Below are 72,089 nucleotides of genomic sequence, written 5' to 3'. Positions count from 1 at the left end.
AAAGCAATCAATGAGTCAATTGTAAGATTTAATTTAAAGTTGTTTAAATGTGATAGAATGTACCAAATGCTGAGATATCAGGTAATTCAGTATGAGGCAGTTTAACTTTAATTCTACTGTGTTTATAGTATTAAAATTCATAAATTGACACAATACATTTATGAGCCAGAGGTAAGAGAGAGCTGGAGAGAGGGGTTAAGAGAGATGGAGAGAGGGAGGGGTGGGGATAGAAAATGGAAAGAAAGGGAAACGGTTAGCAAGAGGGGGATAGAAAGAGAAGGGTAGATAGAGAGAGTTGTGGAGGGATGATGAGAAAGGGATGGGCAGAGGGGTAGAGAGAGAGAGTTGTGGATGGGTAGAGAGAAAGGGATGGACAGAGAGAGGTAGAGAGATAGGACAGAGAGAGAGAGTTGTGGCAAGATGACGAGAAAGGGATGGGCAGAGAGGGATAGAAGGGGGTGGAGAGAGAGGGGTAGAGATGGAGAAAGGGGGTAGAGAAAGAGGAATGGAGAGACAGGCTAGAGAGAGAGAGGGATGGAGAAGGTGTATAGAGAGAGGGATGGATGGAAAGTTGTGGAGGGGTGGACAGAAAGAGGTAGCAAGAGAGGTTTGGAAAGAGAGAGGTACAGTAGAAAATGCTGGAGAGAGAGATATGGAGGGATGAAGAGAAAGGGATGGACATGGGGTAGAAAGAGAGGGATGGAGAGAGAGGGATGGAGAAAGAGGGATTGGTGCTTTTCACAGGACATTAGGTAACAGCATAGCACTGCAGCACCGGTGGCCTTGAGCAGTCCTTCAGTAACCTACACTCTATCAATCATCCTCACCGCCCTAACAACTTCCAATCTCTGGTCAGGTGTAGGAAAGTGAGGAGGCACAGTGCAAAATGCAACTTAATGTAGCCACAAAATCTGTCCGGAGTCTGGCTGAAATAAAGGTTTACTGTAACTCATCACCATGGACCCTGGCCAATAGGTGGCCCTCAGTGAGCACAGATCTCACACACAGTCCCTATCATCATCAACAAGTTAACAGAACACAAGCCAATGAACATTTGTCACAGAATCCAAAGTCAATTTAGAAATGTTTTTGGTGTGTGGATCTTAATTTATAAACAATGAGGATAAAAAAATACTGGAGTAATTGTACTATGCTTACGTATTATTTTGGAGCATTTATAATATTTGAGTTTTTTAAAATTGAATTTACTTACTTAAATGTCCAAATGAAAAATATACTTTTTACTCGTTATATTTTTATCTAGACCTTTAAAGGACTCGTTACAAATCTAGGTCTGTTCATCATTTGTCTAGCAAATTAAATTACACATCAATCGAATAGGCTTTTTTTTTTTTAAAGAAAAAAAAAAAGCATCCAATAATTTCACTTTAGCATCCAGTGCAATATTAAAAAGTAAAAATTATATGTTTCAACTGATTAAATTAAGTTAATGTTTTCATGTCAATGAAATATTAATTTTCCCTGTCCCACCACCCTTCCCTCTCATACCTACAGTAACTGCGGCAGCAAAGCCCTGTACAGCTGTGGTCTACCTACTGCTCAACATTCCACCTATGCTTAACTCCCCACCACACTGCAGCTGTGGCCCAGCCACCTTCTGCAACCTCTACACCATCTGGAGTTCATCTTGTATGTACACCATTTGTACACCTATCATGCAGGTGCATTTTGAAAGTACACATCTGTTCAACGAAAACCATGGGAACCCATCTCATGAAGCTCCTGATGCGCTGTGCTGATGTTGCTTCCTGAGGCAGTTTGGAACTCTGTAGTGAGTGATACAACAGTGGAAAGGCAATTTGTACGCTCCACATGCTTCAGCACTTGGTAGCCCTGCTCTGTGCATTTGGGGGGTCTACTGCTTGAGATGAGCTGTTGTTGCTCTCAAATGGTTCCATTTTACAAGAATTGTTCTTACAGCTGACCAGGGCAGATCTAGCAGGGCAGAAATTTTCTCAAACTGACTTGTGACAAAGGTGGTTTCTGATGAGTGCCTTGTTTAAAGTCACTGAGCTTTTTAGTACAAGCTATTCTACTACCAATGTTTGTTTATGAAGCTTGCATGGCTATGTGCCATAGCCTATTGATCACACACCTACCTCCCCATGCGAGAGACAATGAGAGCAACCCTCCGAGATCCTTAATTGGTCGACTGTGTCCAGGCTGGTCACATGACAAATGTACAGGTTTAGACCAGAGAACCCTCTTAGTCTTTAATCATTATGGACAGCAAACAAGGAAGATGATAGCAATGAAGCGATGTACACACTAGTCAATTAATGACTGCTGTGACATCATCCCAGTGCAAATAATATAAATGCAAATTATGTACAGGGAAAAAGGTCACAGTATGCTATTGCTTTAAATAAGGAGAAGCTTATAGCTTGACAAGCTACAATTTCTAGCCCATCTTTCCTTCACTTTCCAGCTACTTTCAGTCAGAGGGGGGTAGAGTCGACAAAAATTTCACTCAAGTAAAACTACTTATAAAAATAATTGCTCAAGTAACAGTAAAAGTAATAATGTTAATAATTAGTTGACTAAGAATAATAAAGTATCCAATGAGAAGACTACTCAAGTAGCAAGTTGCTTTCAATCTGATTAAAATGAAGGAAAAATCCTGAATCTCAGTCTACACGGAGAACTGTAACTCACACCTCTCTTTGAAAGCCTGTTCTGTTCTGTTTATATGATATAAAACCTGGGTTCAAGATGAAGCAGCATATCCCAGTCCTGTGATGTGTACAATAACACACAACTTGCCATTTTCAACACAAAATCTCACACACGCCCCAAAAAACAAACATTTTTCCAGCAGTTGACTGTCTTTATTTTCACATGTTAACAACACAAACTTGTCAACATCTGCATTTAAACAAGACGACAGAGAACAAAAGAACAGACTATGGAACAGAACAGGAGAAAGTGTGTGTGGAGACAGAGTGTGTGTGAGTGTGTGTGTGTGTGTGTGTGTGTGTGTGCGCTTGTGCTCCAGGACCTCATTATACGTGATATAAACTAATTATTAAAACTACATACATTCATTAACATTTAACAGTAATGGAATACATTTCTGTGATTATAAATGAACTTGAGTAAGACTATAAGTATGGCCAGTTAAACCTCTTAAAAGTACTTAAAAAAAAGTTACTCAATTAAATGTAATGAAGTAAATATAGCACGTTTCTACCCACCTCTGCTTTCAGTTTAGTGTTTAGTAATTTTAGCGTCAAGGAATTTTCAAAGAATTGTATGGATATTTATGAACGACTGATTTGTTAGTGTCAAAATTGTTAGAGTTACTTATTGTTACTTAATCGCAAAGATATTCAAATGACGTATGTTTAGAAATCCTGCACTTTACTTGTATGTATGTTTTCTATTTTAACTTAACATTCATTAGCCTAGTTCATTCATTGTTTAGTATTCAAACTAAGAGTTTAAACTGTGGATTTAGCATTGTGAGATTGGACATCCCAAGTGAGTGTGTGGGATGCATGCATGGGCCTCTCAGATTACATTCCCAGGCTGAAAATCCTGGCCTGGTGTCTACATACTTATGGCCATATAGTGTACTACATTAATGTCATTTTATGAAAGAAATATACCTTTACACTTCATCGGCATCATCCAAATCAGTCTGTCTCACTCTCATCACTTGAGGTAAATTTCACTTGTGGCATTTGACAAACACAAACCTCATCATCGGTCTTCACTCGAATGATTACGGTTTGCTTGGTGAAATAATCGCTGATTAATACAGAAAGAATTTTTTTTCGAGCTGGTATTTCTGATTAGCATTCAACCATTATAACTTTATTCACTGCCGTCAATACAGTGTAAGCGACAGATCATTTGACAGCTCGTTAGACTGTTCACAAATATAATTTATTAGGCTTATGTCTGCTTCGATCCAGAAATTTGATAAAAGCATGACATTCAATGCATGAGCAAATCATTTAACAACCATATTCAGAATTGTGGACTACGCATATACAGTAATTGATATAATGTAAATGCCACATCCAGAAAATTGACTTGTGTAACCCAAATCTGAACACAAGTAACTTTCCAAGCATAATATTGAAATAAAGTCACCAACTCTGAAGACAGTGCTTAGTTATTTAACTAGCATTTAAAACACATTCTGACCATTTTCAAGCCTGGGTTTTTTAAACCGTCTCCTTATTTACATAACATAATCCTGTAGGCAGTAAAAGTATAAAGAAATTATATATTTTTTTCTTCACGCATTTGTCTTTTTTTTTTTTTTCCAGAAATCAGCCATCTGATGTGTTTCACAGACCACCACACATATACATGAGTGTATGCATTCTATAATAGCGTCTGTGTTAAGTTAAAATCAACACTTTATAACATTAATTATACAAATTAAGTAAATTAAATGGCTTATCAGTGAATAGTATTGTTAACAATTTTAGAAATAACATAACAATTTTTCTCTTATCACATTATGAGAAGAAAAAATGGACAAAGTATTAGTCCTTTAACCATGGTTTGGTTGCAGGGAGCTTGCTGGACTAATCTCTACACAGCAGTGGCATTATCGTGCTTGAAAAGTCAGCCCTGTATTTAAGTTTTTTTCTGGTTAAAATGCGTGCAGCCATCACTGCAAAGAACCCTGAGTGTTCTTCCATTCAGATTCAGCCATTGATCGAGTTTCATAATGAAAATGGTCTGCGAGACCCTATCGACTTTCTGTCTCGCTGTCAATTCACGTTACATTTTATTCGTTCTGCAATGTGGGCTACTAAGAGTCCTCTGGATTCACAGGTCTAATAGAATCAGTGCAGAACAGTGGTTAGAAGAAAGGCATAAGGCTGGCTGCAGGATATTGAGCCTGGTTTATTATAGTATTATCTATATTGACGGTGTAATTTCGACCAAGACTAGGATGAATCTGTTTCCATGCCTTAACCTTGTATCAGTGAGGACACTAGGTTTAAACAGCACCTCTTGATCTATACAGCTGATCTCATTTCAACTGCGCAGTGATGTTAAATGTAATATCCGACATTTACATTATGTGAGAGGATGAAGAGGACGAGGTCTGCAAATCATTTCAGTAATAACACAGTCCCTGTCTTACAATATGCTATTTGGTTAGATGTTGTAGTTTTTCTGCCAGGGTTTAGCTGATGATATTAAGTCCTCTGTTTTTATCAGGTGAATGTCATCACATGGGCCGTATTCACAGTTAACAGTTACATGTGGAAAGTTACTTGTATTCAGAGTACACACCTCTGTTTTACTCAATCTCCATGCTGCCTATAACGCTTGCACAACTTCAAACATGCATCTGTATTTCTGTCCATATGGGATTTCCAGAGTTATTTTGTGATTGTTGAGGCCAAAAATGCTTTATTTTGCGGCGTTTTTTCCTTATTCCAAAATTCGGGATGCAACTTGCATAGTTTTTTTGTGCTTATTTACAGAAAAGTACTTGAATTGGCGAAATTGTAATTGCACAAAATTGTTTTGCACGGTCTTTTGCAGTGATGTTTATTACTAAATGAGACCTTTTGGCTGTACTCATGTTCGTCGCATGTGAATCGAAGAGGGCTTTGGCTGAATGCACGTTGTGATCACGTCACCTGACGTGTCTTGGCCTAAATCGTCGTACATTCTGCGATAATTTTGAAAAATTGCAGTTTCCTTGATTTTGCATTCATTTCTGTGATTCCTGGAGGGACTGGTATTTACTTCTGAGGTCTGAACATCAATGTGTGAAATTTCTGTATTAAATCCTCACTAAGTATGCATAACTCAACTCTGGATACAGCCCTAGATGTTTAGACTTACTGCCGTTGCTTATCTACAGTATGTCAGTCTGGGTATTTTTCTGTTTTTCCTCTAATACACCAAAGATGTGAATAAGCTTTATTTTTTGTTCAGTATCATTCAGTTATAGCAAACTCATGTTGTAATATAGCTTTATAATTTCATCAAAGAGATTAAAGTGCTAACAACTGTAGTTGTGACTGTCCAAAACTGTCTTAAAGTGGTTTAAGAGTCATTAGGGGGAAGGGGAACTTGAATATAATATAATAGTAACAACAATAAAACAAAGAAAAAAAATGCACATACTTTAAAGGGTGCTGATATTTTTAGCCTATTTTCTGCTGTGTTTTAACTAATTTGTTATTTGAGCTTCGGCTTTTTTGATTTATAGCTGTAATATACTCCTATGTGTGTGTGTGTGTGTGTGTGTGTGTGTGTGTGTGTGTGTGTGTGTGTGTGTGTGAAAGAGAGCACTATTTTTATTAATCTCTGAGTTTTGCGTTTTGTTACTCTTTTTCTGCTGTAAAAGTTAAATTACTAGAGTTAATTCTTAGAGTTACCACAATGCAGACCAGGGGAGAGTGTTGAGATTCCAGGTGCATGAGTTTGTTGGGCTAGAAGCAGTTCAGAAGATCTGGTGAAACTAATATCTGAATCATCATGGTCCAGTAAACATCCCAGTTCCATGTAGAGATCTCATGGAAAAATGTGTACGACAAATAAACTATCCATTTTGATACACAAAAGGGCATATGCACACTATGGGATAACAAGGTTCAGACACCCAGAGGTAATGACATGACTTTGCAAAGATTGATGTTTAAAATCGATGAAGTGTTAATGAGTTACATTGGGCGCATGTATAATTATTGAAGCATGAACATGATCTAAGGTAAGAAAAACAAACATGTAGGACAAAGTGCTGGTCTTGATAGTAATGGACGATATGATGTCTTACTTTAACTGTGGCTGTATACAGTTAACCCACAGCTCCTCATCTCAAAAGCCTCATCATGCCCACAGTTACACCAATTCTTCATGTATTCTGTTAATAGATCTAATCTAGGCTGGTTAGTTAGCCCATACTAACTAGAACTGGGCAGTGTTGTTATGGTTACCATGTGTGTCGTGCTAGGTGCCTTTTTTCCATATCAGCACAAAAAGGTGCCCCATCTAGCACTATTTCAGGAAAGGAAACAAACCGCCTATAAAGCCTAAAAAACAAAAAGCTATGGGAATCACCCAGACTGGAAAGCTCTCCCACTGTTCATGAACAAATCTGACAGGTTCATGACATCAATGTTGACTCAAGAACTCCGGGGTAAGCAAAGACCTGTGGGTTATTACTCAGGAAAACAGGCTCACATGGCTTTATGCTTTGGCCCATGTCTGAAGGCAATGCAGCGTGAGAGGTGGTGCCAATCAAATGATGGATCAAAGGTAGTTATGAAATTCCCCCACTCAGTTCACACCCTGTTTACAATGCGCAGATATTCAGTAGTAAAGGGCCAAGCTGGCTAGCAGTGCTTGAAGCACCAAACACCAGTCCTGAGAGAGACTTTTTCCCCTTTATAATAATGACACTTGGACCAATGTGTGTGAGGAGACCTGGAAGTAAGCAGCACATAAAATACTCTGTACAAGAGGTTTTTATGACAGCTGCAAGGACTCCTGTGAGAAGAGGATAGATTTTCCAAAAGGGACAGCTAGATTTTCCAAAAGGTACACTTTTGGAAAATGACCTCAAAGAGAAATGTCAAAACTACATTTTCACTATTTATTTTCATTTATGCATGTGTTATGAATGTGCTAGTACTTTGTTTATCATGGCTGCTGACAAGGTTGTTACTTTGTGGTCTGCAAATTCATATTTGATCATTTGTTTGAGATTTAATTTTGCTGTTCCATTAAACAGACTAGGAAACTATTGGCCATGCTCTAACAGGCAATGCTGCAAAGCGAAGGAAAAACTGAACAGATGACAGGAAAAAAAAATGTAATCAATTTCTGACAAGAGAGAACATTTGGAGTTTGAATATAAAACAGAGTAAAAAGAAAATAAAAACAACAACTTTGCAACAAAGGTGGACCTATCAGTACCTAGGCGCCCATAAGATTTTGTATCAGGGCTGTTAGTTTTTTATTCATAGTTGTCTGTTGGACAAGTAGACTCAATAAGCTAGCTGTCACCAGAGTTATTTTCTTCTCTCATTCAACAATCAAAGAAAGAAAAAACCCTACTGGCTTTTACTAAACAAACGTTTGACAGACGATCTTTTCAGAATCAGGCGCCCGTAGATCAAAACCGAGCAAAATAAATTGCAACATGAAGCTGTCATAGAACTCTCCAGATAACACAACATTCAGTCACCTCACAGTTAAATATATTGAGGAAAAAAAATAAAGATCCTAGCCTGGCCTGAATAATATCTTTTATATGTGATATAAAGAGAAAACGCCATGGCTCAAACAATGTAATATTTCATACACTTTCTAGATAAAGGATAATGACAATGGCAGAGTCATCACCATTGCAGGAATTTATATACTTTTTTGTTTGTGTTCGCTTGCTTGGCAATTAGCCACCACTTTTTTTTTTTAGCCTAGACAATTTGGTTTCTTGGCAAACAACATATGGGACTGTTGCCATGGAAACACACCAACCCAACCAGGGCAATCTTTTCAGATCTCTACAAATGGGCTACGCCATGCTGACAGGTTGGACACATTCTCAGGGAAGGTTACACGCTGGGCAAAGACATTAGTAAAAAAAAAAAAAAAAAATTACCCCATCACAAGGTTAGCTTGAATTAATTAATTTTGAGCATAAAACATATTCAACAGCATTAGGGAATAGAGTTAAAAGTCATCTGGTTTTCATTGTTCTTATATGCAGTAAACCACAGGTTACAACCAACAAAATGGATTGCCAATGAATCGCTGTGAAAAATACATCCAGTAGGAGTTTCATAACCTGAAGTTCTCTTTCATTCTGTGATATTCATGCCACATGAAAAAAAGCTACTGGGTGGTGAAAACTGATGGAAAGAGTACAAAACGTATGGTACCGACTTGAATAAAAGTACTGCTAATGTAAATATAATTCACTTGAATAAAAGTAAAAGTAATGATCAAGAAATCAACTAAATAATTAGTCTGGAAAAAAAAATACTTGGTTAATTACTTGCATTTTTAAATGTCTACAACTGACACAACTAATCCAAAAATGTTGTATATCTGAGGAATGCATTTTTGAACAACTATATTAACTAAGTGAGCTATGCTGAAGTGAACACCACCTCCATTATCAACAGTATATAAAGAAAGATAACATTAGCTGGTTACCTAACTTAGCCAAATGCTGTTGGGGTTTCACTAGCTTGCTATGTTCTTTAGCTAGCTAGCTCATGTTAATGTATACTTAATTATTTATTTATTTTTTATTTTTTAAAGCTTTATAGTTAACTAAGGCCACACAGTGGCTTAGTGGTTAGCACGTTCGCCTCACACCGCCAGGGTCGGGGTTCGATTCGCGCAGCTCTGTGTGTGTGTGCGCGCGCGGAGTTTGCATGTTCTCCCCGTGCTGTGGGGGTTTCCACCCCCAGTCCAAAGACATGCATGGTAGGCTGATTGGCGTGTCTAAAGTGTCCGAATGAATGGGTGTGTGTGATTGTGTGCCCTGTGATGGACTGGCACCCTGTCTAGGGTGTACCCTGCTTTGTGCCCGACGGGATAGGCTCCAGGCTCCCACTCGACCCTGAAAAGGAATAAGTGGTTAAAGATGGATGGATGGTTAACTAATTAGCAAAGTAACCCCTTACATATATTATCTTGAGTGTTACCTATAGGCTGTAGCAGCTCTTAGATATAATGTATTTAACACAACATGCAATTGCTACCAAACATCTGAGTGACATCTTAAGTTTAATACAGCAAAACTATAATGCAAAACATGAAAAGATCTGGCTAGCTAGACCAGCTCACTCAGCTAGCTAATGGCTTACATAGCATGTTTCCACAGGTTGGATGTTGAACTGCGAAATGCTGACATCTCCACAGGGATTTGGCTAACATAATCTGCAGATCATTAGCATGCTGTTTCCATTAAAGGATTTAAAACGGAAGATACCTGAGAAATTGCTTATCTATCCACTCTGTCTCAGACATTGCTGCTGCTGACGAAGCATTTGCTTCCTGAAGTTTAGACTGTTGAAAGGCTTTATTTTGATTGGGTCTTGAAAATAAATTATTTAAAATGTTCTTCTGCTAAATGTAGAGCTTAATTCTTCTTCCTATTCTTCTTCTTCTTCTTCTTCTTCTTCTTCTTCTTCTTCTTCTTCTTCTTATTATTATTATTATTATTATTAACAGAGTTAAAAATATATTTATCAAAGTTGAATTTAATGACACTCAAAAAAAGAACCGCTGTAGTGAACCATGTATATGTACCAAGGACTGTAACCAGAGTACATACAGTTCATTACTTTCCACCCTTGGTTGTTACAGGCTGAAAGATCAATCTGAGTAAAGCTCACGTATGTGATATCTGATCTGATTGAGATTAGATCAACTCTAATGTATGTGGCTGGCTGTTGTTGAGGTTGAAGATGAACTTTGATCACTTTGTGAGGCTCATAATATCACACCATCTGTTGTCTTCAGAACAGTACTACATTTGGTTTGAAGAATATGTGGAAACCCTTTTGACATTTTGACATTTTCTACTACATATAGTTCTGAAAAGGTTTACTGACTCTAATACTTTTGGTCCACATCACAAATCAACATGAAAGGGAGCTCTATGCGTTCTTCCAAGTTCCAGGATCATGTCAGCATTAAACCAGATTAATGACCTGTATAGAGAAGATGAATTACCGGCTAATAGATCTGCTTTGGGAATTGCCAAACTCTCTAAAGGGCTAGTTGCGTTTAGAAAGCTTGCCTTGCAGAATAGAGAAGGATTAGGTTTCCTTATTGCAGCTTCCTTATAGAGTGGAACCTGTCCAGTTATTGAGTGCTTTTTTCTAAATTCTCATTCAAATGACAAGAAATTGAAACATGCTAAATACCTCACATGAGGCACACAGCACAAAAAGAGATAGTTTGATTGGATAACTAATCCATTAGGAAATTTGGGTTTGATCATTCTTGTAATCCTGACCAAAGTGATGCAATGGTCCCCCCCATCTTCCAGTTGCCTGTTATGCACTTCTTGCCACATAAAGGAGAAACTAGTAGGAAAATTGTATTATCTTAAACCACAATATGCATCAGGATGGATCTTGTGACCATACGAGACTTCAGTTAACCATTTACTATGATTTTCCTTTCATTAATTATTTTCATGTTCTTTTATTTTATCTTATATACACACGCACACTCTTAGACATCTGCTACGCATCATGATTTTTCATTTTGTCCATCTGGAGAAATGTTTGAGATTTTATGAAGATATAATAGTACAACAATATTTCTAGATCAATGAGGGTTCAATGTAGAGCCCATTTTGGAAGCAAAGAACCCTTAGGACATAGGAACCCTTTTTCCCAAGAGTGTAGAGTATTGTTTTTTTTGTAGTTGTTTTTTTTTTTTTTTTTTTTTTTTTTTTTAAATCCCTATTCTCTTCCACTATCCAAGAAAAGATAATTTAATCATGGAACAATGTTAATGCTGTTAATTAAATTCATCCATATATTATTTATTTATTTATCCATTTTGTTTATCCATTTGTTCTTGCCATTCAGTCATTCATTTATTCATTTGTTTAGTTTTATGTATATACCATTAGTCATAGTGATCACTAGTTAGTAACATACAGTATGATCAAAGTGATGTTTGTTAGAAATTGTTGGTTTGTTGAAAGTATAAATCTAAATCCATGATGTGAAAACTTTTATGGGAAATTAATCAGTGATGGGTTGGTGCGATGTTGCCTGATATGAAGTTGAGTTACTATTACCACACATAGTTGATTCTTTTCCAGAAACTGCACATCCCAAAGTTTTTATTCCTCTTGTACCACATTTTTATTTCATTAAAGATCAAAACTTTACTTTTTATCCATTTGTAGCTAACTTTTAATAAGACTTTCCCATGTCAGAAAACTTAAAGTTACAACTTTAAGTGTTGACACTGGAGACTCCTTCTAAAAATGAAGAATAAGTATCAATTCACAGACAACCTCACCATATTAATGATTACACATCTGTTTAAATCCATTTATGTACAGTGCCCACCATCCAAGTCTCTGTGTAAGTTGTCACTATAGAATAAAATAACATCTGAGAACATTATCTGCATTAACATAATCATGTGATTTGAATTACAACCAAACTACTGTTAACACCTCTGTTATAGCAAATTAATCAACAACTCCTGGCCAATCAGAAATGAGAATTTACAGTGCTGTGTTATAAATCTTGGTAACTCGATCTAACCCGTTTCAGCACATTTTGTGTGCGCTGATGGTCATAAAAATACTAAGAACTTATAACACTGCAATTTAAGCCTATTTCTGAGCTTGTGTCATGATCACAAAACAAAAGCGTAAGTTACAAAAGCACATCTTCTAAAATAAGTAGCAGTTACTGGCTTTAATGGTGCACAGATGTCTTATTTTCCTTCTTACAGACTTCTCATCTGGCTGTTTTGCTTTTGCTCTATTGAAAGGCAGCTGCAAAAATAGCTTTTTCTACAGAATCATTCAATTACATGCAGTGAATAAAGTGGTATTGAATAAAATAAATAAGGCTAAAAATTCTAATACCTATCATTAACTCTGCATTAATATTATAAAGCCATTAGGATTGAGCCATATGACAGAGTGTCTCATCATACGCATAAAACTATTATACATACACATAAGATCACAGTTATTCAAAGACAGATAGGACAGATAGAACACTATTCGAGAGTATTTTTCGAGAATATACTTTGATGGGACAATGTTTGCGTAGGCTATCTACTTCTAGTTTCTCCACGATTGGCATTTAAAAAAAATCTGTAATAGAAAAAGTATTTCACCTCATTCATGTTTATTACACACGCTATTGTTTATCATGTGCACCTACTTAATAACTACAGGATGTCCTAAAAGTCTCCATACATATAGGGGAAATTAACACTTTTTAGCAAAATGTCTTCCAATATTTTTCATACAAAAAAATATCATTTTGAAATCAGTCTGATGGCCGAATCAGGAATCTGTCACAAGGTTGCAATGTCCTTTAGCAGGAAACATGGCAATCACATCACACATGACACCGTTGCTAAACTTATTAACAAATTCAAAAAGACTGAGAAGTGGACGTCCACGAACATCCACTGATGAAGGCACAACCGACGTAGTGCTAGCAAACACAGTCCCCTATATATGGAGACTTTTGGGACACCTTGTTTAATGATGTGTTATGAAAGTTTTAGTAAAGAGGGCTTAAAGAAATGCAGCCCCAATGCACACAAAATCTAGGAAGTTTCCACATCTAACATGCTACATGAATCTACAGGCTGGGTTAGAAAGAAATTAGCCCCAGACTCTACTTTATATCATTCTGTGTATTTTTATACTTACTACTATTGGTGGTTCTGTTGTTCTTTGTTCTACAAAAGTAAAAAAAAAAAATTAAAATAAAAATCCACTTTATACATATAATTCAATGCAGATGTCAATTTTTTTTAATGCACACACACACACACACACACAGACACACACACACACATATACATACATATATATATATATATATATATATATATATATATATATATATATATATATATATATCTTCCTACAAACAGAGGGAAGACTAACTAACATCTCTATCTCTTGTGAGCTGCTTTTGTCTTTTTTGTTTACAGAACTAGATTTTATATATTCATTTTAACTTGTACAGTGAATATATAATAATGTACATCTGTAACTTGTACAGTGAATATTTTCCATCCCATGGACCATAAAATGAGATTGTTAGACCACTGTCTCCAAAATAATGGTTGACTGGTACTAAATACAAATCTTTCAGGTAATCTGATATGGACTAATCTTGTCAAATATTTTTTTTTTCCAGATATGTGATAAATATAGCGAGCAAGAGAGAACAAGATGCAGGAGTTTGCAGCTGGGGACAACACAATTTTCTTCCAGAAATCTTATGTAAAAACGGCCCGTTTAACTCCCCAGTGGTTGTCAATGGAAGTGCTCACATCCAGGTGTAAAACGCGTGGCATTAAAACATTCAATTTTTTTTATGTCGATTGGTCCGTTTTTTTTTTTTTTTGACACTCCATGTTAAAAACTGGCCGACCGATGAGATTCGATGAGCAGCTGAAGATACATAAAAGTACGACTTGATGGCGCTCAAGTACAACACTCTCTTGCTGACGAAGAATAAGAAGAAGCCAGCACCCACCATTTTAGTGAGAGAGTGCATAAGTGACATACCCGAAATAAAATGCTCACTGCTAATAAATACTTCTGCCTACACACATAAACAAGGTATCCTTTGAAAGCACCAGATTCTGAAATGCAAGTATATATTCTAAGTGATACATTTAATTATTTCAGTGTTGTTTTCTACAATAAATAGCATAATTTGTTTCTTTGTCTCATACCTACAAATGATAATCTGCTGATTGATAGCACCTGGCATATATAGTATTCTATATATGCATATAAGTATTCTTGGCCTCTTATTCAAACAGCTAAGAGCCCCATTATTGAGTCGTTGTATTATCATAGTGACCACAAAAAAGACTATTCATAGTCAACACTTCATCAATTAACATTTTTGGGAGCAACAATAGTTGCCTTATACCCACCCCTCCCAAAATAAATTTGATAAAAAAAAATAACATAATTTGGGTCTTCCCATAAGTATGTGAATGATATTGCTGTGACTTTGAATTCATTCCCATAATTACTTATCTAAAAAGAGTATATTGTTTAAAATGAGAACTTTAAGGATTTAGCTTTAAAGAAGTATTTGTTGCAGTGGCCAAATCACCAAATATGTAATTGATGTGATATACAAATGTGCATACGTGCTTTAGCGAGTTCGCCAAAAGTGTGTAAACGGATTAAAGACGTAAATACTGTCTGGATTCTTCCTCTCAGCGATTAGCGGTTGACAGAAATGGAAAGTTGTGCAGCGTCACCTTATATAACAGGGTATTTCTGCTTTTCAATAAGCGCCAGCTACTGTCAGGAAGTTAATTTACACTTTCATTCAGCGCATCACCCGCATTTAACGCCTGGGTGTGAACAAAAAAAAAACACGTGGAAAAACGAACCATTAAACGCACCCCAAAAAAACGTTCCGGTGAGAACGGTCCCTTAGTCTGTTAACAGTAAGCTTTGGTTGCTAACCAACATACAGACAAAAATTAGGGTATTCTATGGACAGAACAATGGGTTACATTTCAGACACAATATTGGCAAGTACTGTGTTTACTTTGTTTTGTTTTAGCTCCCTCAATGAAAATAGTTCCCAAAGAAGAACAAATGATATCCCATAGTAAGTGTATTAATGGTTTCAATGCAATGAACTACTGCTAGTATTGGAACTTTATGCCGTGAACACAGACAAGTGGAGTGATACAAGCAGTGAAATGTACCAGCGCTGTTATACTAAATATCAGCATTTTTGGAACACTGCTTGTCCAATCAAATTAGTGGACTGATACTAACTATTGTACAATTGGTTTAAAACCTGACATATTAATGCAGACATCAATTATTTTGATTCAGTCATAGGTGTGCTTATATATCGAGGGTTTTTGTAGGGAAACCTGATCTAAAATTTTCCACTGGATTTATAAAAGTTTCAAAAATGCTGATTTTCTTTGTACTAGCTTATGTATGTGGTCATCCATAAAGTGCAAAGCCTGTTCCCCATACAGCTTATTTGCATTTAGTGATGCCCACAAAACTCCATAAAAGGTCAAGCGCACAGAGGGCTGGGAATACAAAATGGCTACTAAATGGAGAAAGTAAAGGCAGAAGTGGAAGTTGTTTTGACTCTCTTCTATGCCATTAAAATATTTTGCAGCAGAGCAGCACTTTAAAAGGTCAAAATTACAGAAAAAAATACAGAATTAGGTGTGAATTAAGTTAGGTGACAGGAAAATGGTTTGACATGAAAGTGGAGGAGCAAAAAAAGATGGTACACTGTATCCAGTTGATCGTGTGCACCAAGCACATTACACACGGAAACTACTATTTGAAAATAGTTTTAAGTGTCTTGGTCAAAGTGCTAGAAGTGTTGCAGAGCATTAAAGGCAGATGCAATGGCAAATGGAACCGATTTATAAGCCAGACTTCATCCTCCAAAAAACAAACAAACCAGTCTTTAAAAAACCTTGCTCTCATAAGCATAGCATGCAGTTCTAAATCTTCCATCAGCTGAGGTGTTTGTTTACAGCTTATGACTATGCGCAGACTCTATCCTCCATTTATACAGCAGCATTTCTTTGGTAATAATTGAATTATTAGTTTTGTTTGTCTTAATTTATGAATTTGTGTTGTCTTGCTTTCTTCCATCCATCCATCCATCTATCCATCCATCCATCGTGGTCGTGGGGAGCCTGGAGCCTATCCCAAGGGACTCGGGGCATGAGGCAGGGAACACCGTGGATGGGGTGCCATTCCATTGCAAGTCACAATCGCGCACACACAGACAATTTTGAAATGTCAATCAGGCTACAGCACATGTCTTTGGACATGGGGAGGAAACTGGAGTACCCAGAGGAAACCCCCGAAGCACGTGGAAAACATGCAAAGTCTGCACACACAGGTGGGAGGTGGGAATCAAACCCCCAACTCTGGAGGTGCATGGCAAACATGCTAACCACTAAGCCACTAAGCCCTGTCTCCTTTCTTTATTTTTCATATTCATTAATTAATGCCAATAATAATACATGACTGGGTTGTGCCGAATTTTCACCAAAAGGTATTCTTAATGGTATTCTTAATCCACAAGTCCATTCTACTGACGAACAGCTTTCGGTCATTGGCTGGACTAGACTAAAAGAGTCCTTTGAGATTTGTAACAAGTACTAAATAAAAATGGTAAGTAGCTTTATTTTTCTTTGAAATGTACTTAAATACTAGTACATGTATTCAGTTTCAGTAGCATGCAATTAAGTTGTAAATACCCAAAACAATAATACTTGGAGCAAAAGTAAAAGTATTGTAATGAAGTATAGTTATATATAGTAAGTAATTTCCACTGCTGTGTAGAAAGGTGGTGAAAATCAGACGAAGGTAGTGAAAGAAATTAAAAGAGAGAGCAAGAGAAATTAGTCACTTATTCAATATGATTTATGCCTCACTGTCTAAGCGCTTGTCTGGTTAAGTCCATAACGTACATTAATTACACAAAATTTAGATCCATTTTGATACCTTTTATAATTAAACCATGCATGATTTGCCTAGGCTGGCCATCCTCCCAGAGTATGGTTGGTGTGATTGAATTTTTAAGCTCCTCTATTCTATTCCCCCCTTCACTGTGTTCAGAGAAGCATATTTCATATTTCCAATGTTAAACGGATTTCTGGACCTTTTAATACACAGCTATGTTTAATCTTGTCTGCTTTTCCTTAAGCACATTCTCGGAATGGACATTAAGCTTTAGAACGAAGCGATACTTTGAAAAACAGGTTAAGAGGAGTTAAGTACCTGTCAGTCACACATATGACGATTCAACAGAGATGGACCAAAATTGACTTCCTCTATGAAATAGCAGGAATTTGGGGAATCTGGTCATCTTGTTAGATTTTTCTAATGAATGGCCATACTGCCAAAGCAGACAGTTAAAGCTCTGAGAATTTATTTGTGTCAAGGTATGGCTGAGGATTCTGGATAAAGCAGGTTTGACCTAAGGACTTAAATCAGTAAATCAGTAAGAGCCTAATTGGCCTGCAGGCATCAGTGAAATGCCAAATAACTTGAAGTGAACTGCACCCAAGTGGAGGACAGATAATGTGCTTAATGAAAATCTTCCTGACTTCTGCATTTTGTAGCTTAAATTTAATTAGCCTATGTGTAATTATTTGTAATGCACTATATGTGAATGAGAAAGGAAGAGAGAAGAAAAATTTGCCTCTCAGTGTCTAAAAACCTCACTGAAACCTGCATTTTATTCAATTAGAATTGTTTTGGTACTTAATATAAAAATGGTATACTTAAGTACCCTGAAATATTGAAATGCAACATGCTGCCCTGAGCATTGAATATAATGGTAGGAGGTTTTATCTTTCTTGTTAGGATATTTATGCCTAGTGGCAGTTTGCCTGTAGTGGCAAGTGGGGCAGAGCACCACCATATACACTCACTGGCCACTTTATTAGGAATGCATGTACAATTGAACATTCATTCAATTATCCAATCAACCAATCATGTTGGAGCAGTGCAATGTATAAAACCATGCAGATACGAAACAAGAACTTCAGTTGCTCAGTGTTCACATCAAACATCAGAATGGGGGAAAAATAGGAGTGACATGGTTACTGGTGCCAAATTGGTTGAATTAGGTATTCCAGAAACTCAAATGACTACTCTTTTCAACCGTGCTGAGCAGAAAATTATCTCAGAATGCACAACACTTTGAACCTTGAGGCTGATAGGCTATAACAGCTGAAGTCCATTTCAAGTTCCATTCCTTTCAGCCAAAAAAAAAAGGAATCTGAGGTGACAGTGAGCACAAGCCCACCAAAACTGGACAGCTGAAGATTGGAAAAATACCCATCTTCTTTCAATATTCAGCTTTTTTGAAAGGCAAAACTAAGCATCACTTGTATTGCACCACTTTTTGCCAAAAGTGCATAAGAATGAATTAAGCCAAGAAGTCATATTATCTCCTCAAAGCAGTATTGATGATAATTAATAATGAATTAAGGAACATATAATTAGGTCGACATCAGGAGTGAGTCGTTAAAATACAACAACAGTCTGTTAGAGGCATTCATGCATTATCATTTCAATGCAATAAATAGAAGCATACTATTAAAAAAAGAAGAGGCAAATGGGAATGAGCATAACAACAACAATAATAATAATAATAATAATAATAATAATAATAATAATAATAATAATAATAACAATAATGTTTTAATGAATAGTAAGTATCCACCAAATAAAATGAATAAGTTTCTAGAGATTTATATATTTATTTTGGAGATTTTTGGATTCTACTGCAGTCATATTCTACTTTGGCAATTGCATATTTCGAAAGCCTTTTTACAATATCACCTACAGGCACATGGATGTGCTTTGGTAGCATTTTGATTTCACACTGAGGTTTCTGGGGTCCTGCACTGGTATTGTGCATGTACTTTATGTCTTGGTTTATTACATTGTGCTCTCAGTTGGATTGGCCCGATATACTCTCACACCCTTAGATTGCTTTTTCCGGGTAATGTTTGTGCAATGTATACATCTCCAACAGAGCGAGTCTCGCTCCTCTGTCCTTCTATTCTGCTTCTATTACCCATTTCATACTTTTTTCTCCCTTTACCCATATGGTGTCTCTCAGTCCAACAAGAATTGTGCTGACCCCCCTGTTTGTTTGTTTTTTCACACAGGTCCTAGAAAGTTCCATTATGCTCTGATGATAGCAGAGAAATGGCATTTGAAATGGGTTTAGCCTTTAGCTGTGAGCCTTTAAGAACAAGTACAAGTACATGCACATACCGTACCTGATTCTGTTTATTTGTCAATTCTATGTTAAAAATTCATTGGTAAAGTTACAGTGCTGAAACAGCATTTATTTAATTCCCAGATGCTTTTATTCATCAAGTGAGTGGAACACAACCCAAGCATTTAGAGCCTTATTTAGAACTAGTGACTTACAAGTTATGTCTATTTTTAGGTGGGGAAAGTTGTGAGTAGTTAGATTTGGTTTACACAGCTGCTTAAGTTCATTTTCTAAGTGTGCCAAGAATCAAAATGATTCCAGATGTTTACAAGTTTTAAAACAAACAATACAAAGTTGCAGTAGACTCCTAAGGGGCCGTGTGAGAATATATTTCTTGAGACAATGCTGAAAAAAACGTTCCAAAAAAAGTTGGGACAAGGGCAATTTAGGACTAATAGCGATGAGACAAGAAGGTGATGTGAAACAAGTGAGGCAATCGTCTAATCATAGTATATAAGGAGACTCGAAAAAAGGCCTAGTCCTTCATGAGCAAGGATGGGTCGAGGCTCGTCAATCTGCCAACAGATGCTTCAGCGAATAATCCAACACTTTGAGAAAAACATTCCCCAAAGACAAATCAGTAGGATTTCGAGCATTTCACCTTCTACAGTGCACAATATAATTAAAAGATTAGTGGAATCCGGTTGAATCTCAGTGCGCAAAGGGCAAGGTCGAAAATCACTTCTGAATGTGCGTGATCTCCGAGCTCTCAGACGTCTTAAAAACCGTCATGAGTCTTTAAATGATATCCTGACATGGGTTCGGGAATACTTTGGTAAATTTTGTCAGTCAACACCATTTGCTGCTGCATCCACAGATGCAAGTTAAAGCTTTACTACACAAAGCAGAAGCCATACATCAGCACTGTCCAGAAGCACCACCAACTTCTCTGGGCTCAGCCTCATCTGAGATGGACAGTAGCCCAGTGGAATGGTGTGCTTTGGTCTGACGAGTCGACATTTCAAATAGTTTTTGGACAAAACAGCCGTCATGTTCGCTGGGCCAAAGAGGAAAAGGACCATCCAAGCTGTTATCAGCGTCAGGTCTAAAAGCCAGCGTCTGTCATGGTATGGGGGTGTATCAGTGCCCATGACATGAGTAACTTGCACATCTGTGAGGGCAGCATCAATGCAGAAAGATATGTACACATTTTGGAGCAACATATGCTGCCATCCAGAGCAGGACAACGAGAAACACATTTTGCCCAGATTACAAGCGCATGGTTGCGTAAGCAGAGCATGCAAGTGCTAGCATGGCCTGCCTGCAGTCCTGATCTGTCTCTGATTGAGAATGTGTGGTGCATTATGAGACACAAAATAAGGCAACAAAGGCCCCATGCAGTTGCACAGCTGAAGAAATGCATAATGGATGAATGGAGGAAAATTCCGCTTGCTAAAGTTAACCAAGTAGTGTCTTCACTCAACGCCCAAACGCTTTATAAATGTTATTAAAAGAAAAGGTGATGTTACGCAATGGTAAACAGTCGACTGTCCCAACCATTTTGGAGTGTGTTGCAGTCATCAGATTTAAAATTAGTGTATATTTTCAAAAATAAATTAAATTCACAAAGTAAAACATCAGATAATGTGTTAATAATGTGTTTCATCAAATAATGTGTTAATAATGAGTACAGGGTGAATTGAATTTTCAAATGACTCTTTGTTTTATTGCAATTTCTATACTGTCCCAACTTTTTCGGAATTGGGGATGTAGTTTCTAGATCATTTAGATAAATAATAGACTACTCTTACTTTTATCAGGCAACCCAGACTGAAATGTACACTTATCATTAAAAGGCTCTTCCTGTTTAGAGCTTTTAAATAATAAATAAATAAACAAACAAACAAACAAACAAACAAACAAACAAACAAATAAATAAATAAATATCTGAGGAGGAAGAAACATTGAGAGGAACCAGACACAGAAGGAACCCTCTTCCAGGTGACAGCGTTTAATGGGATTATAAATCTCTTTGTATACTATAAAGTTGAATGGTATTAAGTGTGTTGAAGGGATGAGCACAGTGCAGTCTGTGTGTTTAAAACAGTAGTTCTTAGGTACAAGTCTACAGTATTCAGGTAAAATCAGCAGTTCTTGGGAAGCACAATTTTTAGAGTAACCATGTGAGACCAGAGCAGCAGAAACTCCTGAGCTCGAGGTCACAATCTAACACAATTTAGAGATTTCCCTGTTCAAAGATACCCATTATAAATATAAACTGATGAGCTGAATCAAGTATCTTTGAATAGGAGAAATTGAGTTGTTTTATTTAGTTCAGTATATGATTTTCAGAAAGCTGACCTCTTGAGTCCCTTCATAGCACAAAAAAATGAGAGGAAAATATTCAAGAGAGTAAAGAGGGCTGCTTTGCTGGAAGGAAGTTGAACATTTCATGCTTGACATTTTTCTTTGTAATCTGTTATAACCTGTAGTTTAGATTGAACAGTTATCTTCAGGAGAATCCACATCTCTTTTTCCACCAACAGCCTCTGACATGGAAATCAGCCTCTCACATGGGGATCTACATTCACAGAAAAAGCAACAAGCAACCGTCATCTCAGTGCAACCCAGGAGATCATAGCTAAGGGAATCTGTTTACTTCTGTAACAGAATAAAACAGAAACCTTCAAAGCTTTCAAAATCTTTTGTACTCATTCCCTTTGTAATAAACCAGCTCAGTCTTCTTTGGGCTATCATTGACACACACACACACACACACACACACACACACACACACACACACACACACACACACACACACACACACATAATGGTTGCAATAATGTTTTTAAAGAAAAAAAAATGCTTTAAGGAAACATACTTATGCTCAAAGTATTCTTGTCCAAGCTCAGTCTTTTACAGCACAGACTAAAAGTGCCAAGGAAGCTGTCTCTAGGCTTTGAAGTAGTTACTAATGAGGCTTTGAGACTGAAACTATTTCTAATAAAGCTATCTAGCAAAGTTCACAGCTGTACTTACTGACAAGATGACAGAATGAGAGCAAAAGATACACTACAACAGACTCCTAACTAACAAAACAACTTTTAGGTATGTGTGTTAACTGTGTAAACAAACTACAGATTATGCTTTATGCTTAAGTCATGATACAGGAAGAGATGAAAATTTTGGTCATGTCAATCATTTTTTTAATACATGTGAATTAACTGATTCTTTGAAATGTCTTCACTGAAGTGTAGAAATATCAAGACAGAGCATAAAAAAGTATAACTCATAACCACTGCATTATAACTCTAATGTAGGCTATAAAGGCCCTCTTGACATGATCACATCACAACATATATCCATGAAAATCTTGTTTTCCTAATATGCCAATTTATGTGCCATTTATGATGTCATTTTCCTTCAAAAACCTTACAAACCCCAATGACTATACTCAGAATCAGAAATCTTAATTTCTGATTCATGAAATGTTCATCTCTACCCATAATTAAAATGTTCATTACTGTTGGATTTATATTAGATTTCATACCTAAAAACTTGATAAAACAATAAAGGAAAGATATTCCATCAATCTCTTGAGAGTGCCTTCACCAAGAAATAAATATTGCAATTCTAACATCAAAAGACTAGGTTTTATTATGTATGCAAATCAAGGCATATTTAATTACATGACACCTCATTTGCATAAATAAATGTAAATAAATGTATAAAACTTAAATAAATGTAAAAAAAAAAAAAAGAAAAAAAAAAAAAGAAAGAATGGTCTGTTTCAACCGAGTCTTAATTAAGTCTGTTACAACCCACTTAATTAATTAAGTGTCATTTTCTTAAATCAAATCTCCATTCCGTGATGATCTGGGGGGGGGGGGGGGGGGGGGGGGGGGGGGGGGGGAAGAAGAAGAGTGCTTGATTTGCTTTGTTGACTAAGACAACCGTAAATTGTAATCATTCCATATGTGATATCAACATGCATGTAAAACAGGAGTGGCACATGATCATAGATTTTGGTGGGGCAGGGCAAGGTTAGTAACAACATAGCCTCAAACAATTAAGTCAAGAAGCTATCATGATTTCTCCTTGCAGTCCTGTCATGCACATCATTGTTGTTCAGTGTTCTCCTGATGGTGGTCTCATGAACATTAACATTAGCCAATGCCTTTAATTGCTTAGAAGTTGCGGATTGTCTGTATTGTTTTTGTTGATCCATGTAATAATACTTGATACAGATATGTAAAGCTGTGTATGGTCTGTGTCACTGTGGAATTGAAGCCATATTTGTTCAATATTTGACCCGGTGGCAGCAAATACAAAGAAAACAGAAAATGTAATATTTTTTAATATAATCACCAGGAATAATGATAATAAGTAAGATAATAAGTAAGAATTAAAACACTTAAGAGCATTCTTTGATCTTTCAAACTTTTTATTCAAACGTAGTAGTACAGGATGATAATCAGTCTCAAACCATACAAAGTATGAGAACTGACACATTGTTCTCATCAACATTAACTCTCAAAGCGTGACAATTTCCATTAGAGCCCCCAACATAGTGCCAATACACAGTTATTGAAGCTGATGTGTCTCTTGGTGTTTGTTACGTGTTAGTGCACATGGTGTTTTAACAAGACAAAAGATTAACACTAATTGGACAACAGGCTAACATGACATGTTTGACAAGATTTAAATTCAAGAGTCAGGGAGGAAAAAGGTCATTTTAGCTGTCTTAAAAAGGTTCTTCCAGCTGTATATATGTACATCTATTGCTGAATGATCAAAATTTTAATTAGTGTATAATAAAGCATATGATTGGCCAAAAGGTCTTGTTGGAAGCTGTAGGCCTGCTAATTATAGTAAAACTAACTTTAAACTTAAAAAAATTTGAACAACAAATAAATAAAAATACAGATTGCAGAGTGTTCATTAATAATACAAACATAATAACAAACTCCCATAGCTAAACTGTAAACCCCCAAAGCCATGGATATCTCCATCCAGCCTTCCATCTTCTATACCGCTTATCCTTCCTTCAGGGTCACAGGGAAACCTGGAGCCTATCCCAGGGAGCATCAGGCACAAGGTGGGGTACACCCTGGACAGGGTGCCAATCCATCGCACGGCACACTCACACACCCATTCATACACTACGGACACTTTGGACATGCCAATCAGCCTACCATGTATGGTCTTTGGACTGGGGGAGGAAACCAGAGTACCCAGAGGAAACCCCCGCATCATGGGGAGAACATGCAAACTCCGCACACACAGGGCCATGGTGGGAATCGAACCCCTGACCCTGGAGGTGTGAGGCTTTGGAGGTGTGCTAACCACTAAGCCAAGGTGCGCCCCATGTAAATACACTACCATTATTAAAGTATCTTCAATATTATTGCGACACACAAAACAAAACGGTACAGCATGACAATTAAATAAGGAAAAATAATAAACACCAAATACCTAATGCTTTGTAATTAAGGACTTATTAACTGGCTTCGTTTAGTTCCTAATGGGACTCTAAATAAGTACTTAATTAAATGCATGCTCATGTGGGGGATAAACCAGTAAAGTCTGTATATAAAAGACAGTGCTTGCATTGAACGTAAGATGAATGCAAGTTGTTTTCTACAAATGCCTAATTACCTTGAAATCAAGAGGTCCTGACTCTCTGTGGTCATTAAAAATCCCAAGACACTTATCGTAAAAGAGTAGGGTATACCCCGGTGTCCTGGCGAAATTCCCCCATTAGACCTTCTCTATCATGGCCCCCTAATAATCCTCATCTCTGAACTGGCTACATCAATCTCTCCTCTCCACTAATAACTGTTGTGTGGTGGGCGTTCTGGCGCACTATGGATGCTATCGCATCATATAGGTGGATGCTACACACTAGTGATGGTTTAGGAGATTCCCCCCATACTATGTAAAGCACATTGAGTGTCTAGAAAAGCATAATATAAATGTAACTGTAAACTGTAAAGATCTTTAGAGAACCGTCTATTTACTGGTGCTTTAAGGAACCCACAGGATAATCTTTTCCAGTCCCACTAAGAACCTTATAGGGTTTGCTTAAACCTGTTGAATACCTTGAAGAATCAATACACTGCTGTGAAGAACCTTTAATGAAAGATAAAGAACTTCTTTAATCACCAAAGAACCATTTAGCTCAAGTCAAGAACCCTATACAATGACAAATGGTTCTTATGGTGCTGTAAAGTGCCATTGAAAGACTATTTTTAAGATTGTAAGCTCTTTAAATGTTTTTACAATCATAATATTACAGCTTTTAAAAATAATTTTATCACCTGAACAGACTCTTTAAAATATCTATATATACTAATTTTATTTGTATGTTTAATTAAACATACAAATATTCATATTGAAAAAATAAATATTAGTATGCTAACACTTTGAGTAGTCTAAATGATTTGCACCAACAGAAGTATGAAAAGGCTTCAAATCAAAATAAAAAAGGAAGAAATATGAGTGTGATTGTATATTATATGGTTTTCATATTGTGAATTTTTCAATTGTTCCACCTCCAGGAAGAAAAGGTCTGAGATAGTAATGAAAAAAGAGAGAAAAAGACTTTCAATCGCACACTCAAGGCTGTTGTGTTATCAAAGGGCAGCTGTCAGTGCATTGAACATTTTGACAACATCAGGTGAACTAGCAGAAGTGGCAGCACTATTTTAAATTGACAGAACAAAATAGAGAGAATGCAGAGGAAAATAGAGAGAGAATAAGAGAGAATGCTTCTTATTATAGATATCTTTAAAAAAAATCACACGGCTATGTAACACATATGATTCTTCCAACCAATTCCTTTTTCATTTAATCTGTTCATGGCACAGATGAACCAGACGTCCTTCATTATTTTACAGCGGAGATCAATTGTGAGCTAAATGGTATTTATTTAGGTATATATAGTATTATAAAAGAGAAGGCACGTCAATCTGGAGGACTTCAGTATCCACAGAGAAATGTATATCTTGGTTTTTGTTGAAATTAAAAAAATATATAGAGAGAAATATTGATAGCCTTAGGGAAGACAGAGAAGAGAGATAAAAAGTGAAAGAGATGCTGGGCAGCTGGGCACCTTCCCTTGAGAAAATGGGATGAACAAGAATGATTTTTTTTTTTTGTTTTTTTTTAGAATAGAATGGGAATGCAGTGAACAGATGACAAAGCAAGAATAACCTCAGTGGCCATTTTGTCTTGGCTCTTTTCAAACAAGATGAAACAAGGACATTGAAGAGGGGTCTAAGAACAAAACAGCATTTGAATGAGTACCTTTGAATGAGACCACAAGCGCGTCTGCCATCTTGGACAGCTAGGTACAACAACACCACTTGGACAAACACGCAGAACTGCAGTAAAAGTTTGTTATAGTTACCATTATGATTAGATTCACTAATGCATTATGGATTATTTCACATGGTGTTGCGTGTTTGCCTGTTGTAGCATTCAGTTCAATTAAATTCTATGGAGCTTTATTGATATGAATGTTTCAAGAACAATTGCCAAAGCATCAAATAATTTGTCTAAATATTTTGACAGCAGACTATAACATCAATGTGAACATTATGAAAGGAATAATTGATAACAGGCCATTGAATTATTAGAAAATAATGCACACCCTGAGGTGATAATGTGGCCACGATGTGAAGTAGAGTGGCCGTTACACCTTGGGTGTGCATTATTTTCTAATAATTCAACGGACCAGAGTCAATTATTCCATTTATTCCACAGTTACTACACCTCAACACAATGTTCAGATGTTTTATTTCAAGTCATGTTTTTGTCCTTAAAATGCTCTTGTGTGTGGAAGTAATTTATTACACATCCCATCCCATATTAGAGCTATAGCTAGTAATGGAGGTTTCAGCCAGTGATATTCAGTTAATGGAGAGAGAGAGAGAGAGAGAGAGAGAGAGAGAGAGAGAGAGAGAGAGAGAGAGAGAGAGTTCACTTTTTAGTTTCATGCTGATAATATAAAAATAGAACAGATAAATAAATAAATATCGATGAGCTTACTTGTTCACACCATTTTTCATCTTTTATTACTGCAGACAATACAACGAATAAATAAATAAATATTGCCACGTGTTCACTGGCTTATAACACATGCTCTCTCATGCTCTCTTTCCTTTTTCTATCGTGTTTTCTTTCTTTTTTTCTTGCTCTCTAATAACTGCATATCAGTAGCTCAAGCCTCTGCTTCTCCTTGGGTGCACAATTTTCAAATAATTATTCCTTATGTATTGCTGGAAAATGTTAGTTTTCTGTCATTTTGTTTGTTGCTAGATCTGTGTGCTGTGGTGGACAGTAGGCTAACTTTTCTGTTATTTCAGATACCTTGGCAAAGTGATGTGGAACTGTAATGCGGTTAAGACTTGACTGGAACTACTTTTGCTGTGCATTTACTAAAAAATATCTGCACACCTCAGAAAGTGTGTCAGCCAGTCAGAATTCAGAATTCAACAGTGCTGTGGTATAAGCTACGACAATCAACCACTCACCTCAACAGACACTATTCAGATATTAATCGGAATTTGGCAATATTCTAAATAGTACTGTGTCATGTAAACGCCACGATCCGATTGCCAGATATAGATTAAGAAAATATTCTGATCTCCCAATTTCTGATTCCCACTCCTGGAATATTCCTGTTTTAATCGGTGAATTGTTGCGTGTAAAAATCTTATTCTGAAAATCCACTGAAAGGAGATATATGTGCATGCTCAGTCTTCATGGAATTGTGGGTGCTAACAGATACTTGGTTGTAGGCTAGGTATTTAGGAATAGCAACTCAGGCATACTTACAACAACCATGTACAGGAATATTCTGATGCCTGTATGAATATAAACACTGTATTCAGAATATGACTGCCACCTGAATATAGACCTTAAATGGAATTTGATGTGCATGTAAATGTAGCCAATGAAAACTTTTAAATTGAATTGACAATTCGTATATTGATTTCCTGCACTTGTCTTGCATGTCTACAGATGTCCAAAAAAACTTCTAGCCAGATGATCAAATATTGAGCCACAATTCTATGTCCAAGAGGAATCGTAGTCAGACGTCTGACACCGAACCTTATTTGCAAGTTGTGCAGAAATACAGATATGCTCCTAGACAGACTGACGCAATACAGACATGATCTACATGTCTGGCAGATGTTTTGTGTTTGCTGGGTTAAATGTCTGGTTGATACACAAGTGAGAGAGCTTTTCACCTAGAGAAACACTGCTGTGTGCTTTGGATTCCATCACTTCTTGCAGTGTGTTTAAGTTAAAAGTTTTATGTTTTAACTTTACTCTTTCTGTTCTTTATTTTTTCATTGATTACTGTGGATATATCGAGTGCTTGGCACCATGTGTAAACCTGTGTCATCTGTATCATAAACAGTAAATGAAAACAGAATGCAATGATTTGAAAATCTCATAAACCCATATGTTATTCACAGTAGAACATAGAAAACATATCAAATGTTTAAACTAAGGAAAGGCACCATTTTAAGGAAAAATATTTATTTATTGACATTTATTTACATTTTACACTGCATCCCAACTTTTTGGAATTGGGGTTGTATTAAAGTGAACATCTCTGTCTCTCCCTCTTTTTACACACACACACACACACACACACACACACACACACACACACACACACACACACACTGTGCTAAATTCATAAGAATAGCGTAAGCAAACCAGCATAGATTGACATTCATAAGTTGACATATATGCATGTGTGGGTCTGTTACAGAGAGAGGGCAAGACAAAGATCACAGCGAAGGATATCCAAGCAAAATAAACCTGAATGAAGCGTGCAGCATGTAGGCAGAAGGAATAAAAAATTAATTTCCTCTCATTTGCATGAGCTGTGATGCTTACGTGGCCACATCATAGCAGACAGCGGCTTTGATTTGTGCTGTCATTTGCACTCTGTGTGTGTGTGTGTGTGTGTGTGTGTGTACATCAGTGTGTTTATACCTAGGTTCACTCCAAACACAGCATGCGTGTTTGAAGTTCTGATACGTACAAAAGCAATTTGTCTGCATTAGAGAATATTGTCTGGTTAAAAAAAGAACTTGTGTGATCATTTGAAGCTTGCCTTCATGTAAGGAGAAGAAGCAGAGGTTTGCATTCTATTGTAATGACTCCTAGCTTGACCATTATATTTGAGTACAGAAGAGTACTGTTGTTTTGATTTTATTTGACTGCTAACTCTGCAAATAGCCACACAGGTTCCACATGTTCAATGGAAAGGCTGAATTGCTCGTATGTACAGTATGTATATGTACAATTTATATGTGTATGTACTGTATGTATGTACAGTGAGGTCCAAAAGTCTGAGAGCGCTAGTGAAAATGCTTCTATTTTACATTCTTTTCTTATTGAATACAACAATTTTCCTTACAGTTTATATTGTTGACATCAACTTGAGTAAAAAGTAGAATCCTTTAAATATTTCCATACATTTCTTAATATTTGGTACATCCCATTTTTGCTTTAATGACAGTGTGCACCAGTTGTGTAGTCCTAAAAAGCAGTTTACTATTACCCAGTACCAGTTAAGGAAAAGCAAAGGAATAAATTGAAATTTTTAACATGTATTTGCCAGCACAGTATCTCAGGGTGAATATTTCACTTCCAATTACTTTTTAAGCATTTGGGACAAAAGATAAGCTCATAAAGGAAATGGGATGAAAACTGCCTTAATTTAAATGTAGAGTAAAATTTATGAAGGACATCACAAAACAACTGCAATGGGGGTACAGAGAAAACGCTTTGCTAAAATGGCCATAAGAGGATTCCAACTCGTGAACCTTCCTGCTTTTTTTAAAATCATTTCATTTAATCGCCTGTCACATAATGATTTTTGTAAACTCAAAGGTGCGATAGATATGCGATGCACTGCAATATCATAAATGGATCATGATTAAAGCAGTGCAAGAGAAATAGTGAAGCCGCGAGTTCAGTGTCAATCTCTCTCAAGCAGGGACAAAAGAGAGTAAAATCATTCCTGGTACTACGTACTGAGCACTGAGTACATATCATACCCACTTTAGGGCACACGTTGGCTTAGTGGTTAGCATGTTCGCCTCACACCTCCAGGGTTGGGGGTTTGATTCCCACCGTGGCCCTGTGTGTGTGGAGTTCGCATGTTCTCCCCGTGCTGTGGGGGTTTCCTCTGGGTACTCTGGTTTCCTCCCAGACTCTGACCCCAACTTCCTAACAATTTCCATCCATCCCTCCCCCAGTCCAAAAACTTGCATGGTTGGCATTTCTAAGTGTCCATAGTGCATGAATGGGTGTGCAAATGTGTGTGAAGGAAGGAGCCTCCCCTAGTGCAACGTTCAGTATTATACTGCTGAGCAGCTAATCCTCCACCATGATGGTTTTTAGACATGAAAAGAAGAAGGAGATGCCCACTTTGAGCACTTTTATTAATTTTACCTTACTGCTTCAGCAGGACAATATTTTCAGTCAATGATGGCAGTGACAGCGGTTGACTGCAGCTGCCAGGGGCAGAGAAGGGTGGAATTCAAATAAAAATGCACCTATTACAAAAAGAATCTCAAGTTTCACAAAAACAAACATACAAGCGACAGAGTAAAGGGGAAGCTAACACAAGAGTAGATTAAGGACTTCTGAACCAGCAAAACAAGTGGGTATACTGAGGGGGAGGGTATGCACTAAAATTGATCCATGGAATTTGTTATACACAAACAGCCCTCGGTAAATAGTAAGCATAAGGCTTATATGTGTGTATGGCTCCATTTGTGTGCACTCAAGCTGGCATGGACTCCACGAGTTTGTGCAAAACCTCATGATCCATTTTTAAATTCACTGGAATGTTCTCTGAACACATGTTTCAGTAGAAGAGATTAGGCATGAGGAAATCTGACCTTTTGTACAAAGCAGTTAACATTGTCAATATCACAAATTTGCTTATATTTAAATAGGGACCTAGAAATAGGGCAGAATCTTGGACATTAAATATTCAAGATATTGATTTTTGTCTTTATTTTAAATATCTCAAAATTCTAAAACCTTCTTTTTATTTCCAATTTTAAATTAAAAAAAGAGAAGATTTGTGTCTGTACAGTGAGGTCCAAAATTCTGAAGAAAATTCTGAAATCATATACATAATCTGGGAATCATTTTTATTTAAAAGGATAAATAAATAAAAAATTTAAACACAGAAAATAAGTGCTATTCAAGAATTTCTAGGTTATTATGGAAATTTAAGCAGATTTGTGATGACTATGTTAACTCTCTTCTTTCATTCTTTCTACAAAACAATATCTTGAGACTTATCCTTTCTGTAACACCTGCATCCTCCAACCACCAGAGAGAGCCTATAAGTTGATTCGCATCAGAGAAGGGGATGAATGGAAGACTGCCTTCCTCACCACTGGGGGGCACTTTGAATACCAGATTATGCCATACACTTTTGCTAATGTGCCTGTGTTCTTTCAGTCAATGAAATCTGAGACCTTGAACCAGAACGTCATTGCATACATTGATGATATCCTCATCTATTCCCAAACCAAGCAAGAGCACATCCAACATGTTAAAACAATCCTAACCTGGCTCGACCATAACCAACTATACATCAAAGCAAAAAAATGTGAATCCCAGCACCACATTCTTAAGATCACTACTCAAGAGCCATCCCAAGAACCTTCAATGGAATAAATCTGCTAACACCACCTTCAACACTCTTAAAACCAGCTTCACCACGGCACCCATCCTTAAGCATCTGGACCCAAGCTTACCATTCATACTGGATGTGGTTTCTTCTGACTGTGGAATTGGGGCGGTTCTCTCTCAGAGACACAGGATACAAGGCTGAATGTACCCATGTGCCTTCTACTCCAGAAAACTCACGGCTGCAGAAAGAATCTATGATGTGGGTAATAAAGAACTACTCTCCATGAAAGCAGCAATGGAAGAATAGAGACACTGGCTAGAGGGAGCAGACCATGCATTCCAAGTTATCACCGACCATAAGAACTTGGAGTATATCACGAGTGCCATGATACTTAATCCACGACAACCACGCTGGTCTCTGTTTTTATTATTATTATTTTTTTTAAACCAGATTCCAGTTCACAGTTACCTACCGTCCAGGAAGCAAGAACAGTATGGCAGATGCCCTCTCTAGAAGGTATGACCCTACACACATTCAAAATAACAAAGTTTCCATCCTTTCCCCATCCGTTGTGGTAGCCCCCATTTGCTGGGACATCATGGAGAAGATACAACGGGGACAACAAACAGATCATCCTCCACCTGAATGCCCACCAACCAACAGCATGGCCCAAGCAATCTCTGACAACAGGTGATCCAATGGGTCCACACCTCTCTCAGCGATGGGCATCCAGGTATTCAGCAAACTATAGCCCTAATATGCAACTCATTTTGGTGGTCAAACATAAACAAAGACATTACCGCATATGTCAAATCCTGTCCTGTATGCACCCAGTCGAAAACATGCAGAGAACTGCCTGCTGGACTTCTAGAACTCCTTCCCATTCCTAGGTAACCCTGGTCATCTGTCAGTAGACTTTGTCACGGATCTACACAACTTCAACAACTTCACCACTATTCTGGTAATCATTGATCGTTTCTCTAAAGCTTGTCATTTTATTCCTCTGAAAGATTTTCCCACAGCCATGGCAATGGGCATCAAGCTTTTCTATCAGGTGTTCTGAGTGTATGGGATACCAGAGGATATTGTTACAGACCGGGGCCCTCAGTTCACGTCAAGGGTATGGCAGGCCTTCTGTAAACAATTGGACATCAGTGTTAGCTCAACCTCAGGCTATCACCCACAGGCTAATGGAGAGACTGAACCAAGAGATCGGGAACTACCTCAGGTCCTACTGTGGCAGTGAACAACGGAAGTAGTGTGAATTCCTTCCATGGGCAGAATATGCTCAAAATTAATTAACCGATTCATCCACAAATCTTACCCCCTTTCAATGCATGCTGGGCTATCAACTGGTCTTGTTCCCTTGGTCTGGGGAACCATCTGCGGTACCAGCGGTGGATTACTGTATCAGGAGGAGCGAATGGTTGTGGGACAGTGCTCATGTGAGGCTCCAATGGGCCATTCATGCTAAATGGATCCAGGCGGACGGTCTGAGGCATCCCCACCCCAACTACCAGCCAGACCAGAGGATCTGGCTATCCACTAAGCTCAGTCCCAGGTATATAGGTCCATTTCATATCCTCAAATAAATAAATACTGTGAACTATAGACTACATTAGGGGTGTCCAATCTTATCCGTAAATGGCCGGTGTGGGTGCAGGTTTTCATTCCAACCTCACAGAAGCCACAACTGAGTCTATTGAAAGCCAAGATCAACTGATTAAGCAGGTGGAATCAGGTGTGGCTCCTGCTTGGTTGGAATGAAAAGCTGCACCCACACCGGCCCTTTCCGGATAAGATTGGACACCCCTGGACTAGAGCTTCCTGCTAACTACCAGATGTGTCCTTCATTTTGTGTCTCATTGCTGAAACCAGCCCACCTGGCAACTGGCCCCGAAACCACAGAACCTGAACTTCCACCTCCCTTGGATATTGATGGAGCCCCAACATACCTGATAAAGGAAATCATGGATTCAAGAAGAAAAGGGGGCTAGATGCAGTACTTGGTGGACTGTGAGGGCTACGGACCTGAGGAGAGATTCTGGGTAACTGCCAGGGACAATCTGGACCCTTCCATTATTCACGAGTTCCTCCGAACTCACTCTGACCACCCAGCACCCAGACCAAGAGGACACCCCAGGTATAGAACACTGAGAAGCGTTCATAGAGTGGAGTATGTTATGTAACACCTGCATCCTCCAACCACCAGAGGAAGCCCTCACCTGAATACTGATCACACTCCACTTCCTTCTACAGTCACTTCCTGCATGCTAGCATAAAGAGCCTTGCATTCTAGCAGCACACTGCAAAGTATCTGCCTTACTGAGCGTTTTCCCAATTGTTATTGTGACTGCCTCATGTTAGGACTATTTGCTGTCTTTTTATGTTTATTGGATTACTGCTTTTGTCTTGGTTGCTTGTTTGGACAGTATATTTTTGGCTTCTTGACCTTTGCCTGTTTTTTGACCATACCTCTGTCTCTGTCTGTCGGTTTGGATTTAATAAACTTCTTCACATGGACCCTCCAGCGAGCGTGATTTCGTTACACTTTCCACTGGAACATGTGCAGATGAAACTCCAATGGAGTGCATGCCAGCTTGAAAAAGGGGACATACCAAATACTAATTCTGAAATTCAAGTAAATATTTACATGAAGATTCACTTATAATTATTGCTGATATAATTCATAATTAAATATTTTGTATTACATTAGAAAATAATGCAAAATACAGTAGAAGCACTTTCACTAGTGAACTCAGCCTTTTTAACCCATTATATATATACACATAATGTAAAGTATATAGGGTGACATGGTGGCATATTGGGTAGAACCCTCACATCTTTAGGGTCCCCATTTTAAACCTGAGCTTGGGTTACTGTCTGTGCGAGTTTTATATTCTCCCTGTGTTGGTATAGGTTTTGCTCCAGGTTCTCCAGTTTCCTCCCACCTCCCAACAACATGGCAGTAGGTACATATACTGGCAACTCTAAATTGCCCATGGGAATGAATGAATGTGTGAATGTGAGTTTGATGGACTGGCCTCCCTTCCAGGGTGTATTACATCATCTCCTGTTTCAGCACAATTCTGATCAGGATAAATCTGTTACTGAAAATTTAAGTCAACTGAAAAGACTAGGAATGAAAATGGGAAACAAGGACACTAACAAACCAGGAAAGTGTATATACACAGACTAATGATTGAAGTTGAGACTAATTGTGAGAAATATTTTTGAATAAATCAGTGTGACAATAAACCCTAATTTTATTATTGTTATACAGGGACCATCGAATGGCTGTGATTTTGCAATCAAAATAGGCATTGGATAGGTGGCAGTTTGACTTATTATTATTCTTGCCACATTTGACTGTGATTTGAAAAGACATGGTGCCTATTGTTTGTGTCTGCATGTTGCAGCCTTGGATCTGTGGATGCAGACTGTAACTACATTCATAATTGCATAACTTGTGAATTGTTGTATTCAGAGCAGGATGTGGAGTTGTTTGTTCTGCCAGGCCCCAGCGGACTTGGATGATGGACAGCCATGTCCAAATTGCTCAGTACTTAAGCATCTTTGACAGAAACTTACAGCCTTATTTTGAACCAATGGTAAATCTATAATGTGGCACTAGGTGCAAGTAGCAAGCTATTGGTGTGCTTTGGGAAGTAATATAAATGAGCTCCACTGTCTAAAAACAGGTTAGTCCATTGAGTAAGGGAAGCAATTACACAGAGGCTTAATTAAATGCAGAAGCACCTTATTCCTTTAAGTGCCATTTGATGTGTGCTACTGCTATTTCCAATGGCATTCCTATCTTACTTTCAAACTTTTAAGATGTGGTACCATGGCATTCACTCATGGTGTTTACATGGACAACAATAATCCATCCTTAACCCAATTAAGACAATACTTTGATTAAGAAACTATCATGTAAACAGCAATTTTTACTTACCTTAATCTGATTAAGGTCATACTCTAAGTAAGCACTAATCGAATTAAGACATGTGGAGTACTCCTGTTTTATCCACGTTATCGACGTGTATTACAGACATGTAAACACCTTAATCACATTATGAACGTTGTGTGAGAGTTTTCACCGCATTTTGCGACAGGACACGATCACACACGGCAGTGCTCAACATTTTACGGCGAACAAGAGAGTTTGGCTGCGTCCCAAAACGCATACTTGCCTACTATAGGCCTGTAGTGGGGAAAAAATACATGTATCTCACCTACTATGCAGATGGTAAGTACGCGGTTTGGGACACAGCCCACGGCTTCAAGCAGTTGTCTATTTGCACGTACAGCATCACAAATGATTAACTGCACTTAAAGCGTTCATAAAAAAATAAATAAAATCACCCAAAACTGTATACGGTACCATAACGAAGACAAACTGTATGTTGATATGTGAAATTCTGGAGGGATGTCGGCTGGCGTGGCGCGGTGACGTAATGACGTGTGCGTTAATCTAATTATGTTCTATAACATGTAAAATGGGTACATGAAAGGAGTATTCTAAAAGCGACTCATGTAAACACCTTAATCACGTTATTATCTTATGCAGAGTAATGTCAATAATTAGATTACTGCTGTCCATGTAAACGTAATCACTGTCTATCAGTGTCCATCAGTACCATCCTCAGTAAAGAACATTCTCAGTAAAATGTTTTTTGACTGCCACAAACTGACAACTGGCATACTATACATACTCTTTAATACAAGTTGTGTTACATCTTATTACTATTACTGCAATACCTGGATAAGGTTCTCAAACTGCCAAAGAATGAAATGTGGAATGTGGTGCACTTGTTGCAGAGTGTGTGGAGCCAGCAGTAACCACTTTGGTTTGAACTTTGCTAAATAGCTAGTGTACCAAGCAAGTACAATATCCAGGTACTGCATATTCTAGTAGCAGATAGTAGTAATGTAATATAATTTTTTATATAATTTATATACAGTATCTCACAAAAGTGAGTACACCCCTCACATTTTTGTAAATATTTGATATCTTTTCATGTGACAACACTGAAGAAATGACACTTTCCTCCAATGTAAAGTAGTGAGTGTACAGCTTGTGTAACAGTGTAAATTTGCTGTCCCCTCAAAATAACTCAACACACAGCCATTAATGTCTAAACCGCTGGCAACAAATGTAAGTACACCCCTAAGTGAAAATGTCCAAATTGGGCTCAATTAGCCACTTTCCATCTGCGGTGTCATGTGACTTGTTAGTGTTGAAAGGTATCAGGTGTGAATGGGGGTTTACAAAATAAGTAAAAATATTTATAAAAATGTGAGGGGTGTGCTCACTTTTGTGAGATACTGTGTATGTGTGTATATATATATATATATATATATATATATATATATATATATATATATATATATATATATATATATATATATATTTGCAAGATATTGTGTGCTTGTTATGTAGCCTATTTGACTTGTAGCTTGAGATCCAGTAGCAGTTTATTGGCCTAGACATTTGCTGCAGAGTGACCCTAACTTTGTTATCTTTGTCTTGGTTCCAGCTTAGTACAGCAATACGCACTTTATTTTTTTCATCGTCAATATCCTACTTTTGATTTCTCTAACATGAAAACATCAGGAAGCAAAACAGTAAATGAAAACACCAACAAGAGACCTCTAAGAACTGGCGAGGCCACAGAAATGGCCTGTGCTACTGGAATATTCAGTGCTAAATAGTGAACATGACATACAGTCCAATAATTGCCAATGTGCAGTAATTTCCCAATTTGTTCTCTTGCTATGAAACTGAATTTGTCTTGTTGCTTGTTTGGTTCCTCTCGACTCCCACTATTGTATAGCATACCTAGTGCAATGAACTTCACATCCAATTACATGCTGAAAATGAGTCACTCCAATAAATAAGAGTGGACTTGGCCTGCAGCGTCAGAGAGTAATCACCAACGGCCAACATCAGAGAAACGCCGCTTTTCACTCAGAAAGCTGTCATAAAGCAGCGCTGCCTCTCACATCTATTATGAATGAGCAGTTAATAATGCATCAGGAGTTTTGTTTTAGAGCAGAAGAAAATGTGCAAAAAAGAGGAACTATTAAATATGGAGATGCGGTAATAAGGGCTAGGTGTTGCGTTGCTGTGGGAACGGCAGGTTCTAAAAGGGATAGTATTTCTTTTATGTCTCTCTGTCGAACAAAAGACTTGACTGGTGTTAATGCACAGTTGACAATGTAAAAGGCAGAGGTGAGCACTATTAACCCCAGCTGGTCTTTCACATGACTGATCAATATGTAGGAAATGGCAATCTTCTGAGGCCTGAGCAGAGATTTAATTAAAGACACCAGCTCAGTAAGACAGGAAGACTGACAGATTGACCTAGAATCTATTTACTAAGTGCAATATGCCAAGACATAATAGGGTATGCAGCAGTGTCCCCAGTGAATAGTCTGTTGCATTTCCTTCAAACATCTTTGCTGTAGTGTAATCAGTTACTATTTTGGCCAGGTAGCCACTGATACATACTATATGTCAAATGTAATAGATCTACTTAATACTGGATCAGATTTATTGACTTGGTTTGAACCTTCTATTGGCTATATAGACTGTAACAACCCGTAGGTATGTCTTGTTCTCACTGGATTACTGCCAAGCTTGAGATTTTCCTGGCGAATGCGGGTTTTTAAAAAACTGTTTATATCCTTGGATGTAATGTAAATGGATTACATCCATTTTATATATTTCTTGCAAGTTTGCATCATATACAGTATATTGTGCCACATTTAGATATTTAAGCTCATTACTCTATAAATGTATTTGGATCAATGAATTCTTTACTCTCATAGATTTTTATTTATGACAATGCATGTAATGGGCAGCACAATAGCTTGTCAGGTAGTGTCGGTACTTTAAATCAAGGATATATAGTTTCACTGTAAACCAATGCCAAACTAGAAACTTCTGTGTGGATATGCTCTAAAGGTGTATGTAGTTTCAATGTCTTCATACTGGGAACTGACTGACTATTTGTTGTTAGGAGCACTGTAAAGCAATGTATCCCCACAGTAGGACCTAGTAAAAAGCATGGATAGAAAGTGTTTCTCATTTAAAACATTTTTTTTTTGCTGGCCAGGCAGGTTGGCAGACAGCAAACAGTTTCTGCACTGGGGACTCAAATTCATGCTGTGGCTGAACCTAGAATTACCAACAAAGATACGGCTGTATATTAATACACTTCAAACTCTTTGCTCTTGCAAGAGACAGATGCAGAAAAACAAACTGCTAGAAACACCAGCAGAAATTTGGGACAGGCACACCAATAGAGCTGGTGAAAGTAACACTGCCTCTACTTGAAGAAGAGGTAGTCTTGAAGCAAAGACAAGGGTATTAATGGACCTAGCAACAATAACTAAACATTGCTAGATCTAGGCCTCAAGCTAAGACACTCTCAGGACTAGTAACAGAAGCAGAGGCAGTAACCAAACTAACAAGCAAAGGCTTGGGCCTAAAATGTTTTTCCTGCTATTAGAACAGGAAAAACACTCAAATGTACATAGCACTAGTACTCATGAATCAAAAGTTTGAAGTTACTAACCTAATATAACTAATATACAACTACACAAGCACCTTGACCAATAAAAGCATTTGGGCCATGAACCAATGTTCACATAAACTAATATTAACTTAATAGACTTTGTACCTGGTAGTGCAATTTCAAAGTGTTAATAGAAAATTAATCTAAGTTGAACTTAGTGGGAACTTTAGGTTGCTGTTTGGCCCCATTAATCAGCAGCACTGCACTGCTGGTTTGGTATATTGCAAGTTAAAAAAACAAAAAAAAACAAAACGGTTGTGTAGGACTATAGCCTTAGGATTAGGTACTCACTCTCATTCATACCAGTTAAACACTAAACATCAGTCCAAGCATTATTGTCAGAACTGATGTTTTCTGTCTGTCTCTCTGTCAGTCACTAGGCATTTCTGATAATTTCATCAGATAGGCTCAGTGAGCAGTTGCTTTGTTATGTATTACAACTTGGCCAAAGGTCATGTTTGTACACTGATAATCAGACAGACAGGAGGAAAAACATATTTGCATCTTTGCAGGGAGACTGGCTATAGTCAGTAGAGAAACCATTTCAATATATAAACAAACACAGCATCCACTTTGTACCAGATGGCACAAGAACATTGCTTTTACAAAGTAGATATTAGTCATCATTGTTACAGGAACTCTGGCCATTACCAGTCAATTTTGTTAATTTAAACCCCATTTGAAAAATCATGTCTAGGGGAAAAAAGCACTGTTTAAAATCCCAGTAAGTGTAGGCATGATGGGACAAGCCCCTCCATTTAAAGATTGGCCGCTCGAAAACAACTTAGTGACTAATTGCGAACCCCTTAATGAACTAAATTAGGTTTGGTAGAGAACTAAAAACACAATGGAGCTCTGTTTTGTAGAGAAACCATACACATACCTTAGCATAAGGTTGTCAAATTATTTTCATTTTATTACAATGGTGGATATACACTATCCACAATTATAGCATGAACTATATTATATTTATTATTGAGTATTTAGAATGTGACTGGTCACTTCAATTGAATGGGTTTAGTCTAAATTCAAAAGCTCAAAAACACCTAATTTTTAAATGATGTCACCTTGGACTGGGTGTTTTCTTGCTGGAACATTCAAGTATATATATAAAAAAAACTCTTTGGGTCCAATACATAATCAGTGTTACTGTAAACATTTGAATAATGACCCTAATATTTGAATAGTTAGATTATGTTCATAAATAAATCTGTACTGGGAGATCTGCAGGGTCTGTACTGGAAAATCTGCAGAAAGAACTTTCTGATGTGACTGTATGAAAAGAAAAGAATGAATTTGCTGTTTTTAAAATCTAATTTCCGGCCACTGTTCACTGTCAGGACTCAATGCCCCAAAAGACCATACTGATATGAAAACAAATTATGCTTGTAGGAAGTGCAGGATATTTCTCTTTGAATCTTTTGTTAGCATTAATAATAATAATAATAATAATAATAATAATAATAATAATAATAATAATAACAACAACAATATGGTTATTATTATTATTATTATTATTATTATTATTATTAACACTACTACTACTACTACTACTACTACTAATAATAATAATAATAACAACTTCTGTTTATTTTTAATTAGTATTTGTATTTATATAGCATATTTCAAACATTTACAGTATCTATTAGATACTGCTAGTAGACAGTATCTACTATTTACTAGATATCTTTATCCAGAGTGATGTACAGAACTGCTTTGTAGTCTCCATCTAAAACATATCCTCATGCTTGTGCAAACAGTTTAGGATCTAAAGATGACAATGACAAAGAAAAAGAAATAAAAAATAAATAAAGTTCATGCCGTAGTGGTTAGCGCATTTGTGTGACACCTCCAGGGTTGAGGGTTTGATTTCCACTGTGGCCCTGTTAGTGCAGACTTTGCATGCTCTCCCCATGCTTCGGGGGTTTCCTCCAGGTACTCCGGTTTCCTCCCCCATCCAAAGACATGCATTGTAGGCTGATTGGCATGTCCGTAGTGTATGAATGGGTGTGTGATTGTGCCCTGTGATGGACTGGCACCCCGTCCAGTGTATCCCCCTCCTTGTGTCCCATGCTCCCTGAGACAGGCTCCAGGTTCCCAGTAAGGATAAGTGGTACAGAAAATGGATGGATGGAAATTATATAAGCATTTAATATAAACTAAAAAAGTAAAAGAAAAATATAACTACTAGAAATAATTATAACAATGTCTAGCTGAACGGTCAATACTGATTGGTCAGAAGTTGTTTCTGTGGTAACAATTCATTCACAGAGACTTGTATGATGAATGATCTACATAATATAAGTGTGGAAGTGGGGGTGTGCTCAAACGCTGGTTTGTGAATGGAGGGCGGAGCCGGAAAAGATGAGTGGTAAGGAATGCACACCTGTGGAGTGTGTGTATGTTTGTAGTATGCCGAGGCGAGGACAGAGCGAGCGAGACAGAGAGAGAGAAAGAACAACCAGCTTGTAGCTGACTATGTGTGTGATATTAAAGAGCTGAAAGCGAAAGCGAAAAAATAAAAATGCCTTTTAAGTTGTCCCAAACCTGCCTCCGGCTTTCTAATTTCTGCCTGAAATTGAGGATAGTTTTACAATAAGGATTAAGCTTTCTGTAAAATAATCTATTTACGGAAGGAGTCGCCAGTGGAAATGGTTTTTCACAGTCAATTTTCCCCCCACAGGAGAGTCTTCAGGACAGATGACTTATAGTTTCTCAGTAAGAGGCTGCATATTTTGGCCTTATTAACTTCGAGAGACAGTGAGAGAGTGAGAGAGAGAGAGAGAGAAAAAAGAGAGGCTGGAGAGAGAATAACCCATCAGGGTGCATCACAATGTCAGGCAGCAGATACAGAAAACCAAAACAGGATCAGAAAACCAGATAGACAAACCCTCACCAAATTCAAGAATGCATTTTAGAAAGGTATAAATGAAATTTGGAAAAATGAATCAAGGGAACGATAAATTATATAAGGAAAAAAAGCTAAAATACAACAAAGAGTTTGTTTATAGCAACAATGTTATATTCCAGGCAATAAATTCTCTTCTGTTACACAATGTGTTAGTATATCCCACTACTTATATACTCTTTTACTACACATTCAAAAGTATGTACTTTTTGTCCAAAAAAAACAAACAAACAAACAAACAAACAACATACTTTAAGTACATAGACTAAGTATACCAATTGGAAGCAGGGAATGGCAATAAAAAGGCCTGCTATCAACACAAAGCATATACTTCACCGTGACATGGTGTGGAGAGATGTCCTTATACACTGTGTGGTTGTGATTGAGTGATTGGGTTCAGGTGTGTGTGATCAGTAAGCCAATGACTGTGAACGTGCCAGTCTCTGTGGTTGTTGGGTGTTGTAGCATGTGTCAGCCATGTTTGTGTTGTGTTTATGTTCTGAGTATTGTAGTTAGATGACGTTTCTGGCATTAACATCACACACATTGTGGATTATTTTCCTAGAACAGCAAGCTACATTATGTTCTATTCATTACTTAGTAAATAGTCAATTATGTAATAAAAATAACAATATGATTACCTGCTAAATTAAAAAAAATTTTTTTTTAAGGCTTGTAATAGTTAAGAAATAGGTTGCTAAAACATAATATAATTTCTGCTTTAATAAAATGACTTAAAAACAAAACATTTTTGGGATATGGTGTGTGAGAGACTTGGAAAAGATGCATATACAGACAATATGAGTTTATTTTCATCTTACTTAAATGAGGCCTGCATCTTTTTGCTTAAGATAAATAGATGTTTCTTTTTTTGTTCAAAGAAATATGTATAGTCCACCATGAACTTCGAAGAGATGCACATGCAGACACTGTGAGTTTATTTTCATCTTCCTGAAATGAGGCCAGCATTTTTTTGCTCAATGTATAGTCCATCTTGAACACTAGAAAAAATATATTTTCCTTTTTTGTTTAAAGAGTCAGGTATTGACCATCTTGAAGATCTTGCTCATCCTAGATACAGGCTAAGTCTCAGCACCAGCATCTCCCTGAGAGAGTGAACAACCTATCATCATACCAGTGTAATGTCTTCTATCACCTGTGAGACATTCGTACTAAGACCATACGAGCTGTATGTGTGCGCACCTCTCTCTCTCTCTCTCTCTCTCTCTCTTTCTCTCTCTCTGTCTGTGTGTGTGCACACTTCTTTCTCTTTCTCTCTCTCTGTCTGTGTGTGCACACACTGGATCACTGATTGGTATCCCATGGGTTTCCACATGACAGAGCTCTATTAAAAACAGGTTTATTGTCTGTAAATGAAGGACTGTAAAATGCAATTCAAAGAGAATTCTTGCAGAATACATTTCTTTTCTGTTTATTCCTTGACTCGACTGGCTAGAAGCTAGATTAGATTCTATATTTTATTTATTTATTTATTTATTTTAAAGCTTTCTAACACTTTCTTAATGTATTTGCTATGCTGACTAGAGACATAAAGTACGTGACTCTGAAATAATGATAAATTCAAACTTGAAAGTAGACAACATGAATAATATGTTTTATTTTTACATGTTGTAGGTGTCTATTACTCTTTAACCTGTTTTTTTCCAGTCAGATCTTTCAGCTCAAAAGACCAAAAGCCCTTTTGACCATTTTTAGGTGAAAAACCTCAGTGGCATCCTGAATAAATATAGTTAATTGATGTTAACTATGTACATGTGTAGTATTAGTTAAGTTAATTATACATTTCACATTAATAATTTCAAAACATTTTCAACTTATCTTGACAGAAAGCAAAGGCAAATGTTTCAAACAGAAAAATCTAATTGAAACAAGAGTACTGGGCAAAAGATTACTAGTGGGCTAAGAAAGGGGGTGGGGCTTCCAGGATGCCAGTTTAATATTAGAGTTCAGAGCACCTGCGCAATGATCACTGTATTCCAGATTCATATCTCGAATGGTTCATCTGCCGTTTTTATTAGGGACAAAAATAACACTACGCTTTTGGCATATTTCTGAGTGATAACTCTTCCAAGCATACATAAAAATGCAGAGCTTCCACACAAAATCAATAAAGGTTGACAGGTCAGTGTTTCCTCTCTACCAGCTGGCAAAAATTGTTTACCAGCTTAGCCTGTGGTCTGGCAGCTGCTAGATTAAACTTGATTTTTTTCAACAACAAAAACAGCATGAAGAACAAAATTGTCATGTCTGATGACTTTCAGTGTGTATGTGTTGTTTTATTACCCAACCTGTATGCTGTGCTTTTCTTTTATAATCTTTATAATCTAAGCTGAAAACTTCTTCCAAAACATTTTGCACAAATCTATAAACATGTGGTGAGAATCCTGTCTGTCTGGTAGTATAATCTGTACTATTCTATCTAAACTACTTAATTGGCAGTTGATTGCTACAGTGTGCAGTATAACTAACCTTTAAATAAAAACTCATACATCCAGACATTTCTGCTTCTTCATGCTGTGGCATCTGTAATATGAAATATATTAAAGTGTGTGTGTGTTTCCATAAAATGCATGACACATGACATTCAACAGACTGACACTCAACACACTAGCTTACTGGAGTTTAATGAAAAACAAATAGAAATTATCTGTAGTTTCAAGCAGAGCTCTTAGAGTTTGCATATTCACAACAGTATTGTGAACTAAGTGTAGAGAACTGATAAACAATTTACATATATACTGTATATAGGTAAATGGTAAAACTAGAGACCTTTATTGGATATATGTTATGTGAAGATGAATAACAAATGCTTCATTAATTGTGATAATGTGCAATACATTGTGAAGAACATGTTATCCAGTTTACTGAGCATGAATGAATAAAGTACATTGAAAAAATCATATGGGTGTATAATTGACAACATGTTAAAAACGGAAAAATGTGGAACCCTTCAGCTTGATCCTCTGGGGGAACCCTTAACCTTTGCATACATAACACCAACACTTATGGACAGCCAATTTATTGCTGTTCAGTTTAATGCCCTCTTCAATTCACATGCATCGAACATGAGTACAGCTGAAAGGTCTCATTTCATCACTGTAAAAGACATTCCATGTAATTACAATTTCTATATATAGAATGGTATTCCTATGCATGGACACTTTGCTCACTCTTTCAAACCATAAAGTAGTAATATTCATAAAAAGGTATATGATGTAATTAAATAAAAAATAAAAAACGTGAAGATCGGTACAATCAGAAAGATTTCCTGTAGTAACTAGAAATGTTAATAGGAACTTTTATCTATACAAAGAACATTTTGAAGAATCCATTTTCTATGAGAGTAGGATCTAGGAAATGTCAAGTGACTTCTGCAGCTCTAAAAGCCAGATAGATGAACTGAATTGAATTAAGTTGAATTACATTGAATAAGTTAAGTACTTAATTATGAAACTTGGTTAATAAGAGGTCTAAATACAAGCTTGGAATGTTTTGTTAAAGTTTTATTTAGATAGACTGACCTGGATTTAGCTATTTTCAGGAGTGTGAATGAAGAAAGTCTCTCTGAAGACAGGTAGCAAACACACAAAACAGGAGGTCCACAGCTAGATCAATAACACACTAAGAGGAGGAGCCGCTGGGAGACCTTTGTGGAAAAAATAGCTCAGGAACATTGGGAATTAAGAAAAAAGTACACTACAGAACTATACAGATAACAGTTGTTTATTGCACAACAAACTGAAATTTCTAGGCAGCTGAAAGGACCTTGTATTTGAAGAACCAACAAATCCAGATTAATGATGTTTTATGCCTGATTAAATAAAAAATACTTTATACCGCAGCACTGTTGAATGCTCAGTTCTGGTAAGAAGTATCTACAGCTGCAAGATTTATATCAATACACCTGTTTTAATATGACCTGTTATTTAATATCACCTGTTTAATTATATTAATAATATGTTGTTTCTATTGTAACAACTTATCCAAAGACGTTGTTTATGCTCCACATAAATTTTGTTGTGAATAGATGTTCATTGAGCATTTTTGGAAGGAATCTCCAGTGTCAGTGTTTTGTAACTGACCAAGATAAAGCTATAAATTTAGATTTCCACCACGGCAAAATCTTCAGGACAAGGCTTTTCAGTAATGTGGCATGCACTTTTTTTGTCTCATTAACTTCAAGAGAAATTTTAAAAGAGAGGCTAGAGAGCGTGAAATTATAATGTAAATGATAGCACAAACTAACTTGTTAAACATAACTATAAATGGATAAAAAGTTCATTATTTCTTCTCAACATCATTCTTTACTTGCTGTGGTATAAGAAAATAAATCTGTTATCAAATTAAAAATAATCAACATTCTTTTGACTCCACTCTGCATCAGAATAAGTATCACCACCCTGTCATTAATTTTCCTTTAACAGCACTAATCTTAAAAATGCATGCTGCAGCTTTTAATATTTTTGCTAATTACTGTATATAGATGAATACATTGTGCATCTCTACATTAGCATTAACATAAAAACATATTTAAATCTTATATTTTATCAGTATAGCTTTTCTTTAAAGTGTTTTAAAGATAAGTAAAGAGTTTGTCAAAGCTGGCAGAATCGCTTCAACAGGAATGCCAATGTCATGCCAAACTTGGTAATCTGGGAAACTCATGCCATGAAGCATATTAAACATTGTTTATAGAATGAGTGGCTGGCTGTTTTTCGCATCTTTGCCCATCCCAGCTTTGCCTGGTCTCTCCCATCCCTGGCGTATGCGAGTGATAGTACGGTCTACGCATGGCATAATTAAGACTGTTTTAAAAACCAAAACAATGCAGGGAACCACCAGAGACAGCATATAGCTTGATGGCATACACCATTTGTAGGCTGACATGTACAGGAAATTGTCCCATCCATACAGGAAGACGTGAGCAGTGCACAGCAGCAACGCCAAATAGCCTAGTTTAGACTGTAAAGGTAAGAGAGTGCAAAAGCAAATGTCAGCATGTGTATACTTGTGTACAGCTGTGTTATTTTGTTCTGTCTAGCTGTACAGAAGATTCTGTGCCAGAGCAAAATACAATCATATATTCAGCATTTAATTCTTGAAAGCAATCCTGTATTAATTGTTTTGCATTAAAGAGATCAAGAGAAGCAATGTCACTAATGAAAAGCAATGCCATACATGTATGGTACGGTACAGTATTTCATTTTTTTATTTTATTTTTTTAATTTCACTGGTATGATTCACTTTGGCACAGAATCTTCCAAAACAAACAAACAGACAAACAAAAAAATTAAACACAGTAAAATTATCATATATCAATAAAATGATCATATTAACTGGTAGACAGATTGTTTATCATGATGTTTCTTCATTTAACAATTATGTTTTGGGAAAAATAATCCTTGTGACTAGGACTCAAAATTTCTAAAATTTCTTACAAATTTATCAAATACTGTTTAATTGATACTTATTATTCAAAAATATAATTATTCAGATTTTCTTTTCAGATTAAAATGTTTTTTTTTTCTTTTTTAGAATTTTTAAGGACTTCAGTGTGTAGCCATTCTAAGACATTTTTGTTGTTATACACCTGATATTTGCTCAGTATATGATGGGACCCTGTAAATAACTGTAAATAACTGTAAATATGATGTTTGCTTTAAATAAATATACTTTGGCAAAATTTTTCTATGTCTCATGACTGAATAAATTATAATATATAATATTAAATAGAATAGTTCCTAGTAGTGGACTGAGACTTCCAAACATTACTGAGATATTTAGAAGACTAGGAAAATCTGTTTGAAGATACAGAATGTTGAAGATATGTTATTATGACTAATAATCAATGAATGCGAGTAACCAGGAATTATCACTGGTTCCTTACCACTGAGAGCTACATTAAGCTACATTAAGTTAGTGAGGCAATTGTCATTTTTTATTTTATTTTATAAAATGTCATTCATTAATCAATGAATAGCTGTCTTTGGCAACTTGTAATTCCATGACTCTAACCAGAAAAAGCCACAGAAAATGCCCCTCAACTTAAAATTTCAACTTGCCAACTTAGGGTATGTTACAACCCACTATCTTTGGGATGGGAAGTTTTTTTTGTGTGTGCTGTGCCATATTTTGTGTGCAGGTCGAACTCCCTCCCAGAGTTTCCAGCCTGCCCTAGCCTTCCTTGCTCCCGCCTCCCACGATGACATCACTGATTGACGACCATAGTTAAAGAGGAAGAGGAGTGAGAGAGAGAGAGAGAGAGAGAGAGAGATTGATTGATTGATTGATTGATTGATTGATTGATTTTGATTGATTGATTGATTGATTGATTGATTGATTGATTCTGATGAACGTATGCTATTTTCTGACTGCTGTTCTGGTTTTTGGACTTCGAGTTTGATTGTACCTGTTTATGTGCATTCTATTCACCATTGTACATATGTTCACTTGGTTCACTGGCAGTAGGGGTGTGGCTGCCATTTCTTTTGGGAGAGGGTCCTTTTGTCTCTGTTTTTGGCTTAGGTAGTTAGGGAAGTATTTGTATTTTCTTTGTTATTTTCCTTTTAGGTAAGCTTGGCCCACCCTGAAGTTATGCCTGTTTTGGATCTGTACAGTTATATGTATATAATTGTGTGTTGCAATATACCACTACTTTTTTGAACAACCCTGTTTGTGGTGTTATTCCTGGCTTCCTCATTTTTAAAGGTCAACCCCATTGTATCCCGAGCTGGTTACTCTGTGTGGTCTAACCTAGATTGGGCTGTAACAGGTAGTATACTCAACTATCAGTCCCTTCTCTGTTTACAGAGTGACATAAAATCAATATAGCTCCTCACACTGTGAACATTGTAACATGCCCCTTCTTTTCCATTATTTTATGGCAATATTGGCTTTAGATCAATTAATATACAGACACAGAACTTGGTTAAAACTATACCATCATAACTAATGATAGCTGGCTAGCTTCTTGTTGATGTGACTCACTATCATTTGCTGTTCTTGCTCTATTGCGATTTCAGTCCAAAATGCTGCTTTAATGTTTGAAGTTCACTATATGCTAGAACATTACCAATAGCCACTCAGGCCTGTTACTGTAAAAGTGTAGTTAAATGAGCTTTTTGTGAGCTTCATGTGCTCTGATAGAGCAAATGAAAAAGTTTTTACTTTTGTGGAGGTGTCCTTGTTTTTTTTTTCCACTTTGCACATCAAATGACATCATTAAAACTTTCAAATTATGAAATGTCCTATCATTTCTTGTATACATAATAAAGAATTTTTTGCATTGTACTAGTTTTCATACCTGTATAAATCTGAATTCTCTCCAGTTGAGAGAGTTGCTGACAGAAGGGAGCGATGTGATTCCTAGTAAAACAAACAGTGCAAATCCCAGCATTCCCGTGGACAAGTAGGCATCGGAGCGCCAGGCCCACATTTCCTTGAACTCGTATGTTTTATTCTCTTTAATCTAGAACACAACCATTGAGCAAGTTAAACTTTGTAAACTGTAACATCATAAGAGACAGTTTATGCACATACATTTTGTAAAAAATATCTATAAAAGGTTTGTCTGGTTCTCCATCAGCAGGCTGTGGCATAATTAACCAAGTGATGAACCCAATGGTATGTGGCATTTTTGTAATTCAATCAAATCCCTCAGTTTTTAGCAGAAAGCAGATGTAGCATTTACTACTTCTACTACTACTAATAATAATATTCACATTTGATTATCGCTATCCACTTTCTTTTGGCTGAATTACATGCATATGGGTGATTCCATGATTAAGATGCTATTTATCCCTTGTAATTCAAAGTAATTGTCATTTTTTTCAAGATTGAGTGTATAAAAACTATTCATTTAAACATTCAAAACATCCCAATCTCATTTTACAATGGTTTTTTTTGCTAACAAAGGGCTGCATTTTGCTCTCAAATTTTATTAGGTCTAAAAATTTGTGAAAATTGTGTTGTTGAGCTCGACCTTGGTTCTCTTGCACTATATAAAACTCACTGTGCTCGGAACCTGGGTGTTCTGTTTAATAATAATTTAAAATTCGATAAGCAGATTAGTGCTGCTGTAAAGTTTGCTTCTTTCAACTTTGCCTTGTTACAAAAGTAAAAGCATTTTTATTTTTGAGTAACTTTGAAACTGTGATTCATGCTTTTGTAACATTTCGCTTACATTATTGTAATTCGCTTTACTGTGGTGTCGCCCAGTCTTCCCTTTCCCTTTACAGCTGGTGCAAAATGTAGCTGCCAGACATCTCACGGGAACTCGTAAGTATGAGCCCGTTATGCCTATCTTAATCAATTTACACTGGCTCCCTGTTAAGCCTAGAATTGATTAAAAAAAATATCATTGTTTGTTTACAAAGCTCACATTAAGTTGGCCCCTCAGTATCTTTAAATCTCAGTATTTGTAAATGTAATGTCAGTTGGACACTAATAGCACCCATATGCAGCCATGTACTTTTAACCTGTTTGCTGAACTTCTGATCTTTAGTAATTAGAAATTGAACATTACATTGTATATACTTGCAACAATAATTTGGATGGTGAAGACCCATCCTCTCAACACAATATTTTGAATTAATTAATATTATATACATAATAGACATGCTCATACATTCTTACCAGTGATATATAAATGTTGGCCCTTTTATAGAAAACGAAGTATCTGATAGGGATCACCAGGGTGTACAGCACGTGCAGAAAAGCAAAAGCCAGTGCCAGAAGTCCCAGCTGCTTCCTGCACAACATCCAATGATCCAGCCAGTCAGGAAAACGGCGGTATTTAGTGCCATTGTAGAGCTGCAGGAAAGCAGCAATGATACCAGGTAGATAGCACAGTGCCAGCATCACCAGTGCGACCATAGGAAACACCTTATTAGCCAGTGAGACCATGATGCGAAAGGAATTGTCTTTGTTGTCAACAACCCGTGCGTAGACAACATCCCGAATTAGAACATAGAGGAAGAAGGCTCCAAGGAGTCCAGCACTGATACGTAAAGGAAGCCTCCAAAGAGGAAAGAGTTGAAGAGGGAGATCCTCCAGCTCAGACGCCACTCTCAGGGAGCCTCGGTCCACTGCGTTAAGACCCAAACTGTGGGCTATGTCCACTACTACCTGCTTGGCATCCACGTGGTTTCCACAAATCAATACCTGAAAAGATATTTATATTTTTCTTATTTATTTTATCTCAGATATGACAATATAGAAAAGAAGTTGGGGCCAGAGTGCAAGGTTCAGCCATTTTTCAATGTTCCAGGAGCAGCTGAAGGTAAACAGAAGCCAGAAAAGCAGAAACTGGTGTGATGGCAATGTTGCATAGTTTTTCTAAAGGATCTTTCAAATGATATTATAATTATTATGGGTCTAGAAACCATTCAAAAATTGACAGCACCTTTAAAACTTGGTATATATACATTCAAAAGAAATAAACTGACATTGAAATGTGAACATTCAATGGGTAGAAAAAGAATTTTCAAAAACAGCTTATTGGTAAGCCACACCAAACATAAATTTATAAATACACTGTAGTATTGTAATATTCTTACAAGATAGACATTCTATATAATGCAAAAGTCTAAGGCACCCAATTTTTGTTTAATATGCATTTTTGTCTTAGATGTTTATTTTATGTCTTCTGAATTAGTGTCACTAGAAAAAAAAAGCTTCAAACATCCAAACATACATTTTGTATGGAAGGCCTGAACCGCAAAGTGTGGGAATTCTTTGTGCTGTCATAATTTTGTCTCATTATTTCAATATATTATTTTGTTATTTTGAATTAGTAATGCATTATTTGACTTAGAAACTTGTTATTTTGAGATATTTTCTGGTTATTTTGACTTAATAATTTCATTAGTTAATTTGACTTACCAAGTCATTATTTTGAGTTAGTATCTCATTACTTGGACTGATTATCTAATTTTTTAAGTAAGTCTCATTAACTCATTATTTTGACTTACTCGCTCAATATTTTGACTTAATTTGTTTTTTTTTCACTTCATAAATTGTTATTTTGATCAAGTTGTTACTAAGTCAAGAATAAGGAGATCTGGAAATAATGAAGTAAGTCAAAATAACCAGTTGCTAAATCATAATAATGAGATAATATCTTGAAATAATAAGTAAGTTGGAGTTAAAATAGCAAGTTAATAATGAGTTACTAAGTCAATTGAACTATATACTAAGTCAAATGATTCTGCAAGTCAAAAAATGAGTTACTAATAAGTTCAAATAACAAGACACTAAGTGTAAATAACATGTTATTCAGCCAAATAACCAGATATTAAGCCAAAATAATGACATAGCAATTGAAAACAAACAAACCAAAAAAAATCACACCTTGCAGTTAAGGGTGTCAATCATTTTCTGTCTTTAAAGGAAATTAGATTAGATAATAGATCACATTTCAGATTAAAACTTTGTTGAATTGAGATCTACAGAGCAAGTGAGAGCCAAAATCTTAAAAAAAAAAAAAAAAAAAAAAAAAACCTGTGGCATGTTCTCTAAAATGTTTGGAAAAACCAACCAGCTGATTTCTTTAGAAAACTATCGTACCACGTGCCTAATAAAATTAATGCAAGGTTCACGTTAAGTTTTAATTTTATTTAGTCTTTCAATAAATCATCCTGTTAATTAATGCCTTCATTTTTAAAAAATATTTTGTTAGTAATTATCCCATAGGTAAACTTTAAACTAGGTTTTATGTATCTACTTATCTTCATTCAGCACAGGAATATGCTCACACATAATGCACTGCAGTCCCTGAGTGAGGCCTCGATTGCCTGCCTGGATTCAGACTTTGTGAACCTGTTCCTGAAAAATCCTCTGGTGACCAGTGTGAATTTCTTTTTGCAGTGGACTTGAATTTTAGATAATAAGCAATAACACTAGTGGCACAAACATCAGTGAGAGTGCTTCATCCTGCTGTGATTTCCCTCACATTTTGTTGATGAGATGGATTTTGGAAGTATGCAGTACAGTTTATATATACAGATGTTTCACAATACATCCATAAACATACCAGGAGGATGTTCTGTTTGGGGTCATATTTGGGGAAGAGTCTGCAAATTTAGGTGAATTATTGCAAAAGTCTTTTGTACCTCATTTGACACTTTGCACTTTGCTCCATGAATGGTTGACATATTAATTGCAGATCAGTGTTTCAGCCTTTTTAAATGCTTACAAGGATTATTAAAGTGCCATTAAGCAACAATAATTGTATACATAAGGGAACACTTTACATTTAGTGTCCCTTTTAAATCATTAGGAGATTAGCAAACAGTTTTCAACACAGTGTCATCTATGAGTCAGTGCAATGATGTCTGCAGACATTAATGTGATCATCAAGCAGCCTATAACAAATCCACCATACAATGGTACGGAGTTGCTGAGGTTATTTTGGTGGTTATTTCTAATAAGGAGTGGCCATGAATGAATATATTAAGGTCATTAAGTTTCTCAAGATCTATTTCACTGCCAGGAAATACTCGTGGCAGCTATTGCATTTTAAAATGAGTGAGACAGAGAAATCAATTAAATTAGATGCCTGTGACCACAGCAACTTAAGCATGAAGAAGATTGATAATACTGCACTTTGCTTTAATCTTGGAATGATGCATACTGAAGTCACTGGCTCATCTCACTGAAGTCACTGTGCCACATCACACCCTTGCTGCTTGCAGCATGGCCTATAGTGTATTATAGCATACATACTGTTTTCATCAAATTCAAAGTAAATTCTCTAAATATAGTTATTTATATAACTACTCAATATAGTAGATAGTGGTGTAAACTACTAAATGTAGCTTTAAATTTTAGTTAACAGGGTGTAATATGCTAATATGTTAATTAAAGTATGCTAATATTTTTCTATACTACAGCACTGTTAAATTCTCAATTCTGATCAGTCAGAATATTCCGTAACAGTAGCTCTATCAATAGTGGGAGGTGCAAGACAAATCACAGGTTTATATTGATGCTCATTCTCTAAAACATTGTTTTAGAGAATGAGCTGTAACTTTAAGTTTTCCAACATGGAGAAGTCTTCAGGATGGAGGATTTTGTGATAATTTCTTGGTAATATCTATTTATAACTGCTATATTTGGGTTGCCATGTTGTTGACAGTTGATCAATCACAAGTAATCTACAGGAGACACTTATAAAAGGGTTAGTGCATGGGCCCACATTTTATATAACCTTTTATCACTGATTATTCTTTTAGCAGATCATAGCTTGTAAGTTAATTTGCTATATTATTAAAATAGTCATCTGCATAAGAAATGAAGTTTAGGGCAATAGGAAATAGGTATTGAACAGAGTGTCAACATTTTTTTTTTCAGTAAATATATTTCCAATAAGGTTATTCACATGAAATTTTCACCAGACATCAGTATTAACTCAAGAAATCTGGAAATATTAAGAATTCATAACATTAAAGTCCATAAATAAAGTTATCTGTAATAAAGTGGAATGACACAGGAAAAAAGTATTGAACAAACTAAGAAAAAACAATTCTCTAAGGCAAGGTAAGGCAAGGAACCAGCTTAAATCTGTAAGTAGTTAGAAAGTAATAATATCTCCTATCTGTGCAAATTAATATCAGCTGGGTTAGTAAATTGATGGTCGATAAAAAAGGCTTTTTGTTACCAGGTGTCACACAAGAAACATCTCATGATGTGTAAAAGCAAAGAGCTCTCCCAAGACGGTCGCAACCTTATTGTTGCAAAACATGGAATCGGATACAGGTGCATTTCAAAACTTCTGAATCTTCCAGTAAGCACCACTGGGGCTATTATCCACAAGTGGAAACAACATCACTCCGTCATCAACCGGCCACGCACTGGAGCAACTTGTAAGGTTTCTGACCAGGGAGTCAGAAGAATAGTTAGAAGAGTAGCCCAAGAGCCAAGGACCACTCAGAAAGAGCTCCAGAACCACTTGGAGGCAGCAGATACTATCATCACAGAGTAAACAATAGGCAATGCACTCCACCGCCATGGCCTCTATGCACGTTCACCCTACAAGAATTCATTACTAAAGAAAAGGCATGTTGAAGCTTGTTTAAAGTTAGCTACAACTCATTTGGACAAGCCTATGAAATACTGGGAGAGTGTAGTCTGGTCAGATGAGAGCAAAATTGAACTTTTTGGCTTTCATACTACACACCATGTTTGGAGAAGAAATGGCACTGCACATCACCCTAAAAACACTATACCAACAGTGAAGTTTGGAGGTGGAAGCATCATGGTGTGGGGCTGTTTTTCATCATATGGTACTGGCAGACTTCATATAATTGAAGGAACGATGAATGGAGCACTTTACCAGGAGATTCTTGACAAGAATCTGCTGCCATCCACCAGGATGATGAAGATGAGACATGGGTGGACCTTCCAGCAGGACAACGATCCAAAGCATACATCAAAGGAAACTCTCAGTTGGTTTCAGAGAAAATAAATCAAGTTGTTAGAATGGCCCAGTCAATCAACTGACTTGAATCTAGTTGAACAAGATTTAAAGACAATATGTTTATAAGAATGGGCCAAAATAACACCTGAATACTGCGGCCCATTAATTTCTTCATACAGGAAGTGTTTTGAAGCTGTCATTACAAAGGCTTCTTAAATAATTTTCAATACTTTTTCCCTGTGTCATTCTTCTTTATTACACATAATTTAATTTATGGACTTTAATATTTGGATTTCCTTATATGTGTGGATTTCTTGAGTCTGGTGAAAATTTTATGTGAATAGCTTCATTGGAGGCTATATATATTATATTTACTAAAAAAATGTTGACGTGTTCAATACTTATTTCCCCCACTGTATATATATATCTTGCATGCATCTTACCTGTCTGTTGGCATCCAGCCCCCCTGATTGCAGTGACCAGGCTGAGATGGTGTTGAAGGCTTTGACTACAAGTGCCCCAGGTACCAGCATGCTCAGATACTCAGCATTAGATTCTGTGTACTGATGCTTCTTCAGATTATTACTGATGTCCACCAGGACCTTTCCTTCAAGAGCTGGGCTCAGACTGGCCAGAAAGTCATAGTTCTCTCGATGAATAGCCACAAATATCACCCTCGCTGTTCGAGATGCCTCCTCATGTGGCATTACCTTTGCCCCCTTGGGCAACAGAGCAGAATTTTTGGGGTTTCGGGATCCGTAGACAACATTATATCCTGCATGAAGCAAGCGAAGACCCAAAGATCGGCCAAAATCTCCCGTGCCAAAGATACACACCGTATCTTGTTTGCTGTCCAGTGCTGTCATGGTCATTGTGTCTGGCTTCATCTCTACTCGAACACATGGAGTAGATTAGAATAGTTTGTGTAGTGGGCCAAAATGCAAGAGCAACATCAAAACCACAAATCAAAAATCACAACAATAAAACTAAAAACAACACAGCACTTTAAAAAATGCATCAACAAAATGGATAGGGCTCATTGCTGATACGCTTGTTTCAGTCTGAGAGGCCACTTGAGATCTGGAGGATGTTTACAGTAAAAGGGCGAAAATGCAAGAGGAAATGAACTTTGATGAATCTACTGATGCTTTTATTCATGTCTGAGCAAGGCCCTTAAACTTCATCTGCTCAGCTCAATTGTAAGTCACTGCATAAAAATGTCTGCCAAATGAATGTATGTAAATGTCAATCAGCAAATGAAAATGTCCAATCAGCAAGTATGTGATGTTTGATAAGGACCTATCCTTTATGTTTTCGATTAATGCGGTCATGCTTCTGAAATAGCTGTCGTATTTTTGGTCTGTTAATGTTTTTCGGTTTGTTAAAAGGCCACCATAACACTGATTGTGAATAGCAAAAACTTTTAACTTTACAACCTAACTTCAGAATTTCTAATGACGAGGAATAGAAAGTGCTTTTAATCTCCTTTTAAACACAGAATGTATTTGCCACTTGTAAAAACCCACTAAGTGAGAATGCATTACTTACTTGCTGTGAAATAACTTCCAGGTGCTCAGTGGTAAATGATGTTAAAAGTATATTCTTTACAATTTCACAAACTGTTTCAATTTTCACCTTACAAAACGCCAAGCACTGGCATTTATTAACTCACTGCGTTGTCTTCTTGCTGCAGAACCTTGAAGTCATAGGTATTTCTAATAATCTCTTCAGGATGTAATTCCTGCAGTATAGTTCAGTTTTCTTCATGCACTAATTTCCTAAAAACATTAGTATTCTGGTACTGATCTATTACTGCTCAAAAAAGGCTTGTTCTCCCTTAAGAAGTTGTGGAAATAACTGAAGATTGTTTCCTCATATTAGTGTGAAGGTATGCATATCTGTGTCTCTGTGTGTGTGTGGTTGTGGGTATTTGTTTTTAGTTTTTAGTACCGCCCACAGTTTGAGAGGGTGGGGTTAAAGCATAGGGTTGAGACATGTGGGCTAATGGGAAACTCCGGATCTACGGAAAGTTATGGCATGCGTGTGTGTGTGTGTGTGTGTGTGTGTGTGTGTGTGTGTGTGTGTGTGTTGTGGGGGAGCCATGTAGAGTACAGAATGTTTGCTTTGCTCTGTTCCCTCCCATGCTCTTTTTTTTAAGTGAAGGCTGTACTGGAAGTGATATTGTGCAACCATGGACTATCTGCAGCACTGAGGACTGCCAAATATTACAACACTCTGGAAAAGTTAAACTTTTTGGTTCATGACATTGTGTACCTTAGCACTCATGGTATTTTCTCTATTTACTGTCGAGAAAATCAAAATCTCTTTGAATTTAGCACAGTACAGCAGCATTAATTATAATACCATATATAACAGCTTTATTATGAGCAATATAAGCAATACTGTTGTAAATAGACAGGCAGTTCTTCACATTCCTGGACTGTAAATAAGAGTTGCTGATGACATGAAATAAAAATATTAAATGGCAATGGTAAGATGTAATAGTGGTGTTTTTTGTTACATTTATATTGCCATTGGTTTGTGAAGGCCTTTAATGACTCAGACTTGAGTCCAACTCTGCCCCTTTTGGACTTGGACTCGACTGGTTAAGTACTTGGTCTCGACTTGAACTTGACAAAGGTGGCCTCGGACCCAGCACTGTTACATACACACCAAAGATACTTTGCACTTAAAATCCATGCGCACAAATTCCATCAAAAGACCAGGTTCACAGAGCGGAAAGGGCAAAATCGCTACTAATGGCCAAAAAAAAAAAAAAAAAAAAAATAATAATTTCTCTGAGGCAGAAGTTGAAGTATTTTTGACTCATGTCTATAAGAATTTTAAAAATAATTAGGTGCATATTCAGCAGAGCCACAGTACCCGAAAAGGTCAAAAATATGGAGAGAAAGGGAAGCCAAACCATGACAAAGCTTTATAAAATTGATCAGATGCCATGGCAAATTGAACTGACTTATAAGGCAGCTTTCATCCTCCAAAAAAAATAATCATACTGGTCTAAATATCCATTACCTCCTAAGGGCATAATGAAATAAACCTGTTCCAGTAATATCAATTCTGCCATTTGCACCATTTTGGTTTACTGCTACCATCTGCACAGACCATGCTGATATTTAATCTTTATTAAATAACTACACTTATTATTAAAAATGATTTAGGTTTACTTGCTCTCTTTTTATACTGTATATACTGTATATGTACAGATATAACATTAAAACCACCTGCCTAATATTGTGTAGGTCCCCCTTGTGTCACCATAACAGCTTTGACCCTTTGAGGCATGGACTCCACAAGACCTCTTAAGGTGTGCTGTGGTATCTGGCACCAAGACATTAGCAGCAGATCTTTTAAGTCCTGTAAGTTGCGAGGTGGGTCCTCCATGGGTCGGATTTGTTTGTCCAGCACATCCCACAGATTCTCGGTCAGATTGAGATCTGGGGAATTTGAAAGCCAAGTCCCCACTTTAAATTCTTTAGCAAGCTCCTAAAACCATTACTGAACAATTTTTTTCATTTTAATGCTGAAAGGCAACTGCCATTAGGGAAATACCGTTAACATGAAGGGGTGTATTTGGTCTGCAACAATAATAAAAAAAAACAACAACAACAACAACAACAACAACAAAATCACAACATGATACATTTTCTATATACAGTACCAATTTCTTGTCTAATGTGTCTAATTTCCACACGGCTGACATCTCCACTGTTAATCTGCGGCTTCTCAAACTTTTTGATCTTATCTGTGCTGAATGTCACAGGAGAATAAAGGTAACAAACGGCATTTTAATCACTTTCTAATTGTCATTAGCATTAAAATTATTTCCACAGGGTTAGTTTTGATACTTTGTAGGTGTCTATTACTATTTAACCTGTGTTTTCCAGTCAGATCTTTCAGCTCAAAAGACCAAAAGTGGCTCTTTTGGCCATTTTTGGGTGAAAATTTCAGTGGCATACCTAATAAATAAGTACTATGTACTTGTGTAGTGTTAGTTAAGTTACTTATACATTTCACATTAATAATCTCAAAATATTTTCCGTTTATCTTGACAGAAAGCAAAGGCACATGTTTCAAACAGAAAAATCAATTTGAAACAAGAGTACTGGCCAAATGATTACTAGTGTTAGATAGGAGAAAGGGGCAGGGATTGCAGGATGTCATGTTTAATATCAGAGAGTTCAAAACACCTGCACAACTATCAATGAATTCCAGATTGTCATGGATTTTCTCCTTGCACTGAGTTCCGGAGGGAGCAGTGCGCTCAACAGCCTGTAGCGCGACAGTGTGTGCTTCCGGGTTGTCAGTGACTTGGTTTAATTTCAACATGTGTGTTTTGTTATGGTTTATGTCTTGTATCTGCCCCAGTCTTATTATTGGTTGTCTCCCTCACGTGTCATCATTATTCACAGATGTTTTTGTTTTACCATTGATTAAATTGCATTACTTATTTAAACCCCTCGTGTGTCTTTTTTCAATGCAAATATTATGTGTCTGTACCATACCAAGCCGTTTATCCTTGTTCATTGATTCATGGTATTTGATCCTGTGTTGATCCATGGTATTTAGTTCTCAGGTTTATTGATTCTTGTTTCACCTAGTTCATCCTGTTTTTCCAAACTTTTGCTGGTTTTTGACTATGTTTGTGCTACAGGTTTTGGATTTGTCTGCCTGCCTCTTAATAAAGTTCCTAACAGCAATTGCATCCATCTAAAACCCCATTACATGACAAATTCATATCTTAATTGTTGCCGTTTTTATTAGGGACAAAATATGACTAACATACAGAAAAATGTAGAGCTCCCACACAAAATCCATAAAGGGAGGTCAGTGTTTCCTCTCTACCAGCTGGCAAAAATGGTCTACTAGCTTGACCAGCTTAACCTGTGGTTTGGCAGCTGGTAAATTAAGCTTGATTTTTCAGAAGCTAAAGCTGCATGAAGAACAGAATTTTCATGTCTGTGTCTTGTCATGTTTTTCTTTTATAATCTTATCAGTGTATTTTGATGTTTAACCTGATTTGTTGTTGAACCTGTTTACTATATTCATTAAACATTAAACAACCTCCAAAACCTCCATTTCAGAGTGTAACATTTAGGATGTTGAAATTGCTTAAAATTGCTGATATTCATGAATTGTAACATTCAGAACAGGCTGCTCACATTTAAGCCCTTTCTTGAATTAGCATTCTGCTTCAATTTTCAGGTTGTGAGAGGATGTAAAACTGGACTCTAAATGTAACTTATTCATAAATCGTTTTGCAGTGCATCAATTATTTCCTTCAGTTAAACTTCAAGCTCAGCAAAGAAGTGACCTAATTTAACTACTGTAAGTAGTTTAAAAAATACATGGTTGATACAAGTTGAATACAAATAGTCTTTGGTGCATTTATTTTGAAAAAAATAAGATATTTATTTTTTTCTGGAAAGTTTTCCTAAACCTTGAGCAAGTGAAAAGAAAGCAACCTACATAATATCATGTATGTAAGCATGAAAATACTGCTCTATCTTTTTTTGTTTGTTTGTTTAATTGAAAATCTCTGACCAAAACATTTTGCACAAATCTACAAACATTTGCTGAGAATCCTATCTGTCTGTTAGTATAATCTCTACTATGGTATCTAAACTAATTAATTGGCAGTTGATTGCTACAGTGTTCTCTAACTATCCTTTAACTAAAAACTCATACATCCAGACATTTCTGCTTCTTCATGTTGTGGCATCTGTAATATGAAATATATTACAGTATGTGTGTGAGTGTGTTTCCATAAAATGCATGACACGTGACATTCAACAGACTAAGAGTTAACAGACTAGCTTACTGGAGTTTAATGAAAAACAAATAAAATTATCTGTAGTTTCAAGCAGAGCATTCACTCTTAGAGTCTGCATATTCACAACAGTATTGTGAACTAAGTTTGTGTATGTATAGGGAACGGAATATTTTATTTATTTATTTATTTTTTTTTCAGATATACTGTATATAGGTAAATGGTAAAACTAGAGACCTGTATTGTATATTTGTTATGTTAAAATAAATAACAAATGCATTATTAATTGTGATAACGTGCAATAATTTGTTAAGAACGTGTTATCCAGTTTATTGAGCATAGATGAATATAGATTGAAATCATATGGGTGTATAATTGACAACATTTTAATAAAGGAAAGATGTAGAAACCTTCAGCTTGATCCTCTGGGGGAACCACTAACTTTTTCATACATGGCACCAACGCTTATGGACAGCCAATTTAATGCTGTTTATATATATGCGCTTGCAATTTTTAAAAATTACTGCAAAATGTACACAGATTTGGGCCAAGATGTGCCATGTGATGTCATTACAACGCACGTTCAGTCAAAGCCCTCTTCAATTCACATGCGTCGAACATGAGTACAGCTAAAAGGTCTCATTTCATCACTGCGAAAGACCGTGTTAAACAATTTCCTGCAACTGCAAATTCACCAATTCAAGTAGTTTTTGCAAAAAGGACAAAAAACTCCACAAGTAGAAAAAAAGCTGCAGCAAAATATCAAGCATTTTAACAATCACAAAAAATGTGGATGTACAGACAATATATCAGCCAATAATCTGTATCGGTCGATAAAGGCAAATTTAATATGATATGAAAGTTATTGTAAATTTAAAGATTTTTCATGAATACAAAATGTGTTTGTGTAAATATGAATGATTTACACATAAATCCATTCATGTTCACCTTGATAAATATTTGTACAGTCAACTTCAGAATTATGCCATCTTTATTAAAATTGATGAAAAATAGTGTATGTTAAATGAACATTACAGGAGAAGCTACTACTATTTTGTACAGTAAATTATTGACACTCAAAAGAAAATTTTACATGAATGCAAAAAATTGTTAATATGAGAAATTATTTTTTAATTTCTCTCAGTCTCTAGAAGCTCTTATGTTCAACAACAATGCAACACAAGAGACATGGCCCTGTGCACACACATTCACACCTAAGAGCAATTTAGCATAACCAATTCACCTTCCAGAATGTTTTAAAGGTTGGAGGAAACCAAAAAAACCTGGAGGAAACCCACATAGTCAGACTTTGGGGTCAAACTCAGTACCTGTGAGCTGTGAGGTGGCAAGACTACCTTCTGCATCACTTAAATTTTATTTATTTATTAAACTTAATTAATTGCTTTTTAAATATAAATTTGTGGTTATATTAATTCCAGTAATTATAGAGTTAACTGTAAATCGATTTTTCAGTAAAAAGTTTCATTTGAGAAAATTTAATTAAATGGCATGTTTTTTGCATTTGTTCAGAATTTAAAAAGGATTATTTTGGCTCGAACAGTGAACAAGAGGTCATGATGATGAATGGAATTTGGAACATACTGTAGCGTTCCTCTTATCTTCACACCCGGCAACCACAACCCAAAATAGAGGCCGCGTCTTCATAGATAATTAGGCACTTTCATGGTTTCTTACAAAGAAGCCTAAGATGTGACGTGACCTCTCAGAGAATGCACATTAGCTGAATGTGTGTGGGTGACTATTCTTGCATATGAGCTGATAATAGCAGGTTGGCTCAACCTTAGGTCATCATCACCTGTAATTATACCTGTCTGCTTCTGCCTGTACTTATTCATTCATTCCTGATGAATAAGAGTGTTAAGGTGTGGTACACATGAACATTTTCTATGTGTGTGTGTGTGTGTGTGTGTGTGTGTGTCCAATTTCCATGCACATATTTGGCATATTGTTACCAGTGACATATAACACATTAATGTCCTTCTCAGCTTGCAAATTCATTTGGAAATGCAAGAGCAATTGGATGGATGTGTTCAATAAAATATAAGAAATGTATTACGAGCCTGGTTGTAATGTCAAATAGGCATTGTGAGAGAGAAATTAGCAGTGATGACATTTCACAATTGTTATTAAGAATGACACTGTGATCTGATTGTAAATATTGTCTGAGCCGTCATATGTAAATGTGAGGCATCATTTATGCCTCTTCCAACCATGGGTATGTATTCCCCATATTTCAGAAATGAAAAATATGCAAGGCACTTTTAAAGTTTGAGGTTTAAGCCAGTTTGATCAAGGTATACATATTTTGTACAGTATAAAGCAATATGCTGGAAATGACTGGCAATGCTGGGGTGATGGCTAAGGCAGACTATTTCAAATAAGAACACAGGTCCTTAAACAAATGCTGCATTGATTTATTAGTGTTTCAGAGATGTGTTTCATATTAACACACATTAATGGCTAAGTAGCTTCTCCTCTGACCTGTAATTCGTGTATACAAGCACTCACACTCTAAAAACACCTAAATATTGTGCTTAAAAATATTTGCTTACATACTGGTGGACAAATCATAAATCTACTTGCCTAGCCCACTGAGCATGTAAAAACGCCCATAAAATAGTTCCATCATTTGGTTACTTGAAAACCTAATGACTAGCCTAAAAACTGGTAGCTAACTTAATACAATAACATATTCCACTCCGTTTCTGAATGCCATGTCTTTAAGGTTGTATTAAGTAATGAAACATACAACAATATTCATACTGAAACATGCAGATAATTAGCTGTGCCTTCACTGTCACTAGCAAGTCACGACTTTGCTACGTCACATATGAAGGCTCAGCTCATTGGTTTTGCTTTGTAAAGTTCAGCGTAAACTGGGTTGAAGTTGAATTTCGGTGAACTTTGAGCACAGTGGCAATGTGTCAAATTCTGTGTTGCCTGTAGGCAAAAAAATTGCTCCATCAATGGGGAATACCGGTGCACAATGGTTTTTGCCACTGATCATTTGTAAGCAGCCTAATTACCAGGCTAGGTAGCAAATGAGAGATTAGGATTGAAGCTGTTGTGAGTTAGCCTTAGCTAGTTGTTGATGAAAGAGCTACTAATTTACCATCAGTAACTGATGTCGTATTCTTTTGTGAATATTTTTGCTTTCATACTAAATTTAAGAGTGTATTCTTTCCATCTTTAACTTGACTGAAGAATTAGAAACTGTACTTCAGCTTTTACCAGAGAATTTATTTCGTTACTATTACCACATCAAAGATATACTAGACCCTTGCAGTTGTATTTTTGTTCCTGATCATGAACTGAAAGTGTCATGCCTGTACACATGGAGTTCATTTGCAAGAATGTTTGTGTTCACACCTATCCACTATAACCTCCACCGTTAAACACACAGATGCTCCCTGACCACACCATTTTTTATCCACCGACACATAATCCCTGCATGTCCTGTGACAAATTACACAATAACAGCATCATCAAAAAATTACCACATTTTTTCTCTCACTTTTTAGTCACTCACGCAATGCTGCAATTACATTCCACTGTGAGATACTCACCATAAACAAAGGCTTAACAGCACGAAAACACAAACATATGTCCAGCTGGAATATCACTGTGTCTCCCAGCTTGATTGACATGTTTTCTCTAACCTCATGGTTGTATGTATCTAGGGTGAGTACCTGGAGAATGCAGTGTTTGTTATGTTCAAATGCCTAGCAGGCTTTGTCGTTTTGATTTCTGATGAACTGCATCATCCTTCCACAGTTGATTAGAGCACCCACAGGAAATATGCTGCAGAGAATCGTGCACTCTGTGATCAAATTTAGGTCAGAAGTGTGCCAGTTACAGAAAGCTTTTTTTTCTAGTTTAACATAAACAATTTCTTGTTTTAGCAGCTTGACAAGATACACAGTTTCTGAAACTTGACAGTTTATTGTGATGGCTCGTTGTACTAAAACAGCATTTTCTTCTTGGAAGAACAGATATGAATGGCGATTTAATCTCAAACAACAAAGGGATTGGGAATTCCAAGCTTTTCCTCTCAGCAACTGGAACATTGTGTTCAGCTGAGTATGAAGAGAAGCCAAGGAATGTCCAGATTGCACAGCAATCCCAGACTGCTCCACAGTCTGTGAACAAACTGTTACTTTTGGTATTGGAAGAAGTTTAATAAAAATGGCTCATGTTTACACAGCCTTTCCTAGAAATCATGCTTTCTTATGAACACACAACTGGACTAATCCGATTTTCATTCATCTGGGATAAATTGATCTGGGCTATTATTATTTAATAGCATTATTATTCATAAAAATAATGGACAAGTAGGCTTAATGACCAGAAAAATAAAAAAAATAAAAAACTCCTTATTGACTTTCACATAGTGGTATGTGATTCACCTCAGTATTGTAACTATAGTGCAAATATCTGAATCCCACCTACTACTGCATGACTGCATGACGACCCATGATCTGGTGGATGGCAGAATTTTTTATTTTTTTTGCACTAGCATCAATTACTATGCATGAAAAAAAATTGTACTAGCATCAGTTAGCATACATGGATGGACTGGGTTGCATATGCTTATTCGCATTGCATCAATTTCATCACAGATGTCTCAAATTATAGAGTCCATGGCTAGAGACAAACCTGGTAAAGTGGCAATTCATGGCTTGGAGTTCAAGAAAGTAAAATTGGATGTGCTCTCTGGCTGGGAGGGATGGCAGTACTCTCTATAGAGACGTGAGCCAATCATGGGCATTTGTGAACCTATGAATGTGAAGACGGCAGTTAGCACTTTCCCCTGATTGTGTTCAGCTATCCTGTAATGTAGCATAAACACCAGTTCAAATCTCAGTACATTTTTATATAGTCATTTCACTGTTCAATTTGATTTGAAGAATTGATTGTCTTCTTCAAAGCTTCCTGGAAGAGCCTTTGGATGGTGGGTAAGGGACACAACATAAGTGGTACTGGGTGATGTCTCCACAGGAGGATTGTTAATCACTAGACTAACTAAGTGGGCTTTAATCGTGTTCTCATTCAGTGACACATGCTCAGATTTCAAATGGTTCTTTGTGAACTGCTGTATTTTCTCCACCTCTTTGTGTGTCATCAGGTAATCTGCTGTGTGGCCTCCTGGACAATTCATCTGCATCCTGGTTTTGTTTTCTAACTCTGTACTGTAGCTGAAAGTCAATTGTTGACAGAGCAGCCAACCATTTGTAGCTTTTGGCATCAAGCTTAGCAGAGGTGAGGATATATATTAATGGGTTACTGTCAGTGAAAACAAGAAATGGGCTCCCATACAGGTAATCCTGGAACTTTTCTGTCACAGCCCTTTTAAGAGTGAGGAACTCTAATTTGTAGGCAGGGTACCTGCTTTCACACTTTGACAGCCCATAGCTTGTTGTTCCTGGTACAGGGCAGCACCGATGACTGAGGTGCTGGCATCTGTATGTAGTGTTTAAGACAATTTAGGATTAGCAAATCTGAGGATGGCGGCAGCTTCCCTATCAGGTTGTCAGAAATTGTCTAGCAACCAGAAGTCCATCATTCACCGAAGAACTCTTTTGATTTGGGGAACTTTCCAACTCTCAGTGTTGAGACATTTTCTCAATGGTAGGTATCCAGCAGTGAGCTCATTGAGTGGTTTAACAATTAGCCACATAATCCGAGAAAGGTTCTCAACTCTCTCAAAGGGTTCGGTTTTGGCCACGTTTTTAATGCTGTTATCTTCTCTGGATCTGATTTGATGCCTTTTTCAGATACAATGTGGCCTAAGTACCTTACAGACGTCTGGAAGAACTCGCATTTTTCTGGTGAGAGTTTCAGGCCATACTCTTTTAGTCGGTTGAGCACTCGCACTAGCCTCTCCTTATGTTCTTCCAGTGTCAGGGAGAAAATGATAAGATCATCCAGAAAAACTAGGGCTTGCTTCAATTTCAGCTCTACTATACGGCATTCCATGAGCCTCTGGAATGTGCTAGGGGTATTTGTTATCCCTTGAGGCATCTTGTTGAAATCAAAGAATCCTAGTGGGCAAACAAATGCAGACTTGTGCTTATCTGCTTCCTCCATTTGATTTGAGATTTGGATTGAGATCCAGCACGTAGAACCATTCGGATCCAGTCAGTGCTGAGAAGGATTCTTCTATATTAGGTAAGGCATAAGAGTCTTTTACTCTTTGAAGGTTCAGTTTTCTTTAATGTACGCAGAGTTTAACATAATTCTTTTTCCTGATGACTACAATTGGTGAGGAGAAAGGGGATTCACCTTTGAGGATGACTTCTGCATCAAGAAGTTGCTGAAGATGGTTACGCACAGCTTCTGTCTCTTGGGGATGTATAGGCCTCGCTCTATGCTTAAATGGCTTCTCATCACTGAGGTTTATGCAGTGTTTTATTTTAGCAGTGTGGCGAAAGTCAAGCTCATGCTGTGCAAATACGTCTGGCATAGACTTCAATTTTTCACTTAACCTCTCTTTCCACACACTGGGTATGGAGAGTTTCCAAAGTCAAAACTGAGTTTTGGTTTGTGGTCAGGCTTTGTTTGGGAGTCTGAGTTAGAAGATTCGATGGACTGAACACCCTTGATGGCATGTATCTCCACTATCACCGCCTTTGGAGACAGGGTAATATAGTCTGATTCTTTTCTCAGAATCAATGTTATGCAGCATGGTAGCTTAGGTGGTAGACCTGCCATGCTATCTGTTACCAGCATGCCACCTGACATGGGAGCTGATTTTGGTGACTCTACCATCACCCACCTTCCAGTGTTTGGTGTCCTGTAATTCACTGTTCCTTTGAGAACTTGGGTCTGACCAGCTGTGATGGTCTCAGAACTACTGCTGTGTAGTCACCCTCATTTGGGTTTGGTTCACCCTCACACTAGGGTTTGATGTGTCCACACCTGAAACGATACCAGGGTTTTGGCCTATTGCTTTTGTTATTATTTCCATCTTGGCTGTGAAACTGTGGTTTTTGAGGAGTGGTATTGTCGACTGCAGACCTTACAACTGACTTGGGTATTACTGGTTTGGCTGCTGGTCTAGTCGGTGTCTTTTGACTGTCCTGTGTAATTCGGGTAAGCTGGGATTGTAAATCAGATATCTGTCTCTTCAGGTCTTGAATTTCAATTTTGTAATTAGAGGTAGATGGAAATGGTTTGCCCTCTTCCTCATGCTGGAAATAAGCACCTTGATAATGGGATGACACATTCTGCTATGATACACTGAAGTACTGCTTCATGCAGGATGCTTTGGAGGTCCGTTTGTCTTCTGCTGTGTGGAGTAACAAGAGAGGTTTTGCAAAGGTAGGTGGGTTCTGCTTGTAATTCTGATATTACGATGTTGTCCCAACAACCCCTAATAAACTGTTTCAAGAGTTGCCAGTCAAGGTCACTTGCAGACACACCTCCCCTCCTGAAGGTGGTGTTCAGCATCACTTGTAGTCTTTGAAGATAAGCAGAGGGCTTCTCACCATTATCTTGCTTAGTATTAAGGTACTTTGCAAAGGAATCATCTCCATCTTCAATGGTGCTGAAAGCAGAGTCTAAGATATCCAAGTACATGCCTGGGGAAGACTCAGGTGTTAGATGCTTCACTATGCCAATGGCAGGTGACAAAAGGCTTTCAAGGAGTTTGCATACTTGGTCTAAATCTGGCTGTTTTGTGTCTTTGAGGAGCAGTTCCACATTAGAACGCTGTGGCTCATAGTCCACTTCATTGTTACGGTGAGGGCAACGCCCAGAGAAGGATTGGAGTCGTAAGGTGTGTGTACTTGCATAGCAGAATCTTCATTTCTTTCTATGTGCTCGACGATTACTCTGTGTACTTCCAGTGGATTGACATCAGAAGGTTTTAAAGCAGGCTGTGTCTTTCTTTCAGAAAGTGCAAGTAGTAGAGACCAGTTACATTCTGGCTGAACATATGGCTCTTGAACTGTCTCAAACTGCACCAAATGTGTCATTTTATGAATGTTGCAGTGTTGAATTTATTGTCCTTTCAATGGTCCTGTCCCATTACTATAGATGTGGTGGGACTGTCTATTGCGCAACAAGAAGATTGCCACACATCTCAATTCTCACAAAGATACATTCTATGTCCTCCTGAGTTCATTCTTCCAAGGTAGCCTGGCAAGACAGGTCTTTATGAGAACGCAAGTCTGTTCTTTGCGTTTTTAGAATTGAGAAATGCCAATGTGTGAAAGGGGAAGGGTTTGTAGGGTGTCGGTTAATATCAGAGAGGTCATTCCAGATTCACATGTTGTTTGGCTCATCTGCCTTATTTAGTTTATGCAGTGAAATGCAGTGTTCCTACACAACATTTAAAGGATGACAGGTCTGAAATGGGGGTGGAAAAACAACAACAACCTAGCAGCAACAAAATCCCCAAATGTGAAGTCCCACTATATGAAACAAATAATAACCATGTATAATTGTCTTTATAGCTATTAACTAAAGATTAAAAGTTATCTCATGACACCATTCAGTCATATTATCTCATTATCCGGACCCTTGTAAATATGGAATTTTATATAAATGATAAACCCTATAGTCATTTCTCTTTTGTATTCATTGTGGTCATTACAGACCAAAACAACAGAAATGCATCACTCACAGGCATAATTTATACCTGATTATAGGACTTAGACATGACCACTGCACCCTCACCCTCCACAAACACAAAAACACATTACCTTAACTACAGTTTGGTGTCCATGATGATACATACTATTGGTTCTAGGCAAATCACGACACGCACAGACACACATTATGTGTGCATACAATAAAAGACAGCATTAATATTGCAATTCAGGGGTGGTGGATTGGTTTCAAAGAAAAAAATAACAACAAACTCCTGATTGTTGCTGACCAGGTTTTTAGCTAAATTTTCTCTTTGCAGAGAATTCACTCAAGGAAATGTGCTTGCAAAAAGCTCCTCATTTAGATTACAATTGCTGACAAATGCTAGTAGATTATACAAATTTTACATTTACAAATAAGCAAATATTTTCACAAATAGTATATTAGAAAGCATATAGATCTTTACTTGAAGGACAGTGATATAGATATAGTGAATTTTAGTTAATGAATTTTGGTGGATTTTACAGAGTGACAACTAACAAATGAATGTGCATTAAATTAGCTTGCATAAAGATGTGTTTTTTTTTATTTATTTATATTTTTATACAATTTAACCAAGGGGTATAAATTAAGGTAAACATTTCAAAAATAGCTTCAGAATATTTTTAAAGATGCATTGATTGAGAATCCTTTATAGGAAACTGGCAGAGAACCAGAATAATAAGACAAAGTAGTAGTCAGTATGTAAGCTCTGTCCTGAATTTTTATGAAATGACACACACACACACACACACACACACACACACACACACACACACACACACACACACACACACACACACACACACACACACACACAGAGTGCACATGTATCTGCTTGCATTACACGTGTGTAACGAGTACAGAGAAACAGCATCACAAAGATATTTCAATATTTCCTGTATCATTTAATGTACCATTTTTTTCTTTCTTTTTTTTCATATAGCTCCTTAACAATCAAACCGGATTCCAAAAATAATATTGGAAATGCAAATTATAGGTGTTTTTCAAAGAAAGTGATATGAAAATGCAAATCCGGAGCCTATCCTGGGTACACTAGATGCAGGAATACACCCTAGATAGGATGCCAGTCCGTCACAAGGAACCATGAACACACATATTTATATATATACACACACACACACACACACACACACACACACACACACACACACACACACACACACACACACACACACACACACATCTCAGGCCAGTTTAGTGTACCCAAACAGGAGGATACCAGAGAACCCAGAAGAATCCCACATGAAGGACACAGAATCCTTCATGTGGGATTCTTCTGGGTTCTCTGGTATCCTCCTGTTTGGGTACACTAAACTGGCCTGAGATGTGTGTGTGTGTGTGTGTGTGTGTGTGTGTGCTATATATATATATATGAAGGATATAAGTCTGCATTTAAAGTGCCATAAAAATATGTCAACAAAAAACTACATTTTAGACTACGTTTACATGGACAGCAATAATCTAATTATTGACCTTATTCTGAGTTGCTTTTACATGAGTTGGTTTTAGAATATTCCTTTCATGTTCCCAAGAAGTTCCCTTTCATGTTTTACATGT

General features: G+C 36.9%; 1 protein-coding gene across 3 annotated transcripts; it reads right to left on the bottom strand.

Moving 5' to 3' along the window:
- Positions 1-45,258: 45,258 nt before the first annotated feature.
- Positions 45,259-57,985, bottom strand: steap4 (STEAP family member 4). 3 transcript variants are annotated; one of them, XM_053674848.1, is made up of 5 exons: positions 57,617-57,985; positions 56,512-56,957; positions 51,286-51,813; positions 49,955-50,119; positions 45,259-47,613 (listed from the first exon to the last, which is right to left on the bottom strand). In XM_053674848.1, the coding sequence occupies exons 2-5, from the start codon at positions 56,953-56,955 to the stop codon at positions 47,341-47,343; spliced, it is 1,410 nt and encodes a 469-aa protein (XP_053530823.1). In that variant the 5' UTR covers positions 56,956-56,957; positions 57,617-57,985; the 3' UTR covers positions 45,259-47,340. The 3 variants fall into 3 exon arrangements, with proteins under 3 accessions (XP_053530823.1, XP_017309007.1, XP_053530824.1); XM_017453518.3 differs by having other exon boundaries at positions 57,741-57,985; XM_053674849.1 differs by lacking the exon at positions 45,259-47,613 and adding an exon at positions 47,634-48,862.
- Between the last annotated feature and the right edge of the window lie 14,104 nt (positions 57,986-72,089).

Source organism: Ictalurus punctatus, chromosome 23 (genome assembly GCF_001660625.3).
Source record: "Ictalurus punctatus breed USDA103 chromosome 23, Coco_2.0, whole genome shotgun sequence".
Lineage (NCBI taxonomy): Eukaryota > Metazoa > Chordata > Actinopteri > Siluriformes > Ictaluridae > Ictalurus > Ictalurus punctatus.
The sequence above is the reverse complement of the archived record's forward strand: the minus strand, read 5'-3'. Positions and strand labels throughout refer to the sequence as shown.

Coding starts and splice junctions, on each gene's coding strand:
- steap4 (XM_053674848.1), bottom strand. CDS start 56,955: ATGAAGCCAGACACAATGACCATGACAGCACTGGACAGCAAACAAGAT. Junction 51,814..56,511: donor GGCTGGATGCCAACAGACAG/GTAAGATGCATG, acceptor ATATCTTTTCAG/GTATTGATTTGTGGAAACCA. Junction 47,614..49,954: donor GAGAATTCAGATTTATACAG/GTATGAAAACTA, acceptor TTACCTTTACAG/TCTAAACTAGGCTATTTGGC.